The sequence below is a fragment of the Arvicola amphibius genome, chromosome 1 (genome assembly GCF_903992535.2).
Source record: "Arvicola amphibius chromosome 1, mArvAmp1.2, whole genome shotgun sequence".
NCBI lineage: Eukaryota > Metazoa > Chordata > Mammalia > Rodentia > Cricetidae > Arvicola > Arvicola amphibius.
The window spans coordinates 9,994,226-10,066,314 of NC_052047.1; the positions used below are offsets into that span (position 1 = coordinate 9,994,226).

At 40.2% G+C, this 72,089-nt stretch overlaps 1 protein-coding gene across 1 annotated transcript; it reads right to left on the bottom strand.

The window, feature by feature from the left end:
- Positions 1-7,323: 7,323 nt before the first annotated feature.
- On the bottom strand, positions 7,324-27,780 carry Fgf5 (fibroblast growth factor 5). The gene is made up of 3 exons (XM_038317704.1): positions 27,432-27,780; positions 20,059-20,162; positions 7,324-7,671 (listed from the first exon to the last, which is right to left on the bottom strand). The coding sequence occupies exons 1-3, from the start codon at positions 27,778-27,780 to the stop codon at positions 7,324-7,326; spliced, it is 801 nt and encodes a 266-aa protein (XP_038173632.1).
- Between the last annotated feature and the right edge of the window lie 44,309 nt (positions 27,781-72,089).

Consider the following 72,089-nt stretch of genomic DNA (forward strand, 5'->3'; position numbering starts at 1 on the left):
AGTCTGATACATAATCCCTTGTCTAAGACCAGCAGTGGGAGGGGATTGTTTTATTTAAAATGTGCTAAATTGTTAACATTTTTTTTTCCTGCAGGAAGCAGGTAGGAAGGCAGCTGGAAAGTGAAGGTAGATTCTCGACCAGATTCTCTTCCAGTCTCAATTTTCTGCTTGCTTCTGTGCTGTAGACATCCTCATCTCACAAACAACCAGACTCTGGGGAGCACAGGTCACTGTTTCCCATTTCTGAGAAACTCTGGGATCAGATTTTTTTTTTTTCTAATTTTTGCTGTCAAGTGACTGCCTGTAACAGACAGACTCCGCAGTCAGCCTTTTAAAAGTCACCTACTATTTTGCTATGTTCTCGAGATCTCATCTTTAAGTGAACATAGAACAGTCTTGTACCCTTGAAAACACCCCAGAACTCAATAACTGTGGAAAACATGCTAGACAGTGTTAGATAGGAATATATCAAGGTCACTTGAGTATAACGTCCAAAATAGAAAGTATAGCCAATTTAATACAACTTAGATACAACTTAAGCTTTTGGGTGTGTCATGGTAAACAGTATTCTAACACTGAATTTCTTGGGCAAGAATAAGTACCATTTTTAATAGACCAAGAGCTGAATATAACATTCTAAGGCTAGGATTCACTGTTATGATAATATAAACAAGTATGCAAGCTTCCCTCAAGCAGGTATTACATCTAATTTTACCTCAAGCACCTCACTATAATGCCAGGTATGAGTTGAACTGGGCAGTGAGTGTAGCTGAAATTTATTAGTGGGGCCTAGCATACATTATTAGAAACCATGAAGTCATTATTCATTTAGTTTGCATTGGCTCCTTTGGACCTTGGAGTTTTGTTGGACTGAGTTGATTTTTACAGCATTAAACATCAAATTCCCAGGACTAATAAAGAGAGTTCTTGTGGTTTGTGCTCTGCACCACAAGCTGGCGTATGTTCATGTGTTCATTTCAGTTTTTCTTTTTCTCTCTGCAGAGTGAAGGATAAGGATTTAGACAACATTATTCCCAAGGTAAAAATGAGTTTGCAGAGGTGACCCAATTTTAATCAGTAATGATACAGCTAGTATGATAACTTTAATGTGGACACAGCTTCCCTTCCTAAGCATCGCTTCCTGAAACCCCAGACCTCGAAGGGTATTTGTAGAAATCGTGTCGCTGACTTCCATTACCCTTTCACTAAGCAATACCACGCCTTCACCCTGCGGTAGCGCATCCTTCATGCTGCAAGACCGAATTGACATTGGCAGAGAATGTCCAGCTTGTATGCTGTTTTCCTCTCCAAAATTTAAACTCATTGTCTCGGGTCCTCTGTGGAAATGGTGAGTGTTATGGAAGTAGTGTGTTTTTATACCTTTATTAATCTACTATGCAGGTACACTCGCTCTCAGGGGCCCTTTGTCAAGGTAGATGTAGAACAACAAGCAAACTTTTTTTTAAAAATGTAAATATATAGCATGTGTCAGACTGTGGAATGCACACATTCTCCAGAAAGCCTGCCATAAAATCCCGAACTGCTGGTGGATGCACAGCCGTAATTGCTCTCTGGAGAGTGAAAGAAGTCGTGTTGCCTCCTCAGCAGAAATTCACCTCCCCGGATGAAAATCTGATAAATTTCCGAGTTTCCCACAGAGGGAACGACAGAGAATTTAATGAGAAACACATTGGAACGGGACCTGTCACCGTGTGATTATGCCTCCACTAATCTCCCTGCGGGGTACAGAAAAACTCAGTCTTCTCTGAGGGAGTTTATCTGAGAAAGGGGGAAAAACACATCTAGAAATAAATTACCGAAAGAGAAACGTCTTCACTCCCACACGGATATCTACTGACATCTCACTAGGCAGTTTGTTTGCCTTACAAATAGCAAAAAATCAGGACTTGCATAGTAACCTGTTTTTACGATGATCAATGAAATTGGAGTGCCACATGCTGACGAATGTACTGGTACCTAAAGCAGCTCATAAAATCCTGGCAGTTTTCATTTGGTCTTACAATTTGTGTGCAAAGAATCTAAGCACAGGGACATGGAGAGTGGGTGCTCTCACTCATAATAAAGGAGCCAGTCTTATACCTAGCATGTAATTCTCTTACCTGAGCTATATTTCCTCAAGTGCATCTTACTTATTTCATCCTGAATATTTTAAACAACTAGCATACACCAGGGACCTAGATCTATATGTGTATACTAAGCTCTGTGAATAAGTCACATATCCAGTGACCTCTACAAAGAATGTCACAGAAACATACTCAAAATTACTACCAGCTAAGAGGATTTCATAAGAGCCATTCACCTAATATCAGACAGTGCAATAAGCGCAGATATGCTCTTTCCAGAATTTAAAAATAAGAGACACAAAGAATATATTGAATGAGTATTGGGCAAATCAAACGTATCTCAGTAGCTCGGTACTTGCGCAAGTTAGAACTTTAGGGAAAGCATCCTGAGTGCCTGATTGGGTGTTGTGTGGTGAGCTATCCTTATTCAGAACAACGATGTCAAGAAAGAACTGCTCACAGTTCTTCATAGATTCTGGAAGACTTTCAGAATATGGAATTTTTATTACAAAAGAAACATTAAAAGATGGTGTGACCAATGATGCTGCCTGGATCATTGCCCTCTGGATTAATTCATGCTTACTTTCCTCATCCATAAAATCTTGAACTCAAGTATGACCTCAATGTTGTAAGAGTGAATCTCACTCTTGGCCAGTTGTTTAGTTCTAAGGATCAAACACAGGGCGTTCTGCATTCTAATACACAATCTTCTACTGGTTCTGTCCCAACATTTTTTTTTTTTGAGCTAAGGTTGGTTCTTTTAAAATTACATGTATTTCTTACTTCCTTGACTTTTTTTATTTTCATGAGATTTCCATCCATGTGGTGTGATGCTTTGCTCTTTTGGCTTTTTTGAGGGGCTCACCACCTAGCTCCCAAACAAATCACACAGGGGCTTATTATTGTTTATGAATGCCTGGCCATAGGGTGGCTTGTTTTTTGCCAGCTTTTCTTATGTTACCCTGACTACCTTTTGTCTCTGGATTTTAATCTTTCTCTATTTCTGTATACCTTACTTTATTTCTTCCTCCGTGGCTTGCTGTATAGCTGGGTTGCTGTCCTCCTCCTCTTGTCTGTTGTTGCTCTTCTCTCCTCTCAGATTTCTCCTCCTATTTATCCCCTCTGCCTGCCAGCCCCACCTATCCTTGCTCCTGCCTTGCTATTGGCCAGTCAGCTCTTTATTAGACCATCAGGTGTTTTAGACAGGCGAAGAATTACAGCTTCATAGAGTTAAACCAAAGCCACACACTTGAAAATAATATATTCCCCCAACACATCCAAATGTAGATTATTAGTTGAATCTAAAAAGTAACTATGCCCTTTTTGAAACCTAACTAGAACTGTTCTTGTCTCTTGTCACACAGGTCTTTCACTTGCTTGGTCTGAGTTACACCAAGATATTTTATATTATTTGTGGCTACTGTGTAGGGTGCTGTTTCCCTGACTTCTTCCTCAGCCCATTTATCATTTGTACATAGGAGAGCTATTGATTTTTTTTCCCATTAATCTTGTATCCAGTCACTTCACTAAAGATGTTCATCAGCTGTAGGAGTTCCCTGGTAGAGCTAACGAGAGTTGTTAATATTTGAAAACTCATGCAATTTATTCTAATAAAACTGGAGATGATGTTAAAGATCAAATGGTAGAGGTCATGTTAGGACCAAGTAACTCGTGGCATGAAAATAGTAAGCTGGAGAGTGTTGAAGAGCTCTTGATGGATTAACTACCATATTTCATAACTTATAATCATTTAAATGCTCTTTGGATGACTTGAGGCATGCCTGAATGGCTTAGTACTGCTTAGATCAGTGCTTCTCAATTTAGAGGTCATGACCCTTTAACAGGGGTCACCTAAGACCATAAAAAACACAGATATTTACATTATGATTCATAACAGTACCAAAATTACAGTTATGAAGTAGCAAGGAAACTTCTATGGTTTGGGGTCACTACAACATGAGAAATTGTATTTACAGGTTGCAGATTAGGAAGGTTGAGAACCACTGCCTTAGACTGGTAGGCAGAGATGTCCTCTTCTGACTTTTGTCTCTTATTTCCAAGACTTTCAAAAAGGACAAATTGTTCAGGGTAGGAAGTAATTCTATCTCTGTCTTCATGAGATGAAAATATTACCTCCAACAGTTTTGTACAACTAGGTTAAAAACTAAAAGACAATTGAGAGTTGCCATACTTTATCTAGGAGTCCCTCTCTTTTAAACATTTTACAAGTAATTTATGAAATTAATTTGCCTGTCTGATTTGTTCTTTCTTGCTAATTCCTAGACTGAGTGTCATCTGGCCATGACTCTTGTCAGTATCTTCTGTCATTATTATAGTGTGGGGCGACTCTAACCCAGGAGAAAGGACGAAGGTGGCTTATCACACAGCTATCCATAATTAGTTTCTTTAGGAGGGAGCAAAGGTTGATTTGTGGACCTGTGATGCTGATAATCCTATTTTGGACTCCTCTCTTTATTTCTGTGTATTTCTAGACAACAAATACCGTGAACTAAAATTCAAACATAAACAACTGGCAAAACAGAAGTATCAGCCTGATGTTTGTATCTGTTGGGCACAAACTGGCTTCCTAAATGATGACACTTTTGGATGAACAGAATTCTAATCCAGAAGCTCTGTTTGGCAATAAATGATCTGGTTGTTTAAAAAAAATGCTCGTGGTGACGCATGCCTTTAATCCCATCACTCAGGAGGCAGAAGCAGGCTGATCTCTGTGAGTTCGAGTCCAGCCTGATCTATAGAGGGAGTTCCAGGACAGTCAGGAATACACAGAAAGAGTCCCTTAATTATTTATTATCAATATGTAAATAAAAACCAGAAGGAATTGTATGTATGCATAACATCTATACATGATTCACTTAATTGAAGCTTTTGGCTTAACTGTGCTTTAATTAAATATAACCATATATTGCCAGTAAACTTCAGATAAGTGTAATCTATTTTTTAATTTCAGCGTGGCATTAAAGTCTGAAATTAATTAGTCCTGACATGTATATAATATATATTTGGTTGCTCTCCTAATTTAACCTTCATACACTAATTAAATCAAACTCAAAGTACAAGCTAAGCTATGCGTCTTAGTAAAAAGTGTGAGTGGTATTTAGTTGATTTGGTGTATACATTAATTTGTTAGCTGTCATCTGTTCCTTCCCCATTTATTAACACGATTCCTAGTCTGTTTCTCTGTGTAGTCTAATAACTCAATAAAGAGTTCACAGTTTTTCACAAGACACTGAAATAAACTAGAGGAGGATTCGCAACATTGTCCTGCATAGAGAGGGACGTGTGGCAGTGCCATAAGAGTTCGATGGAATTTGGTGTGTGCAAAACACCATCGCCTCTTTAAATTGGGAGTATTCTAAAGTATATGCTAATCAAAATTGGGAGCAATTCATTACATTAAAAAATTATGTGTTGAGTGTGACATTTAGTCAAATTATTGACTTTATAATGAACTTCTAGACTGTATACATGATATTTTAATTCTGGGCATATTACACATAAGATATACATGTATAATTTGTTCCCATTAAAACAATGTAACCTGTATTGTGGCACTAAGTTCAATTTTGATGTGTCTTTGAAGTGTCTTGGTTTGTGTACCAAAGTAAGTCACACTTGGTCTTAAGTAAAGTATTTATCAGTATTCCTCAAATATGCCAGAATATCAAGTGCAAGCTTGTATGAATGCTTCTGCTTTATGGAAGACAGACATCTAATAATCATCTACATATTTTATTACACATTTTATTGCAGCATTCATGAATATAAGATGAACACTTGTATTTCATAGATCTCCATAAAAATGATTATCCAAGAAAATAAATTTTGTAACTCTTCGTAAGTCAAACTTTCTGTGATTTCTGTTCAGTATTTGAGAATGAAATGTCATTTTCAATTTATCAAATTCCCAAATTAAGCTTCTATGTCTGATTACATCACATTTTCTTACAGTAGAGCAGATCTACTCACTGTAATCATTACCATTAAGGTATAAAGCTCAAAGGTATTTGATTGAATAATAGGAGTCTTTTTGACCATGAGTCTCAATATGAATACCTGGCCGTGATTCATCTCCTTCAGTTACACACATACACACACACACACACACACACACACACACACACATACACACACACACGTACACACACACTCACACACACACGTGCACACACCCTACTTAGTTGCTCTCTGTGGGTCTGTACAGTAAGGATAACAGAGAGTTATAGAAGTATTTTTAAGCACTCCAGTTTCACGGTGTATGCTTGATGTACAAAATAAAATGTATTCCTTCAGCTGTTCTTGAATGAGAGCAAGGGGTAGGTAAAAGCAGAAGCAAAAGAGACAGAATTAGATCGGCACAGATGCTGCACACTTGCTGTACTTTTGCCTCTGTCCTTTTCTTTACATCCAACCTTTAAACCCATCAGAATATCCTCATATTTTCCTGGTTCTAACTGAGAGAGCCAAGCCACTAACATGGTAGGATTCTACATAATGCCATGACTTTATACACAATACACACCTCCAAGCTGAGCCTCTGCGGCTGCGGAAGCACATTTAAACATTTTAAAACATAGAACTAATTTTACACGACTTGAGGTATGGCTACAACAAAGTAAACAATGCAGTGAAGAAAAAAATGCAAAGGAGAACCACATGCTACCAAACAACCTATCAAAATATTTATAGTTCACGAACAGCAATAGATGAACTGTGTGTGGCACATTTGTTAAAATAATAAAAGTAAGAAAATATGCTCAATGTAGAGGTACCTTAAAAAAAACAAACGTTTATAAAATATTTTATCTGCATTAAAATATTCTTTGGAAAACAAAAATAAAAATGTATCATGTATGTTCTTTCAGGTTAATCTGTAAAAGTCAGAAAAAAATACATATAGTCCAGGCTGTTGAACATTCTAGAAATGTAGAATGCTAAACGTCCTCTAATCATGAAGCCTTTATACCTTACTAAGCTGAAGGGATGTGTTCCCTGGATCGCTACAGAGAATTTCACTTCTGTGTCTATTTAAAAATAAAATTTAAAAAAAAAAACAGTTTTGTTCCAGTCAAAGTGAAACAATGACCTGACTTCCATACGTGTAAGCACAGCAGAGGGACGGAGGGACACTGAGCCTGAGCACTTCCTTGAGGGCTCCATGACGCCTGTAGAAGGTCCTGAGGCCGAAAAATGGTTTCCCACAAGGCCGGGAAGAGCATCATCCAAAGCGAAACTTCAATCTGTACTTCACTGGGCTGGGACTTCTGCGAGGTGGCGACAGGGGGACCTTTGGTTTCACAGGACGAGGTGGCTTTTTCTTTTCTGGTACAGTGACCGTGAAGGAAAGTTCAGGTTGCTCTGACTGCTTGAATCTGGGTAGGAAGTGGGTGGAGACGTGCTGGGGTTTGACCCGCGGGCTGCAGCCCCTTTTGGCTTTCCCTCTCTTGTTCAGGGCCACGTACCACTCCCGCCCAGTCTTTTCAGTTCTGTGGATTGCTGACGCGTAGGTATTATAGCTGTTTTCTTGAAACCTCTCCCTGAACTTACAGTCATCTGTAAATTTAGCCTAGAAAGGAAAAAAAAAGGGAAACTTTTAAGTTGCGACAATATTTCAGCATACGATAAATACGAAGTCTTGAAAACCCAAAAATTCTATGACTCCTACTCTGTTCCCCTTTATAAAGATATGTTCCTTTAAAGTTGTGTCCGTGTGTGTGTTTCTATATTCCCATCTTGTCTTTGTTACACTATTTTTTATTCATTATGTTTAGGTGCTATAGTGCCGTTGTTTACACAAATACCCAGAACTATTGAATTTAAGCATTGTAAACTCTCACTTTAATACATAGGAATAATGTTACTGTTTCTAAACTACTTTGAAACTTGTATCTACGATTTCTTAACGTAGGATTTTTCCCCTCTATGTCATAAAAAATAGAACTAGATTATTAAGAAACAATTGCCGATAAAACGTATATTTATGTTGCTGAGGGCCCAGCTTCTACCAGGAATGCAGTTAGCAGAGCCATATGATTCTTTTTGAGACAGGCATACATTTTCAGCGTTATCAGTGTGATTCTTGATAGCGAGAAAGAGGTGGCATATGGCTCTATTAATATTGCATGTGTTAGAGTTCTTTAGGAAAAAAAAATGTATCTTCACATATGTGGTTCAAGAAAGTACATCTGAAGCCAGGAAGAAAAAAGTCATCCACATCATTAGCAACCATTCACCTGTATCTTATACATATGCACAGGCAAGCTAGTTTCGAAATGCACAGAGAGGTGGATGAGCTGACACCCATCCATCCATTAAGGTGCAGCTTGCGATAAGGATTTGTGACCTCCGTGTTCAGGGCGCCCAAAACAACAATGGAGGTGACAGGCAAAAGAAAGCCCCATAAAAATCAACATTTGGGCTGCGTCACGTGTGGCAAGACAGTAAGGAGGCAGGGAGCTGAGTGAACCTCCAGGAAATGAGAATGTGTGTTCGGACACTGTGGACCTTTGTAAGTAATTCTGTGTGACTTCCATTCGGGACATATGGGGGAAAGGACAAGAGATGGGGTTGATAAAGTAAGGCAGTGACAGCTCCCAAAGAGCTTGTTTGTCAAATGGAGGACTCTGGAGGAACGTGATGGAGGAACCGCAGAGTTGTGCATCAGGCTTCCTACCGTGGCCTGGTACTGACGGCTGAGCTCCCATCACTGGTTCCTATGCAGAAGCTCTGCCTACATGGCTCCTGTGATAAGCAACACATGTCCCTAGGGTAAGGAGCTATAATTCCCAACAAGCATAAAAAAGAACCCCAAAACCTCGAATGGCTTAGGAGTCCCTGTACTAGTCCAGACCGTCTGTCTTCACAATTTCAGTGCCCCTTCTGTGCAGAGTTCCTAAGTTTGAGAATAAGTGAAGACTTCCCCCCTTTGTGGTATATTTCTGTGCAGATGAGTGTTCTGTTCCTTGCTTTTTCTAGTAATACAAACTTTTCTCCACAATGCAGATCACACACTGAAATCTGAAAGCCTGACTCCTGCAAGGAAATGTACATAAATCCACTATTGAGCCCGATAAACAATTCTTCTCTTTACTTCTGCAAATCAGAAGATGCTGTCAGAGGAAAACCAACAGCAGAGCAGTTCCAACAACGTACTGACCTGCGTGCAACAGAGCCGCCAAGTTTTTTACACTTGGTTTGGGCAAGTCCCTCCTTGATGGCTATGAAGGAATATACGGCTAGTCGACAATACCGGTAGAACTCTGCACTGGCTCTGCTAGGACGTAAGCAGGTGCGTTACAGAGCTACCCCATGTGTGACATCATCTCCTCATGTCCTTTAACTCCCAAACTGCCAGCCTGTGTCTACTCCAAGGATGCTTAAAGAGAATTTCTTACATATATAATCTAATCTTTTTCTATAGCTGTTTAACCTTTGAAAGGTTTTTCCTCTTATGTCAATAAATATAGCTATGATTTTAATACATTTTTGTGAGACAGTCTCACTATGTACCCAAGGCTGCCATAGAACTTTCTGTGCACACCAGGCTGACCTCAAATTCACAGAAATCAGAGAGCCTCTGACTTCTGATCCAGATTATGTTATTTTATTTTGTGGTTTTTTTTTGAGGCAGGGTCTCTCTACATGGCCCTGACTGTCCTAGAACCCACTCTGTAAACCACGTTGGCATCAATATCACAGAGATTTGCCTGTTTCTTCCTCCCAAATGCTAGGATTAAAAGCATGTGCCAACACACCTGGCTTCCAGGTGAATCTTAAAAGAAAAAATTGAACCATCTCAACTGTTTGTGGCCTGTAAAATGGCAAAAATCTTAGAAAGACACAGAGCACTTCATTAAAAAGAATAACAGGCCAGGGCTGCAGATGGATCATTTTTTGGCTGTGTAGCATGTGCAAGGCTTTGGGTTTAATCCTTAACATCCCAGACAGTAACAACACTCATTTTATTTTACATCTTTGCCAAATAGCGCAGGCACAGACAGACATGTCCGGTTTTTGAAGTGGGCTGTATTGTTTAGTCTTGTTTACCCTCATGGTCTCTAAGGGAGTGAAGATAGGTCACCTTTCAAAGGATGTGTCTGAGGCATGAACACATGCACATACACGTGAGCGTACATGTGTGACCCTGCGTGCGTGCACACACAGAGAGAGCATACTTTGAAACATGTTTCAGTTCCATCCTAGAGCGAAACCCCACTTGATCTAGTCCCTAAACTTATTCAGCATAGGGACTTTCTCCACTTTCTAAGAATTCATGTTCTAAGGTTCATTCAAGAAGGGGTTGGCTTTTGAGACCACCCACCTTTCAAAGGTCACATAGAGTAGAAACAACAGAGAGCTAAAGTCCCGATCACTGTATGCAGCCACCATTGAAGGCCAGAGTAAAAAGAGTCAAACCGTTTGGGTTTTCTTAATTGACTTCTAATGTGTGTGTTTGTGTGTGTTTCTGAAAAATCCCCCATCTATGATGTACCAGAATTATTCGAACCAATCTTTCCATGGCCTTTTTCATTAGGAAATCTAGTTTCTTCTTGAAGGACTAATGAGTCCTGTCAGTATTCTCCCCTCATGGGGAAGATGGTATCTAAACAGAATGTCTCCAATACAATGGTCAGCATGGGACATCTTAAGAGCTGGCAACCAGGCAACATGGCTCTATCAAAATACATATACATTTACCAAAATGAATACGATTATTCTTTTAAAACCTTGGAGAATAACTTTCTAGAGTAATTTTCTTCACTTTTTTTCATTGAAAATAAATTATTTTCAAACAATCTGTTTTGATCACAGTTTCCCCTCGCTCATTTCCTTCCAGATCCTCGCCATCTCCCCACACCCTACTCCATGTCTTCTTTCTCTTTAGAAAACAAACAAGCGAATAAAACAAACAAACTAGAATTTAAAAGAAAAGAAAAGAAGAAGCACAAGAAAAGACACACAAACAAAACCCATCAAAACAAAAAATCAAAAAACCATAATATACAAGCAAATATATAATATACATAATATACAAGGCCAGTGTAAATGCCCAAGTAAAGCAATATGAGACAAAAAAAAATACCTACAAAAGTACCCTTGAGTTCATTTTGTGTTGGTGTCTACTACTGTGCATCAGGCCTGCCCTTTCTCCAGCAAGACTACACCGGAGAAAACTAACTCTTCTTTGCAAGCAAACTATCGAATGGAGGTAGCTTCGTGCTTAGGGACAGGCACTTGTATGCCCCTCTCAGTACTGGGATCCTGCCTGGTTTGGACGTGTGCTCACTACCACAGTATCTGAGCGAGTTTACACTGGCGAAAGTCTTGTTCTGTTTTGGAGACACTGCCTCTTTGGTGTCCTCCATTCCCACTGGGTCCTAAAATCTGCCTCCTCTTCTGCAAGGCTTCCTGAGCACTGAGCGGGGAGGGGTTTGACGAAAACATCCCAATTAGGACAATATTTTTGTGGGGTAATTTTCATGTTACATTCTCCTTTAGATCATAGGACATTTTATAATAAAGTACATAAATTTTAAATGACAGAAATCATGAGTTCCCCGGGTGGTTGGGGGTAAATTTGGCACACACACTTTCATTTGCCGAAGGCCTGATATAGGCAGGCAAATCAAATGCTAAATTATCTAACGAACTCAAGACTCATAGCTTCAGTGTCCAACCACTGTCTGCCACTAGGGCAGGAAAGCCTCACTCAGATCTCTGTCTTTGCTGGGCAAGGTGGCACACACCTGTAATCTCAGCATTCAGGTGGGTAAGACAGGAGAATGGCCAGGAGTTCAATGAAACTTGGTCTCAAAAAAAAAGAGAAAGAGAAAGAAAGAAAGAAAGAAAGAAAGAAAGAAAGAAAGAAAGAAAGAAAGAAAGAAAGAGAGAAAGAAAGAAACAAAGAAAGAAACAAAGAAGAATAAAAAACAAATTTATCCCTATCTTTGTTTCAAATATATGTTTTAATTGATTTGATAGTTGTTTGCTGACTGTGTAGCCAAATATTATGCTATTGCAGCTTCTACAGAGAGAAACTATATTGGCACATAAGCCTTCCAATCTTCCTTAATGAAATAAATTATTTGTGTTTTTTCTCTTTAATTTCTGCTCATCTTAAAAGCGTGAAAACAGGCCGGGCGGTGGTGGCGCACGCCTTTAATCCCAGCACTCGGGAGGCAGAGGCAGGCGGATCTCTGTGAGTTCGAGGCCAGCCTGGTCTACAAGAGCTAGTTCCAGGCCAGGCTCTAAAAAAGCTGCAGAGAAACCCTGTCTCGAAAAACCAAAAAAAAAAAAGCGTGAAAACAAATTGCCATCAAGAGATCAAGAGACCCCAAGTTGAACATTAATGTAAAATGCTTAAATCAACTAATTTATTGTAGCTCACTATTTCTGCCACAGCAAGTAAAACTTAAACAAATTAAATTATGTTTGCTTGAATATCCAAATTATTACATAGAGGGAGGGGATATAATGCTAATAAAAAGCAAGAACTTTTTATTCTCAAATATTGTGCTTTCAACAATGGCTATCTAATTTTTGACAAATGGCTCAAGAAAGTTCATTCAACAAACAGTTCTGGCAAAACTGATCACTATCCCAAAAAGAAGTAAATTAGAAGTCATCTCTCGTGCTGCACAAAACACATGTGAAGGGGATCAAAGATCTCAACTGGAAACCCAATGAGCCAAAACTGTCAGAGGAAAATGATAGGGAATATATTCCATGTTGTAGCTCCTGGCGAGAACTTTCTGAACAGGGCTCCACCAGCGCAGGACAGAGCCCCAAGAATCAACATGTGGAATCCTATGAAATTGGAAAGTTTCTGCACACAAAGAAAATTGTCAGAAATCCTACAGAATGAAAGTCTTCACCAACTGTGCTGCAGATGGTGAGGTAGTATTTGGAATACATAAAGAACTGCCAAAATTAAGTACCAAAAAACCCAAAACTGTCAGGTAGTAATTGGGCTTGTAAAATGAACAGCTTAATTCTCCAAAAGAAACATAAATATTCCATATGTATTTTGTTTAAGCATTCAACATCACCAGCTATTGGGAAACTACAAATAAAACTACTTTAAATTTTATCTCAGCCATCTCCGAATGGCAAGAGAAAAATTAGATGTCAACAGATGATGGTGGGGATGGAGGAAGGAGAAAACTTTATGCACTACTGATGGGACTATAAACTAATACAGACAGTATGTAAATCTATATGATTACTACAGGTACCAGATAAACCACCCTGGGCATAAAAAAAAGTTTGTATCCTACCATAGAAATAGTTGAACATGCATGTTTATTGCTGCATTATTAACGATAGAAAGAAAATGCAGCCAGCCTCAATGACTACCCACAGAAGACCAGATAATGAAAATGCAGTATGTATAGTATGTATATGGAGTGGAATTTTATTCTGCTGAAAAGAACACTGAAATCATGAAAGTTTCAACAATTGGGTAGAGAGTATCATGACAAGTGAGATAACTACATCACAAAAAACTAAATTCACATGCTCGTCTGAACCTTTCCAGTGTTTTTATTAACACTGTGAACGGTAAGGGTAGGCACAGGCTACAGAGTTAGAAAGAAGCCAGGAGGAAAGATGAGTGTTAAAGAATTTAGGTGTAGTAGCAAACATGAGACCCAGAAGTGGTTCTGGGGGTTAATAGATGACTAACTACTAAGGAAGGAATCCAGGGTATTGAGAGAAGGAGAGAGGAAAGTGAATGATGTTTTATTTGAAAACACAATGAACTCTTACGGTGTACATTGATTTTAAAAGAAAAATAAATGAATGATAGGGTTTTGACTTCACTGTCTGTTCTCACAGTATGGAATCCATTATAGACTATGGATGTTTTCAAAGGTCCATGCCACACACCTGTAATTCTTGCACTGGAAAGGCAGGAGCCAAGGATCCAGACCGGGGCTAAGCAAAAACCAATTCTCAAAATGTATAACTACGGATAAAAATGCAGTCCATGAAAGAGACGGCGATTGGAGTGAATTTGGATAAATATGTGGAGTTTATGCGGCATTTAACTTATTTTACTGTTTTTCAACCAATTGGTATCTTTTTCCTAAAAATTATAAATTTAAGAAATAATTGCCTTAATCCAAATAAGTAAAATGTCATTACACATTGCAATGAAAACACACATTGACGAAATCATGCTTTAAGCAGTTTCCTGGCAGCATGGATCCCAGCTTCTTGTTCCGCTACCCCCTCTTTCAGTGCTGCTTGGCCCCTACCTCTACTTCTACGAATGTTGCTGTTGGAGAGTGTGCCAGAAGCTCAGACTGTGTGTACAGCTGTGCCCTGACATAGGGCAATGGGCACCCAAAGAATCGCCCTTTACCCTTTTCCATATAAGTCATATAGAGATCCATGGCAACGCTGCTGTACTATCCTGACAGAGCCATAGTTCCTGCTTGACACTGAAAATCTTGCCATTCTTTGTCTCATTTCTTCCTATTGAGCAACCAAGGAAATGTGTAAAATGCGTTTAATAATAGCCAATTTAGTCATACGGTGACAAATGCCAGCCATGAGACTTCTCTCGTCTTAAATAGTCTTAAAAATCACCCAGATAGCAGATTTATATTTTAGTTCTACATAACCTCAGAGAGCTTACAAATTTTATACAAATATTTAAATTGTTTTTAAAAAACAAGCAACTTAAAGAACACCAATATACTTCAAAAAAATTAATCAGATACCGGATTTAAAATGCTCGTTCCCCTAGCTGTATCTCCAGAGATTTTACTTTTGTAGGGAGAGATGAAGATTTGGATTTGAAACATCGCTTGCTTACTTGATGGTAGTGACAGAGGTGAATCATATATGGAGAACGGAGCTAGAAGGCAGGTGCCTCGTTTCCAGCATCTCTAAGAGCCCTGTAAAACTACACTACTCCACACACAGTGATTAGCATGCATCATTTACCTTGTGCAATAATTAAGATACTATTATTTGGGGTTAGATCAGAAGGGCAAAGATGTAGTCCACCTGAAGGCCCACAATAGTGCATGACTCTCATCTCTTCTTCTGACTGAGATTACAATCTTTCCTTAACACCACAAGCTGATGCTCTCTCTTCACTCTTGCAGTGCATGGGCTCTGAAGTCCTTCCGGTTTTAAATACTGATAAATGCTAAGGGCCTTCCCCTAAACCATAGAGAGTTGCTTTAGACAACATGGATTTTGAAGCAATAAGTCCATTTATTTTGTCTGAATTTTTTTAAAAAAACAAAAGTCCTATCTGACTTTACAGAAGACAAAATTAATATTATATAAGGAAATCAATTGCAAAGGCAGAACCCCAAACTGCTTTTAGATCCCAAATTACTGAAGCTCTCATTTTCCCATGTAGATGAGAAGCTCTTACAGTGGGTGCTTCTATACAGATGCTTTGAGGTAGCCCACCGTCTTGACGGGAATAGTGGATCTTACTAGGTTTCATTTTCTAAGTGATAATGGTAAGTATAGCTCAAGTCTTTCTATTTCCCCCTTTAACAAACATTCTGAGCTATGGGGGCTGCTGGCTGCTCCTCACTGACCCCAGCACCTGAAGTCCAGTCCAGACTCTCCCCCTAGGCCAGCCAGCTGGCATCCTCTGAACCCAGGAAAGGAAAACGTTCATCCTCACCAGGGCTGACCAGCACACATTCCAAGCCTGTTTCGTAAACTCTGCAATTAGCTTTTCTTCCAAACATGATCCCCTAAAACCCTGAGACATAGGAAAATAACCATTTGACCACATGCTTTTCTCTGTATAGCTAAACCAGCAATGCATGTTTCCTGAAGACATTGAAGCACACGTGATACCGAACTTTTCCAAGATTTAATATTTTCAAGTTTAAAACACTAAAATGGACTGTAGGTCTCCAGAAGAATAACGTAATTATGGTAATAGAGATCCCTGCTATGTTGACAGTGTGAGCTTGCCATCAAAGTCGATTCCTCGGCAAAAGGAAAAAACCTAGCACGTAAGAAACTGCTGTATGCATAAAAAGTGCGGTCCCAAGAGTAAAGTAAAGGCTAGGGGTGAGTAGGATTTGGGCTAATCTAAATAACTGAAGAGTTGCAGACACTTGACCTTGAAATCAGAAGGAAAGATTGAAGATCATCTACCAGCTGCCGGAGAACACATTCTGGAAGATCTGCTTAAGTTGCACGTAATCATAGTTTCCCGGCTCCGCACCAAGTATTCTGCACACGCTATCTCGTGTAAAACACAGCCACCACTGCGGGCAGTCGCCGCAGGAAAACAATTCTATTTGTATCACCCATAAAAGCAAACACTAGAAACATTAAATAAAACAACACAAGGGTGAAGTGGAATTTGGCTTGAGGGGTCTGCATACCCAGAGGGATTCATGCTCACATCAGATCCCTGTAAGGAAAATCCAAACAAGGAATTCTGTGGGGCTTTCTGTGAGGACCCCAAAGCTGAAGAAAGAGCCTGAACAGATGAAAGACAGCGAAGGGCACATGTTCTTAGAAAGTCCCTCCATCTGGAGTATGTTGAGACAGAGAATGGGAGCCACAGTGCAGACTGGTTAATCCTGCTGGTTCTCTGGGAATTAATTATTGTCTCCTATTCTCTATAACTCCTGGACCATTTTGAAAAGAAGACCATACACTTTTGGCCCATAACACCCTTTCTCTGTCATTACAAAGAGTGTGGATTTGGATAGGCAGGAAAGTGGGGAGAATCTGGGAGGAGTTGAGGGAGGTAAAACTATAGCAAGAATATACTGTATGAAAAAATTGTTTTCAATTAAAAAGATTCTTTAAAGACAGCATGCCGAGACTGTCATATGTTTGGAATCTGTGAATGGTTTGGAGGTGGGTGTATGCAGATGAGGGATGGACTGCGAGCTTGACACACCACCTGTCCACCTGCTTGAGTTTCAAGTAAAACTTCCATTGTGAAATTAACCATCAGGACAATTAGGTCAGCACCAGCATTGCCTCCTCCATTCTGCCCAGGGCTGCCACTTTAGTGTGCCACCGTTGGGTACACAAAAGAAGTATCATTCAGTGCAGGAATGTTTTTAGGAACCAGGTAGTTCCTATTTGAAAGTGTTACCTTGAGAGGGGTTCCCTAAGCAACTCAGCATCACACTGGATAACAACATATAAGTCTGATAAGTTCTGTGGCAGGCACCTCCCTATCTCTATAGACGAAGGAGTTTGAGGGGAAGGCTAGGACCAAAATAAATGTGTTCTGAACCTAAGGGAAGGTGAAAACTAATTTACAGCTGTCCACATCTAATCGAGAATTTCCCTCTTGGCTAGTTAACAGCGTGCTATAAATGCTCTTAATGATGTCCCACAATGTTCATTTCTGACATATGGTAGGAAAATATTACTAAATTGGCACTTGCTAATTCCTATAAGCATATGAAAACAAAAATGTGTTCCCAAACACTATGCTTTCTTTTAAACTAACTCAAACCTATATAACACTTGGATATTTCAAGAGGGAATTCAGAAGTGATACAGTTCTCTTCAGTCACATAACTATGTGACCTTAGGAAAATAACTAAACATCTCAGACTCTTTCCACGACTCAGTGTCTGAATAACAAGAATGGAAAGTCTCTTACAGAACTCTGGAAGTGCATCACCCTGTGTGGTGATTAATCTCTGTTGGCAGAACTGAATGGAAACGGACAATTCAGTGTAGGGCGATTACTTTCCCCAGAGTTACCTGGATAACTTCCACTTCTAGTTCTACTTTGGAAGAAGAAGCTGAAAAGTAGGCACTCATTAATGCCGTTGTAACATTATTAGTGTAAGCAACTCACAAACTAAGCATTACTAAGTGTGAGTTAGGTTTTTGGATTATAATGTGATTTTGTAAATATCAAAACCAAGTCAAATAAACACACTGAAAGTTGTAAGAATGTTTTTTTAATGTATTCCACTACAGTGAAAACAGGAAAGAAACCAGCTGGGCATAAAGCCGATAATTGCTATGATTAATGCTATTTCTAAACTCGACTTCTTTAAAAATAAATCACTTCATAATTTAATTAGGTTTCTTTCCATCTAGAGAAAAAGCACTAATAAAAGCTCAGATAAGAGAATGAAGGTTTGGGCATAATCGTAAGGCTTAATTTTTTATCTATGGTTCAGCTCAAAGTCATCAGAATGACTTTTATATCAAAGAGCCGCAGTGAGTGGCAGGAGCAAGGCTTGCTTTGTGCTGTTTAAAAGTCATTATTCCATGAAATAACTTAGCCTGCCAAGATGAGAAAGAATAACAGATGCTGTGTTTTGTGTTATCTGCATTATTTCCACCAGTCATCCTTAGACATTTGGGTCAAATTTCTAGAAATTAGTTACTTGGATTTGACAGAGGAATCATGTATCGTAACCTCTCAGTTTGACCCTTCTAATTGGCATCCATTTATAATACTTTGCTTTCTGTGGCAATTATCCCCACACTGGCCTGAGTTCCATCTATTTTTGTGTGCACTAGTGCACAACTCAGAACGTTTTCCGTGTTAAGATTTTTCATCCTACAGCAGACAAACCCATTAGAGGTGATTTTTTTTTTCATTTTGTGCCTTATGACACTGAGATTTTTGAGGGCTTTTAAAACCTTAAATTAGAGCAAGGAAAAGTCATTGATTTCTGACCAGGATTTGAATTTTTAATGATCAAATATTATTCTTAACAAAATGAGATCTGACTTTTCTCCACAGCGATAGAGAATATTTTTCCCCTCAAATAAGTGAAATGTCACTTTTAGTTGTTCAGGCATAGTAACCATCTTTAAAAACTGTGTTAGTCCTTGCTAGAGTACAAGCAATCCATAAATGGAATAAATTGCTTTTACAATTCTTGAAATTAACAACTAAGCAATTTAATGGTTTTCATTTATTTTAAATGGTGGTTTTCTACATTTACATTAGATTTAGTTTATTGCATATAATAATGCACACCATTTATTGAATAGTTACGAGGTACCAAATGCCGCCCTAAGTACTTTACATACACTTGCTCATGAAACCCCCAAATAGCCATAGTGTCCTTTAAAAGTTATTAATTACTTTAGATGCAAAGAAAAGGAAATTGTAAGAGTTTTACATGTAGAAATGAGGGGAATTCTGATTGGATTCTTAAGGGTCTATAAGTAAAAAGTCAAGGAGTGTCAATTGATATCACTCTTAAATTAGACTTTTTCTCCACTTTGAAAATTGCAAAAAGAAATAGCTATTCACTTGCTGGTAATTAAAGAGTTAACTTTAAAGAATAATTGTGACACATATCCACTAATACAAATAAACAGAATCTGGACTATTAAAAGCTAGAAACAAATGATTTGTAAACTGATTACTAAATGTGTAAGTAGTCTGAAGAAATACGTTGAATTCAAGATCAGTAAGTAATTATATTTGATGTGACAAAATACAAGAAAGAAATTTCCCTATCCAGCACAATTTCTTTCTGGGAGGTAAGGGGATTTGCGGTCTTGGTTTTGTCTCTTACTTGCTTACATGGAAATGTATATTAATCAAACCAAATTTGACATCATGAATAACTGATAGGATCAAATAAGAACTCTATTTATTAAACACTCAAACCGCCAAATAAACACGTAAAGCTAAAACGCAAGAGGATAGCTCGTTGCCATGACAAGTCTCATGGAGACCCTTTGGGACACTAACAGTGGCAGCCAGTGTGCAAAGGCTATTTCCAAGTACATTTATCTTTTATGATTTTAGAGGCTGTATGTATTTTCAAGTCAGTTCAAATGATTACCTACAGACACATAAAAAATTGGTTATACATACATATAATTTTACCAAAAGAAAAAAATTAAGTTCCTTAAGCAAATTGTCTATCTCATCTACTGATTTTGAAAAAAAAAATATCACTTCACTTTTAAAACCTCAGAGCACCTTTAACAAATATAAAGTGGTTCTACTTACACTTGCATGGAGTTTTCCTTTTTTTGACATCGCTAAAAATTTGTTGCTGAAAACTCCTCGTATTCCTACAATCCCCTGAGACACAGCAAATATTTCCAAAATACCTAGGATGACAAAAATCCCAAAATAAAACACAGACTCTCCTACACAGAACTGGGAAGAATGCAACGGCTACATGAACTGCTCTCAGTCTTCGCCACTGGGACTAAAGACAGGGACATGCAATGACCTTTTGTGACAGTCGCTATGTCAAAGAGTGGCCAGTGTCCTAGTGGACACGCGGAAGGACTTATTTCAAGATCTAGAAATTTGATTCTGCTTCCTCGATAATTCTGCATTTGCAAATAGTAGTGGCTTTTGATGAATACTGTTTGTTTGACATTAGAATCTTTTCAAATCCCCAATGTATTGAAAGATGCTTTTTAAAATATATTTTAGATTTAATCCTAATTTGTTATTATTGCAGCAAAGATGATCTACTTTTGGTATTAAAACACAAGTCTGTCCTCAAAGTTAATATAAGAAATTCAAAAGCCTGAAAATTTGTACTTTCTTACATAAAACAAATCTTTCTATTTCAATCCTCACAGTTTGAGAACTTAAATAAGTATATGTCATATCCAATCCTTTAAAACCATAAAACTACACCTAAGATATTAAAAACACTGTAAGTGATTATTACTTCCATAAACTGTTTGATGAACTGTTTCGAAAAATATTAGACTTTAAATCATTTCCCAGAAAAACGAGTTCTATAAAGTTGATACTGTATAATGAATGCAGTCTGTATGTCACTGCAATGTCCCTTCAACCCCCACAGTCATGTCAAGAACCATGTGCTTTGAGGCAAGAAACTGTTTACTGTAATTCACGGAGTGGATAAGGTTAAGTGTGTATTCTGCATGTAGTTAGACAGCCTGCCTAATATTAATAATAAAGTCAAAAGAGATTTTATACAAGTATGAGTAAGGATAACATTCTTGTTAGTTAGACAGTTGAAATTGTAAAAAATACAGAAACCAGGTAATATAGTTAGGAGAGCGGAGAGGAAACGAAGAACATGGAGGGGAGAAAGCACATCTTGACACTGGGTACAAGGGTTCTGGCGTGCACATTAACTAGGGTATCTCAGTAGCTCTCTGCAGAGGAGACACCTCCTTCACGTTTCCTGGAAATGGCAATCTCCCCCTGCCGTGCTTGGTATGTGTGCAAAATTATTCAACTTACTAACAAGGGCTCTACGTACATATAGATGAATTCGTTTATTGAGGACTATGTCGCACAACACAAGCTGAGAATCTGTCATTGTCACGGATATTACTGCTTGCTTTCTCTCAGCTTGGTTTGTTAAAAATACTTAGAAATATCACAGGGGTAAAAAGGGATACCTGAGAAGCTATTTTTCTTCTCGTTGTTTTTAAATCTTAGCCCAGAGTAAGAAAACCTTCTCACAGAAACTGCAGGCACCAATTTAGTGGTGTTTCTTTCCATGAGAATTTTAAACACACTCAACAGGGAGCTATTCTGGCTGATGTACGAGAGTGTTAGTAGACTCTAGTGTCCTGTGCATCGTTTTCTTTAATCGTGTTGCTAAAATGCAATTTGTGTATAATTTAATATGAACATTGGCTGTGATACACACCCAAAGATTTAGAAGCATCATCATTCTAGCAGATACTGACAAAACACAGGGAACGCTCTGTAAAGTTACACGCAACAGTGATTAGAGAGTATACCGTGTATACATATGCGGCATATTTAGCTTTTTAAAGTTTAAATGTACTTCGCATGGAGGATATTGAACTTTTAAAACTAAACTATGAAGATGATATTATTGCTGAAATAGGACTGGCATGTCTGATCAAAAGCTCTATTTGAATCAGAACCGAAGAGTAATACTGAGAGCATCAATAACAAGTTCAGATATTTGATTGATTGGGGATGAAATTGTAAACACTGCATAAACGTATGTGAGCAGAAGCATGAAGAGGCCTCCATTGGAGATCTGCTTTGTGGAATGATTGACGCAACAGGGACAATGGGGTTGAGAGATGAGGTCTGGACAGTTTTTCTCCAGTGTTCTCATTGCTCTAGATTGGTAAGGGTGGCTTTCTCTCACCCCTAAGAAACATTATTCTAATGCTTTTTTAAAAATTCAATATTTTCTATAGCCTAATTATTAGGAATCTGTGACAATGAATTCGAAGGAGATTTCTGTTCACCTTGTGGATGTGCTCAGCTTTATAAATGCAAATTGGTCATGTATTAATGAAAAATATATGATAGTATCAACGATCAAATTCTCACATTTTCAGTTGAACTTTTGAGATAGTGAGATTAGATGATTTTATACATATTTACTTAGTTAAAAAACAAATGAACAAAAGCTTCCTATGACTTTGTTTAATTAAACTAGTGCCCTTCAATCTTATAACCTTCTTTTGAGGACTCATTTTGTCTCATTTAGTATCTCAATATACTGCATATGTGCCGAAAGCATACATTTTCTTTGCAGTTAATTTTAAATGTGGAGATGATGAAGTAATGCCTGTGAAAGCATTACTTTATTTACCTTGTATGCTTTGTCTGATAAATTCTATTATAAAAACAAATATTGCCAGAAAATGGAAAGCTAATATAATTTTAATAAGATTCCCTGGACCTGGAAACTTTATATGTGTGTGTGTGTATACATGTATATTTATGTATATATGTGTGTGTGTGTGTGTGTGTGTGTGTGTGTGTGTGAGAGAGAGAGAGAGAGAGAGAGAGAGAGAGAGAGAGAGAGAGAGAGAGAGAGAGAGAGTGTATGTGTTCTTATGTCTTCTTTTTTCCACACAAACAACTTTGGAATTGATATTTTAAATCTGAATGCAATTTTGATCTAATATTGGAATCATCATAAAGAACATAATTCCTAACCTAATTTCAATAATGACTTCATTCTGTCTTGGTTTCTAGAATCCTCTCACAACTCTACACGACTCACAATGGGTTTCCTGCTCCTCTCCCCAAGAGACCACAGGCTCTCTATGTCATCTACATTTTACTGCAAATCTCAGCAGCTCATTAAAGAATTCTAGGAAATACTTTAATATTATATCATGAATTAATGTGTTCCAAGAAACTTTTCTCTAAAGCTGACTTTGAGTAAGTCAGTAGTATCTATATCCTCATCTTTAGGAGTCAATAATAATAAACTCGAAGGAAATTGCCTCTTCACCCTGTGGATGTCAAAACAGTATCCTTAAGCAAAACTGTGGAAGACAATTGTCTCAGAGACCAGCCAGTGACTATCTGCAATGTTACACTTTCATAGGGACACCACCGCCCCGCCCCCACGTAGACACATGCATTTTGAGTTGCTCTTATTATTGTGTCTGTTTCTTGTTTGGAGATTGGTGTAGAGAACTCAGGAAAATTAATTAATATTCAGATACTGAAGATGTTGTTCTCTCCTTCCCAAAATGTTCAAAGTTAAGATAATTGTGTGTGTGTGTGTGTGTGTGTGTGAGAGAGAGAGAGAGAGAGAGAGAGAGAGAGAGAGAGAGAGAACCGTTTCTCAGTAAAATGTCAGGATTGATTTCAAGATTGAAGGAGACAAAACTTTTTGGTGTTTCTACCATTGGTCCTTAATCTACTCTCTTCATGGGATAATTATGCCTTAAGAATAAGTTTACTTCAGTGAGAAAATATACCCATAGCTTCCTTTCTTGTTCTTCTTAGATTTCTCACTACAAGCAGGCTCTGTTGATGGTGGAGGGCTTGGAGAATAAAAGCTAGAACAACACAGATATCACATGTGTTCAGAGGCTTTCAACAACATATTTGAAAATTCTCAAAGAAAAATATGGTGACACTGAAGTTTCTCTACTTTCATCCATGGCAACAGACATGCTCTGCCAAGTTATCAAGTCTTAGTCTTCAACGATCCAATTTAGCACAGTCTTTGCTGATTAAATTAGTAACAGAATTTCCCCTTGAATTTCTCTGCACAGTAAATTCTGATTTCTCCAGCCCAGGGAAATGGCTGCTGACTGTGTGACACCAAAGCAGATAGTTAGGTGAGATTCTCAAAAAAAAAACCTAAAATTCAGGACTCTCTTAACCAAAATGTAAACGAAATTTTTATAATTTGTGTGACTGCTTTCTGTAACCATCGCCTAAAATTTTCTCCTTTGAGCTGATGCTAATTTCCTAGTTTTAACGGCCCAAGTTAAGCCAACCAACAGCACTGTATCAAAGCTAAACTTGACAGGTTCTAAGTTAAATCAGCTGCTCATCTGTCTTCAAGGTTAGAACTCATAACCTCATCTTCTCCATTCTTCTTCACCTTTCCCCAGTATTTCCTTCCAATGGGCAATAAGCTAGACACCATATTCTAGTATGAGGTAAACAGGGGCCTTACTAATTGGTGTATCTAAAGGAACGTTTCAATATCTGTACCAAGAACACGGTTTTAACAGTAAAATTAAACATCCTTTGCAACTGACAAATATATTTATTATTGATTAACAATTGATATTTTATCTGACAAAAAGTTTTATTGTAGCATCTTAAAGTACTTTTATACTGAGGTTTTATTGCAAAGCTCTCCTGGCTTCTCCTGTGAAACAAAAAAAGCAAATGTTTCTACATATATTCTAAGTAATCATCCAAGGTCAGTGCCTTAATTTACATAAATTTCAGCAATTTATCAAGCACTACTTTCAAAGTATGCTAAATAGCTAAATAATCAACTGCAAGGAGCTGCTGTTTTCCTTCCATGGTGACATACGTGTAAAGAGTCATGTCAACTTTCCAAATTCCACGTCTTCCCATTGCACATACTAACATTTCATAGATCATTGCTGGGAACTCCAAATATCCAAAGCAAATAGTATGACCATAGTGTTTAAATTATGCTTTCCTTTAAGAAAAACCTGTGGAAGGAAGGGCCAGAAAAAAAGCAAACCAGCAAAGAAAAAAATGGCATGAAAGTAACCAAAACATCATCCTTCCTGAGGTGGGTGCCCTACATTGGATTCATGAATGAGTGAATGGGTGAATGAATGAAGGCCAGTCTTTTGAAAGAGACAAATTGAACTCTGAATGTCTGTTTAAAAATTGGGGGGATTGGAAGTCAGGAAAAAGCTTCTTACAAAGATTTATTAGTTCCTGCTTAGGATACATCTCCGTCGTTTGGTGGTGGTCCTTCAATGAGGATTATAAAATAAATTGGCCTTTGGCAATAATGGAGAGCTGGCCAGTTTCTTCTTCAGTCAAAACTAAGTCTGTTGATCTGTTCTCACTTTTCCTTCATTTGTGTTTCTGTAAATCCCCTTATAGCAGGGCCTAAACTGCAGCCACATTTAACTTCAGCGTGCTTTTGTAATGAAGAAAGGACAATCCTGTTTTCAGAGCTCCCTGGCATTCCAAAGCTACCTCAGGCACCAGGGATTCCAACTTACAACTTGCTACCTGTTACTCTGGGTCTCTCCTGAGCCTGAGAAAGTAAGGGTTATGTTGAGTGGGTACCAGTTCCCTGGATAAATTCACAGCAACAAACTAGAGAATGGTTTGTTTCAAGAGCCAGGGAGACTGCTGGAAGTGGAGAGCGAGTTCGAGTGTCTCATGGCAGAACTGAATCCTGCAGAATGAGGACGGTGAGGAGAAATTTTGAAACAAAAGTAGCTCTCGTCTCCCTGCAGCATCAGAGGACTCACCCTTACCAGAACAGACTGCTCCCTTCGTCAACAAAGGCCGGAATTCTTTTAAACAGGAAGAGAGGGGGTCCAAGGTGGAGCATATGGGAGCCCTGAGACTCAACTTGACGGGAACCTAGAGCCCTCTCTGCTTTGCACTGCCTCCCCACCTGCACCTCAGCCCGCTGAGGGGTGCACTCAAAAAGGGCAAAACTAGCAGCCTGCTGGCTTGGAGCTGCACCTGTCGGGTTGCTCCTGCCAGATCTCACGTGTCTGATCCTCTTAACACATTGAAAGAGGCTGGCTAGCCAGCCACCCCACCTGTGCTTGAATCTCCAAAGCTCTCCGCAGGCCCCGGCAGACAACAAATAAAGCCCGCGGTTCTTGGAGCTAAATAAACAGGAGCGTGCTGGTCTCTGGGGGAACAGTGGTCCGGTGAGGTATACCTGGGCGCCATCAGGCAGACAAGAGGGGCCAGATGACAGCACAGCATTATATCCTGGCCCCATTTCCGTTCTCCTTGGGAGTCTGAGAGGTCCCTACTTTTTTTTTTTTTTTTTTTATCTGGAGGACTAAGCCCTGCTGGAAAAACGATCTGACTCTAGTGAGAAAATACCTAGCTGGACCACAGAGACAACCTCAGTCCCTCGCACACAGCCCCAGATCACAGCTAGCCTCAGCCGCCTAGGAGCAGCGAGATAGTTCGAGTGGCTACTGCGACAGTCTAGAAAGCGTGTGGAACGGAGGGAACGCGGGTGGAGTGGCGGCAAAAGGGAGAGAAGAAAAAGAACTCAGAAAACAATTTTAAGTTGGTTGTTTTTTTTAAGTTTTGCCCAATTTCCAACCATTTTCAACGTCCTCTGTGGTTCTTTTAAAATTAGGAACTTTCCTCTAACTGTCTCTCTGAGCCAAAGGCTAAGACGGTCTTGTCAGCGTCTCTGCTTACTAATACACTGATAAACCCAGCACCGGACTCAGTCATCATACGGTCTGTCCAGTTTTCTAGCTCATGTTGCCTTCTTGCAAACAGGATTCTACACTTCGTGTGTATATATAAATTCTACATAGATGTGTGTAGCCGGTGTGTGTGTATACATATGTATGTATACGTGTGAAATATGTCTACGTGTAAAAAGTTACATATGTGTGTATACATATGTATGTATACGTGTGTGAAATATATCTGTGCGTGAAAAGTTATGTATACATATTAACATAGACCTATAATATGGGATATATGTATATGATGTATGCGGCTGGAGAATAGAAACTAACCTGAATTGTGTACAGGGGGGAAAAAGTGTACTTTGACATTGGAAGAAACATGCGATTCTAGTTTATAAGAAGAAAGAAATTGTACCAGGAGAAAGACTTTTACTTCTTGCGTTATTTTTCCCCAGCTATGGAGGAAGGCTTGTCCCCCCCCCCCCCCCCCTCCGGCCAGGCATTCTGGAAACGAGCTTCCTGTCTCATCAGGATAACCTCCACCTGGGGAATCTCCATGCCCGCTGCCCGAGAGACGGGTGCGGGTGCACGGACCCTGTAGACGCATGTCCACGAAACCTACCGAACTGCTTCCAGAATCAGCCAGGTCCCAGAATGCTGGGCTTCCTAGAGGTGCCCCTGTAGCCCAAAGGAAACCTGGCCGTCCCTCCCAGAACAGGTTTTGTTGGAGAGTGGACAACTTACTTAACATACTGGCTTCGTGGGAGCCATTGACTTTGCCATCCGGGTAGATCTGCAGATGGAAGCCGATGCCCACTCTGCAGTACAGGCTGCCGGTCCGGCGCCCCGAAGGGCTCCACTGGAAGCTGCTGTGCTCCGAGCCGCTTACTTGGCTGCCCGGGGAAGCCGCGACTGGTGAGGAGGCAGAAGATGAGGAAGACGTCGTGCTACTTCTGCCCCGGCCGCCGCTGGAGTCTCCGGGGTTCCTTGGAGCCTCGGGTTGCCCTTCGGGAATGAGACGCTTCTCCCCGTGAGCCCAAGCGCTGAGGATCAGGTGGCTGCAGAAGAGGAGGAAGAGCCAGGACAAGCTCATTCTTCCGGCCGCGGGGGTCCTAAGTGCATCTTGCAGGGCTGGCTCCGGGCTCCGTAGCCCCAGCGCTGCTGCGAGCCTCTGGCGCTGCCTCCCTCGCCGCACAGGGTGGACATAGCCTCGGGGAAGGGAGAGGGAGAGGGGGAGAGAGTGAGTGTGTGTGTGTGTGTGTGTGTGTGTGTGTGTGTGTGTGTGTGTGAGAGAGAGAGAGAGAGAGAGAGAGAGAGAGAGAGAGAGAGGCCACCCGAGCGGATCTCGGCGCTGGTACCGGGATATTTATAACGCCAGTGATCTCACTGCTCCGTGCACGCCTGCGAAGCTTCCCCTCACCCGCCGCTTTGTGTACTCACTGGCCGGTGCGGGGAGGGAGCGCCGCGGTCCCGGGGGCGGGGGTGTGAAGGAGGAGGGAGAAGCGATCCCGGGAGTGGGAGGAGGTACCTTGCCCTCAGAAGCTGCCCCCGGGATGTTGGCTGCACCCAAGCACCGGCCACGCACCCCAGCGGATCTCAGGAGCCACAGGGTCACCCCACCCCCTGCTTGAACAAGCGGCGCGGGATTCGGCTTAGAGCGTGTAGCTCAGCGCGCAAGAGGCACAGACTGAAACGTGGGCATAGGTTCCCGTCCTCAGTGGCCACGTGTGTCCCAGGCAACCCAGCACCCGAAGTCCGAGTTGCTGGCCTACCACCTGGAGCCTGGGAACCACTTTCCGAAGGGAACCGAGAACTGATTGGCAGCACGATTCGGAAAGGCTTTGTGGTGGCCCAGGTGGGAGAGAAGGCTGATTTCCTAATGTTATTGATTTATTAAAGAGCTAAGGTGTGCGCTTATTTTACCTTAGAAAGCCACCCTGAATCAATGTGCCAGAACGCTGCTGCCCCGCTGATGGACGATGCCCCCCCTTTCCAAAAGAAAGCCCTGTGTCTGTGTTGGAACAGGTGAGAACACCCGTGAAGAAACACACGCACGCACGCACGCGCGCTCGAACTGGAGGCAAGGATGAAGCAGGTCTGGACACAAGGACATGTGACTGGCTGCCCAGTTGTCCTCTCTAGTCCCATGATCCCTTTGCCCAGAGGAATTAGCCAACAGGGCTCTCTTCAACTTCCATTGGCTGCAGGGCCGACCCCAATGAAAGATTAATGACAGAACTCCGAATCTCAACCCCTGGAAACCCGAGAAGGGAGACTTTCCCTGTAGGTAATGCCATGACTGTTATTTATCTGAGAAATATACCTGACTTACATTCTTGGAATATTTCTGTCTGAAAACATATTAGAAACTTTAAACTACACTGTGATCTATTAATCATTGGTCACTTAAATGAAAAGTCAATGATAGCACCCAATAAGGTCAATTCACAATAAGTCGTGTTTGATGTTAAGTTATGACTTTATTCATTCCTGAGTATCTGCTTAAGATTTCCTATCTTAATAATGAAAAACCATAATACAGATGTGGATTTGTCTTCAGAATCGTAAATCTTTAGGCAGCTTCAGCTTTACCACAGAGCTTCAGGCACCTGAACAACACAGGGAAGCCACCAGAGGGAAGAAAGGGAACAGCCAACACAAAGGACTGTACCATGAGGCACGGTGGCCCTGGTGCGCTCCACAGCACACCCTCTGTGCTGAGGTTCACTTGTTCCACGTCCACACTGCATTTCTCCAGCTTAACTGAGTTGGGAAGAGAGGTCCTCACAGAACAGTCGGACTGTCTGTCTGTCCCCCTTCCAATATGAACATTGAGAACAATCCCAGGTTCTTTCCAAAGGGTCCACTTGAAAAGAGTCTCCTCTTCCAGGGTGAGTGAATTTAGCATGCTGAGATAATTGTGCCATGCCTTCTGAAGAAGAAATCCTTGATCTACATGGTTAAGCTACTTTTGGTGTCTCTGGGTGACATCAGTGAGCCTCCTTGTGTGTCACACAATCCACTGCCTTGGGACTAAACTCACAATTTTTTTTCAAAGCAATTTCGACTGCTGGTCACCAACCCTCCTCCATCCTGAGGAGTCTATGGAAGGAAGAGCTGAGTGATTTACCCCTCAGATGTCTGACCACCCACCCCCTTTGCTACAGGGTGGGAGAAAGGAGAGGGCTTTGGGAATTTTGTAAATAATCTCTGTATTCTCCTTGTCCCTGGCGAAAGCCAAGTTGAAGATGAACTCTCTCTATATATAAATAAGGGTGACTTAGAAAGGCTAAACACCTGCTCAGGCTTCAGCCTCCCTCAGTTGGCGGCATGGCAAGATGTTTTTTCTGGTGTCCAAGGGTTTGGATGGAGAATCACTAAAAGGAGACAAGACCCAGCTGCTGGGGGAAGTGATTAAATTTGTCAAAGCAACCAACTTAATTTCTTTTCTCAGGATAAAACATGTGTACATGCGCACTTAAAACCATGTCCCCACTGGGGCACATAAGCAAATAGAGTGGTTGCCATTAATATATATTTATAAAGGACTGCTAAACTGGTAGTGAGCTCATTTAAAAGGGGGGGGGGGAGCTACAAAAACTGAGCCTGAGGAAATGAGACAATAACAGCATGCCTGTCACCTACCAGTGAGCTGAGTGAACAAACCCCGCCCCCTTCCTCTGCAGCTCAGCTATTGCTATTGCTCGACACACCAGTGCTGTGCTTACCTGCAATGCTTACATGCTTTCTCACACATGACAAGCTGGTCTCAGCCAAACCTGGCTCACAGCAAACTCACTGATGGGGACGAAATCTCTCCTTTCATTGTCTTGGCTGCTCTGGATTTGTCCCAGTGAATGCTACCCCAAAGTGAGTGCAATCCTGTACCGCATTGTCTTGGATGGCTTTCACCCTATGTCCTCTGCTGGGTATAGTCCCACAGTCCCTGTTTATGAGCCTGGATGCCATTCTTGAAAACCTGAGCCCATAGCTAGCACCATAGTGCTATCTCCACTCTCTCAGAGCTGAGAAGTTCTGCTCCTAGCTGTCTGCTTTATAAATCTAATAGTTCTAGAAGAGTGGTGTGTATGTACCCATTACCGTTTAACAGCAATGAAAAGCCCACCAAATTGATTGATTCCACCAATCAACTAGGCTCTAGGCTTGAGGTGTGCAGTCAGTTTGGCCCCGCCCTATATAGCTGCACTTCTACGGTCCTATTTCTTCAGGCTTCACCTGCTGTCACTTGATTGACCTAAACCTCATATTTGGAAGGCCCACCACCTCAGACTCCCTTTTCCTTGACCACAGCACCTGGACCCTTTCAGGCCTTGCCTATTTCTTTGAAAAGAATATCAGCTGTATCATTGATCCAGTTTCAAGCCCCCATCATCTGGAAGGAAGATACAATAGCCAATCCTCAGCTTAGACCTCAGAAGCCGCAGAAGACAGAGGTTAAGGTGAATGCTTCCTTTGCCCGAGGAACAGGCTCATTGTTTATGACCTCCCAGAGTTGTAAGCCAACGTCTGGCCTTGCTTAAAAGATGTCCCTCCTACAGTGCATCCTGCAGGGACCAGGAAGGGCAGAAATCCAGACAGTGTCTTAGTGTGCACCACCGAAGGCAGTGCAAGCCGACCTTGAGGCCCTCCCACCTGGAAGCAGACTCCTGAACCAGGACCCTGCATAGACCTCTGCTCCAATGCTTCTCTTGAGCCAGATCTCTGCTCTTGGAGGTGCAAGTGCTTGGTGGGGTGTATCTGTTTGAAGTTCTGTTACTCATAAGGCTGGAAGTCAAGGCTTCTCTTTGATGGGAGCAAACAATCAGGATGTTTTTTCTTTTTCTGCAAAAGCTCTGTTAACCCCAGTTTTAAAGGACTCTGTGGCTTCTACCATTCCTGTCCCCTTTCTATGCTCAGAGAGGTTATATCCACATAACAATACACATCATATTTTGCCAACCATGTTCTCAGGAATACCATACACATTTTCATAAGGCTGCTCTGGACTGGAAGTGTAGCCACCTCACAGGTCACATGGAAACCCTAAGCTTCAGTGTGATGCCACCTTTGAGGAGTAAACGAGCCCTGGGAATGGATTCCTCAGGAATTAATGTCCTTATAAGAAGACAGGAAAGATGAGGTTCCACCTCACTTCTGCCACCATGTGAGAAAATGAGAGAACCCTCATCAGAACTTAGCCATACGGAACCGTGACCTCAGGTGTCCCAGACTCTGGAACTGTGAGCATACTTACATGTTTTCCAAGGCATCCAGTCTCCCACATTGTTGTTAAAACAGCTGGAGACAGAAAACAGTAGGGTTGCCTTGTGGAAAGCATTGAGAGCTGACCTGTGGGGCCCTCAGACTCAAGTGGTTGCCAGGACCCTCTATTCCCTCCAGGCCTGGCTTCCCACCAGCCAAGTTGGCAGCCACCACTGCAGCAAAATTGCCTGTAGCTACAGGAGCAGGCTGAACAAGTTGAGGAGGGTGGGAAGGGCCTTCTGTGCAAGAGGGAAACCAAGAGGAGCACAAGGGGGTTAGATCTCTCCCATCTTCATTGTCTATTGGTTCCTCTGCGGAAGCATAACAGTTGGAAGTGGTCACTGCCCTCTCTGACATTGTGGCACTGGATGTAAAAGGACCTCTGTAACCAGAATGCACTCAGGGAAATTAGCTATATCTTTCTCAGTATAGCTCAGTTCTGAGGTTTTTGAACTAACCTAGTAACTGTTCATGTTTTAGCTTCTCTACAGATTCACGCACCAAGTTCCCAAACACTACAGGATGCCAAATATCTTAGCAGGCAAGATTCAACAGCGGGACAGTAACCATTCTAAAAGGACTAATACAGAAGAGATGTCTGATGTTTAGTACACATGGGTACAAAAGTTATGATTTCTGATTTACCTCAAGCCCTCCCCCAAAACAGAGCACTATCCAACCCTGTGTCAGGTCCACAGACAACAGCAATGTGTGATAGATTTTGTTATTGGCGCTATTCCTAATAATCCCAAAGAGTATACTGTGAGTGCACAGGGAGGATGCTGAGTCTCTGAGGGCATTGGGTGGGAAATCATGGGAATTTCTGGAGGAAGAAAGTAAGGTCTGCTCTCCAGATAGGTCTATCCAGCACTCTGAAGAGGAATTTTTTTTTGTCTCTAGAGAGGCAGGCTATAAGTAAATGGGCATGTACTCATGAAAAATGGGGGAAGACAGAAGGAAGAAGAGAAGGGCTGCATTGTCACCTAAGAAATTCTTCCTGTGTCAAGTGGAGAAGGTGGAAAGTAAGTAGGAGTGACAGCTAGCCTCATGCAGGCCATGAACTCACAGGAGACCACACCATGAAACTGACAATACCTGTCTGTGCACCAACACACCCACAGGCTTCCTCTATAAAGTGACCTGAAGACATCTTCTCAGACTAGGTACATTCAGAGTGTGTTTTTTTTTTTCCTGGTAGTCAGGTGATGTGTTTTCTTCCATGTTGATCAGGAAGGAAGAAGACACAGTCACGCAACTACCAGTGCAGACAAAATTCAAAAGATGCTGTCAGCAACAGCATGAGGATATTTGCTTGGGTTTCATTTGATGGTAGCTTTTGTTCTTCCAAGAAAAACATACACATATTTATTTATTTACTGAAACAGGATCTCAATGTGTAGCCCTAGCGGACCTAGGACTCTCTATGTAAATCGGGCTGACCTTTGGACTCACAGAGATCCATCTAACTCTCTCAGTTGCTGGGATTTAAGGTATGCACTCCACACCTGGCTTATATAAAACAGTCTAGAGAAATAGTCATTGATACTTTCAGAAGTTGTTAAAGAGATTTTAACTTAGCCAAAATATGCTAAGAAAAAAATGAATGAATGAATTAAAGAAGGAAAGAGCCTTTAATCCCTGATTTGGGAGGCAGAGACGGGCAGATCTCTGAGTTTGAGGCCAGCCTGGTCTACAGAGTGAGTTCCAGGACAGCCAGGGCTACAGAGAAACCCTGTCTTGAAAAAAACAAAACGAGAGAGAGAGAGAGAGAGAGAGAGAGAGAGAGAGAGAGAGAGAGGCTTTAAATTATCCTATATAATTGTTTCAAAGTCTTCCCAAAAGAGTAAGAACTTTTAACACTTAAAAGTATGCTGCAAGGCTGGTTGTCTACCATTTTCTTAATCAAGGATCCTGAAGATTTGGAAGAGTATGGTAAGTGAGTATGTGTGCATTCTTCTGTGTGTGTGTGGGGGGGGGGAGGGTGTTTGGTCATCATTTGCATTACTATAGATCTTAATTATAATAATCATTTCCAAAAATGGATTTTGTTTCCTATTCCAGATACCCTGGCTTTTGGCAGGCTCTGTTGGGCAAACACCTGATGCCCGGTGTAGAGGAATACCTGTTAATGCAGCTACTGAGTGCTGTCCTGGGGTCTTGGAAACCTTTGCAATTGTCAGAAGAAAGGATAAGCAATGGCCCAGGGCCGTGGAGGAACAAATGACAGCTCATTGACTCCTAACAGAAGATGTCCATGGTTCATTGGCCTTCCTCTCTCTACCCCACAGAAATGCAGCCTGGGGCTGCAACTTCTGTCAAAGAGCAGGTGAACGTGGTCAGATTCCAGGAGAGTTTCTTTTGAAAGGAGAGCATAATTTTACAGGTAGGAACAATTTCACAGGTGATTACCCACCTGATAGGAGTAGAGGGAAAGGGATAAGGAAGCAAAAGGAAGCAAAGACAAGGTAGCACGAAAGCCAAGGCCAACTTGTCCTCTATATAATTTCAGAAAAGGGGCATTTTGAGTGAGTCGGTGGTACTACACTGGTGCTAGTAGGTACAGTTAACCGTGCTCTACAAGACATCACTGGAAAAATCAGAATCAGTTTAAGTGATCAGGTTTCTTTTTCCTTATACCCTTTTACAGAGAAGGAAGGGAGCAAAATGAAACAGAGGTTAAGGAATGAGGAGCAAAAATAAAAAGCTCCCTGTTTTTTTTTTTTTTTTTCCAAAGAGATTTCAGTACTGCTATTCATTTTCATACGCCCTAACCTATTCTTCCCAGGCTTCATATGTATAGACATTCCTACTGGCTCAGGGAAACTTCTGGAGCCTGCCTCATGCTGTGGAAGATGGCCCACAGAGCTGGGTTTCCTAAGGACCCATCTGCATCTATTTCCAGTTGGAAATGTTCTCCAGTATGCTCTCTCAGAGGGGCTGCCAGCCTGTCCTCCCCCAGACGGATGACGCTCCCTGTTTCTACCCCCCCATTGTCTCCCCTCACACCATGATCCTCCAATCTCTCCGAACACTCTTTGCACTTAACTCCAAGTGGCAATTTCAGGTAGATTAAAAATATTGCACACAGGAAGGAGAGGAGACAGAAAAATGATTCCGAGGATTTTACTCTGGGGCTCATGGCTGGTTTTTCCTTTGTTACATGTTCCATATGCAACTCATCAGGAATCCTTTTATCTACAAAATATAACTTGAACCCAAATCACCAGAATAACACAGCCATCGCACGTCTTGGGGATGATTGTGACCTCAAATCTCCTTGTTTTGGGCCTTAGACAGTTGCAATTTGTTCTTGTCACAGCCAAGTAATCTTTTTAAGAACTGACATCAGTTTATAACACCCCTCTTCTTTAAAAACCTCTATCGTTTCTCATTTCACTCAAAATGAAAATTCAAGTGTTCTCAGTGGCCTTCGAGCCCCAACATGACCGCGCTCTCCCTACTGAAGCCACATGGACCTTCCCCTCAGTTCAAACTCAGCTGCCCTCTCCTGGCACCAAGGCCACTTTCTCTGTGGAGGCTGAGCTTTGTGTCTGGTCAGCTCCATTAACTCTTTAAGGCTTTGTTTGCATGCTTTCTTCTCAAATCCTAGAAGCCTGTCCAGAACTGCTCTGTAATATCTGTGCTGCTTATTGGTTCTTTTCCTCAGAGCATTGGTCTCTATTTTCACAGCCACAAAGGCTACACCAGAAGGTAAGCATTCTGGTCCGTTCTGCCTTCATCAAATGCTCACAAAATCTTCCGGAAATAGGCAACATCATCTTGTTTGTTTTAGTTGATCAAAGAAGGGGGTGGGGTTTCACAAAGAAGTTAAACTTATCTCCTGTAGTTTGGATGGGTGGGGCTGAGGCCCAAAATCGTGAGTCTGCTCCCGAATGAACGTCCTTGTATCTTTGTGGCAACTTATCCCTTTCTAACCTGCTATTTCAGTACTGTGAGAGCTGCAGACTGTCTGTTTCAGCCAGCAGCTTAGTGTGTAAACTCAATGGAAACCAAAATCTTTCCTCTGCTCAAAGTTAGAAGATGACACCTGACACACGGTGGGTACCCAATAATCATGCTGAGATCATAAATGACCTTGATTGGGTTGTTCCAGAACATCCAGTTCCCAGGTGCCCCAGCTTATATTCCAGGAGCGCTGAAGAAGGGTCGAACAAAGTCTTCTGTTTCACGGCGTTGCATTTTAATGTGACAAACTGCATCAAAGATGCTGCTTTGGGGAAGTTCCCTACAATTCTACCTGCAGGATAAATGGAGTAGGTACTTGTGGCAGGAACCCAGGAAGGAGAGACACCTTGAGGTTTCACCCTTGCTCTTACGCACACAGACTTAGCACCACTTCGCCTATGAAACCGCTCTTCCTGTGGGAATTTCTCTGGCACATCACAAGACAGGGACAGTGTGACAGAGATGGCGAGCTCTCCGTGGTATCTACTCAAAAGCAAAGCAAAGAAATATGAGCAGAGAAGAACGGAAGCACATGGTGCCTCAAAACTTATTTTGTAAGTGCAGCAGCAACCACCAGTGGAAAAAACGTGATACTGTAAACCAGTCCCAAAGCCCACCTCGACAAGAACACACACAGTGTCTGAGTCGACTCTATCAAGACACAGAACTCTATGCTCATTCTACATTAAAACGGAGAATAATTTTTTATCTTTCTTTCTTTGTGTTTTTAGGAAAAATGAGAGCCTCAGTGTTACTATGAATATTAAGCCATTGCACAAATATAATCTTTTATGTTACATATACCTATAAATAACATATTTTCCTAGTGTACAAAAAGTATAAGTGTAATTATAAAAACATAAAAAGTCTTAATTCACTGGACTTGGAGAAATGCAGACAATAAAACAAAAAGATTTTTAATGTCATGATTGGTGGTAGAAGGGGGATGGTCTAGCACCTCTTTGCAAGGTTAGAGTATGCATCCTTCTGGGCAGTTGAGCGGCTAAAGACAGCAGTGTTGAACGTGAGAGGGTTGTAGTTGCCTTTTCTTCTGAAGGATGACACCAAAGGAAAGGAAGATGACAACTATAAAAGCCCGTGGGTGTTTTCAAATGTCTTCAACAGCTGTGATGATGTAAGAGCTATAGGTGACCTGTACAACACCTTCCCTCGGTGTGTAGGTGCCATAGCTTGCAGTGTGTGGTCCTGTGCATGTAAGTCCTGATTTTGTTTCATGTCTCCATGTAAGAAAATCTTTATGGCAAGCATTCTCATGACATGGTAGTTAAAATGGTGTGTCTTAAAACAGATAACCCCATCAGTGGTTCTCAACCTGTAGGTCTCGACCCCTTTGGGATCACATATCAGATCCCCTGCATCTCAGATATTGACGTTACAATTCATAACAGTAGCAAAATTACAGTTATGAAGTAGCTAAAAAATAATTTTATTGTTGGGGGGGGTGACCACAACATGAGGAAGTGTATTAAAGGGTCCTAGCGTTAGGAAGGCTGAGAACCACTGCTTCATATCATATAAATTGCTAGAGATGAACAAATCTTCATTCATTTCCATATCGGCTTACTCATGCACAGAAACCAAAAGCAAATTTGAAACTTTAAAAATTTTACTCAAATATGATATTAATTCTTGAAGTTCTACAAGGTATTTAGAACTTATCGCCACATTATTTGATGATTTTATGGCTTGCGGTTTGCTTGGGCAGATGCACCACACCACTGCATGTCTGATATAACAAGCATTTTTGGTGAAACGCTAGTACATACTCGAGACAAAATTTAAAAGGTCTACATGTTTTAGAGGAAAGAATCATGTTGGGCCTGGCTGGTAGTGGTGCAGAGTTGTCACAAACAAAAGGGACAGAGAAGGGAATTGAAGGAATTGTCTAATCTAGTGTTAAAGCCTGGTTTAAACACTCGTTTGCCGCTGACATTTGAAATAATTAAGAATTTTTAGCTGGGTGTTGGTGGCGCACAACTTTAATCCTGGCAGAGGCAGAGACAGAGGCAGAGGCAGGCAGAGTTCTTTGAGTTCGAGGTTAGCCTGATCTACAGAGTGAGTTCCAGAACAACCAAAGATACACAGAGAAAGCCTGTCTCAAAAAACAAAAACACACAACAAAAACAAAACAAAAAAAAGTGTTACCTTTTTAGTCTTTGTTATGAAAAAGAAAAACTTCTACATCCTGTCTTTGTAACTCTTTGGCATTTAATATACTGCCAGCCCAAGCAGGATTGCTAACGAAGCAAAGCCTTAGGAAATTCTTTGCTTATAGCTCCTTCAAAGGAACCCTGGTAGCTTTGGTCCATGTACATGATGAGAATGGGCATGCACACTGGTCCTAATAGGAACTGACCCAAGATGCCACCCTGCCGCAGGAAGAAATCAGCACACACGTAAACATCCGTCTTAAGACTGTCTGGATAAGTAGCCCTGTATTGTCTCCTCCACCAGCACACTCAACCTGAGAGCAGGAAGTATTCACTCTGCAGTAGGTCTCCCTCTCCCAAACCCCTTGCTCTCCACATGGAGCAAGTTCTCTGAGCCTTGGAAACAAAAACAGGCATAAATGATGTAGTCTGTGCACATGGGCGAATCAATCAGTACTGCCCATCCTCTGCAGGAGAACTGATAAGAAATCATTTCAGAAGAGTGGCAGACCACATCTTAAAGAGGCCTTTCCTTTTCTAAGTTAGGCCGCTGCATTTCTGTAAAAAAAAAAAAAAAAAAAAAAAATGCAATTCAACTTGAGTTGGTAAAAATCACAAGGGATTTTTTTTTGACATAAATATCAGAGATAATAGCGTCAGACGACACATAGAGAAATGACAGCTCCCCCATTTAACAGCAATCATACCAGAATCGTACAGGCTATGAAATGATGATCCCCCGAGCCTTTCTGTTCCTGGACATTCAGGCACCTCTATTATGTGTTCTCCATGAGCGAAGCTGTATCTCTTGCAGATAATAAAGGCACCTGTCACATGGTGCCAGAATGAAGCTTTAAAATGACACCCCATTTGTCAAATAGACATGTTACAAAACCTATTTTTCTTCTGGAAATTTCCCTAGCCTGCCTAAATATTGAAGACATATTAAAGAAACCTTCTTGGGTTAGAAATATAAAAGAATTGACAAATAAAAACCAAAGCAAATATTCCATCCTCATGCCCGTCTCTCCACCCACCTACGTCCTACGTGAAGAGCAGGTTGAGTGCGTGGTAGACACAGATGTTCTCCACCAAAATCAACATTTGCTCTAACATCCTCTTCAAGCACTAGGTTAAATAAAAATATCATTGTGCCATGAATAATAAAAGCCCAGAGTCCGATATTAAAGTTCAACCCAAAAACCAGAAAGGCAAAGTAGTTAAGTCCTTAGAGAAGTTTTACCTCTACCAAGGCTGAGTGACCACCAACTAGGCAGACTAAGCAGATTAAGCCTCTTTCTCCTCCCATTTTATATTCTCTCTAGTGCTGGGATGGATTAAAGGTGTGTGACTCCCTAGTATTGAGAATTAAGGATGTGAGATACAAGCACCTGGCTTTGTTTCTGCATTGGCTTTGTGTAACCCAGGGTGGCCTTGTACTCACAGAGATCCACCTACCTCTGTCTTCCAAATTAAAGGTGTGTGTCACCACTGCCTGTCCTTTAGTAGCTTAGCTTTGCCCTTCTGGTATTCAGGCAAGCTTTATTTATTAAAACATAAATAAAATATCACTGTACATCTTTTTAGCAACTCTTAACTACATTCTCTCCAGTGAATGGACAAGATATTTGTGAATTGAAAGTCTATGTGGCAGTGGGTGGAAGGCAGAAATTCAGCAGTGCAACCTATAATTGTGAGTGAATGAAACCAATGTGAAACTTTTATTTATTTATTTATTGGATGAGCTTACTGGTTAAGCAATAAGTGATACTTCATCTAGAGTCAGATGACTTTCCATAGTTTATATTAGACATTAAAATATAGGCTAAGCTTCTCTATCAAACGAGAGTTGCCTGAGATACTGAACTTCTGCAGGTAACGATTTTGGTCGGGCATGACAAGGCTGAAGCACTCTGAACTCAACTGCTGTGACTGATTTCTCTACACTAAGTGTCAGCCAACATCCTAGCACAGATTGAGAGATCATAAAGTCGTACCCCTTTTGGTACTGGGGGAGGGAGGGTCAAGGCTGTTGCATGTCAGAGACTACCCATGTTCCAGGAGAGGTTCTATGCTCATGTATGTACAGGAAGCCCCCATGGACTCTGTTGGTTTAGGAAGGGAGTATATGAGTTGTAAGAAGAAAGAGTAGGAGGTATAGGAGAGAAAGCTGAGGGGAGTGGATGGGGGTGACTCATTTTATCAAAACATATTATATGCATCTTTAAAATTTTTTAAAGTATGTCTGGGTTTGAAATACTGCAAGACAGACAACTGAGACATTTGTACAGCTTGTTTTCACATGGCTTTGCTGCAGGGTCAGCCAACAGGGAGAGGAAAGGGGTTACAACACAGGGGCACTCATGAGAGAGGTGTACGTGCCTCCTCACTCCCACATGTGGGTTTGTGCAGAGTGGGTGAATTTACCAAGTTTTCTAGAGATAAGAGGACTCAGGGGCCATGAACCATCACACTTTGCTGATATGGGATTTTCCTCTGTATGCTGTGCATACCATTGGTTAGTAAAGAAACTGTCTTAGGCCTGTGCAAGGCAGAACTTAGGTAGGTGGGGAAAACTAAACTGAATGCTGGGAGAAAGAAGGCAGAGTCAAGGAGAAGCCATGGAGCCATGGCCAAAGACAGACATGCCAAAACTTTGCCATTAAGTCACTGCCACATGGCCATACACAGATTAATGGAGATGGGTTAAATTAATGTGTAAGAGCTAGCCAATAAAAAGTTAGAGCTAATAGTCCAAGCAGTGATTTAATTGATACAGTTTCTGTGTGGTTATTTCGGGAGTCTGAGCAGCCAGGAAACAACACAAGCGGCCCCCTTAAAACACTTTGCCTTGAGGTACAAGCCAAGGCAGTGGCCAGGGGTCCACCCAACTGGGAACTTTTGGTAATCCTCAAGTACATGCTTGCAAATTCTCACTCTTAAGCCTTAACAGGCCTGGTCTGGACTCCAAATTCCAGCAGGCCAGATCCTGACCCCTCTCTGGGGATGGGGTCAGGACCACTCCCCAGGGCACTTAAGTGATCTACGGAAAGAGGAACAGGTGGTCTGTGGTCTCCCTTTCTTCTTCTTGGGGGGGGGGGGGGGGTCGCGTTCCTATGGCTTCCCAGTTTCCCCTCAGGACCACCTGAAAGCACGGATCTCCCATTAAACCTGGATATTTCTTAATTTGGCTTGTTTTGATTTGGCTTGATTGGGAATTTTTGCGTCGGCAGGGAGCTTGTGTTAAGAAATATTCCTAACATCTGGATAAGGGAGGGGCTCCCAAAGATCATCCATGAGGTTTGACAGCTCTAGTACCTCCTTCATGCTCAGCTTCTCCACACTTGAAAACAGTAAGGTCTGAGCTAATAAAGAAGAAGGTGATCACCATGAACTCTGAAACACAAAGCAGAAGAAATAAATATGGTAACAATAAGCAAAAGTCATTCATATCCATTTATGATCTCAGGCTTCAACAGTAGTATAGCCTGATTCAATCAAACTACCTTGACAGATAGAAAGCATGCTTTTGTCTCAGTGAGGATGGTTATTGGAATTTAGCTTTCTATATGTCACTAGAACTAAGTCAGTTTCCATTTCATTCCAAATTAACGTAAGAGAGTAATTGGGATTTTCTCAGTCTTTCAGCATCAAACACCAAAGGATTTTAGTCTCTTTCATGCTTTAAAGTACTACTGATTTGTTAAAAAAAATCTTTGAATTAATACCCTTTAAATGATGGTCAGTGTCCAATGATCCTCTTTAAACTGAAGTCAAAGTAACAAGTCCTCTGAATTTAAAAAGGGGGGAAGTTCTGTTTCTGAAAAAGGCAAGAGAGATGAGCCATCAAGCTGAGAGGGGGAAGCACAGAGCAAGGATGCCCAGGAGTCGAGCATCTTGTGCTTACAGGAAGACAACTATCAGAAAATATGATCATAGACTTTGGCACGTGAAGACGAACGCTGCAACTTAAGGCTGGACTACTTGTCATCACATCTTCTTGCAAACTTGTCTCTTTTTTTGTTTGTTTTTGTTTTTGTCTTCTTTGAGAAAAGCATTTTGATCCAATTTTTTTTTTAAAAAATGCATTTCTCTCAGGTCACAAACAACTTTCATTTCGTTTAGCCTTTGGAAAAGTGCCAAAGATCCTGGATTTCTCCAGATTTCAGCCCCATTTCTTATATCATGCATCAAATAAGATATGACACATGGACGGGATGGGGTCCTGCAGCTCTTAAACTGCACGGAAAACCAACCTATTTGTTGCAGGAGCAAACTCTCAGAAGGAGGGAAATCAAATGGGGTAAGAAACATATTTTCATTATGTTTATTCACTTTCTATTGAGAATCACTGCTCTGCATTTTAATAGATTAAAAATACCAGAAAGGTGGTGAGGACTCTACTGTTCACATCAGCTGAAAACCTTGAGAGGAAGATTCTCCAGAAAGAATTCAAAGCTATGTTTGGTCAAACTAATCCATTGGAAAAAGAAAAGGATGAGGCAGTGTGTATGTGTGTGTGTGTGTGTGTGTGTCTGTGTGTGTGTCTGTGTGTGTCTGTGTGGGTTTGTGTGTGTCAGGGGGTTCAGACTACAGAACCAGCTCTAGGGGGAGGGGCACGCTACAGAACCAGCTCTCAGATCCCCTGGTAATATGCCAGGGCACCATAAAGAACTACCTCAAAACTGACTCAGAGGAGAATGGGGGGTAAGAGCAATGACCTACCAGCTCCTCTTCCTCCTTTGTGCAGAACGAATCTATGGCTGGTTGAGGATGAGGATACTGGAACTGAATGAGAAAGACTTAAGGTTAAAAAGTGACCATACAACTGTACACTTTGAGCTAGGTCCCTTGCCAGTTGTGTGGAGGCTATGTATCTCTGAAATGCTGTAAACATTTGGGAAAATAAAACAAAATAGATTGTGAAAAGTACCATAGTTATCTATAATAGTCTCCATGTCAAATTCCTCCTCATACCCTCTCACTCTTCCACTAATGCAGTTACCACCCATCAGCCTGCCCAAGACGGGGCGCTCTGAATTAACATATATTTCCCCAACTTTCTACCTTCCGGATCTAATCTGAACAAATGTTGCTTTTTGCACACTTTTTTTTTATTATGGAGAAAAATAAAAGACCATGACAAAAAGGAAGGAGAGGGGATTTTTATTTTTATTTATGTGTCTCCATCATAGTCCTTTACTAAGGGGAAGCAAGGCAGGAACCTGGAGGCAGGAACTGGAGCACAGACCACAGCAGACGTGCTCCTTGGGATTCACATTTAGCTGGAGGGCCACCTGCCTAGGGGTGGTGCTGGGCCCTCCTACATCAATCACTAATCAAGAAAATGCTACACAGACTTTATCTATAGGTCAATCTGGTGGAGGTAGTTTTTCAGTAGAGGCTCCTGCTTCATGAAAGAGTCTGCAAGACATTCTGCAGGACACAGAAAAAAAGTGATTGACCAACTGCCAATATAGGTGGACCTGTCTTTGAAATTTCCTGCTTCATAAAAAGGTCTGTTGGATGCTGTGGGCCTATAGGCTGAAGATAAATGCCCCAACGGTACAGAAGAGCATTGGGTGACCGTTCAGGCAGCAAGAGTCTCTGTCAATTCTAGAGTTTTGAAGGTTGCTTACGATGCACTTCCTGTTTACTTAGGTAATGGTATATCCTTCTGGAGTCTTTGATGGAGTTGAAGAATAGATTGCAATAATATAGTTTATCATAATTTAGTTATGATAAAAGATAAAACAGATATAACTGTGATTCTTGCTTGATAATTGTTTTATGTAATTTTACTATGTTAAAGTTAAAACCTTTCTTTTTTATTTAAACAGAAAATGGGAGGTGATGTAGGATTTCCCTCTATATGCTGTGATTACCATTGATAAATAAAGAAACTACTTTGGTCTATAGCAGAGCTATAGGGGAGCAGAGCTAGGTGGGGAAAACTAAGCTGAAATCTGGGAGAAAGGAGGTGGAGTCAGAGAGAAGCCATGTAGCCGCCAGAGACAGATGCTGGAACTTTAGCCTGTAAGCCACAGCCATGTGGCGATACACAGATTAATGAAAATGGGTTAAATTAATATGTAAGAGCTAGCCAATAAGAAGCTAGAGCTAATGGGCCAAGAAGTGTTTTAAATAATACAGTTTCTGTGTGGTTATTTTGGGGCTAAGCAGCCAGGACCTAACTAGCAGCCTCCTTACAACAGCACCACAATGAGTTGGGATGCAGTACATTTGTTTGTTTGTTTTTCAAGACAGGGTTTCTCTGTATAGATCTGGCTGTCCTGGACCTAGCTCCTGTAAACCAACCTGGCCTCAAACTCACAGAGATTCACCTCCAGAGTGCTGGGATTAAAGGTATGCACCAACACTGCCCGGTTGGGATGCAGTACATTTTTAAGACTCTTCTTCGCAATGATTTTGACTTCAGAATTGGAATTGTTGAGTTATAAAATGGTATAATTATTATGGACAAAAGAAGAGAGAGTCCTCAAAAGTCTAAAACCATCCCTTAAATCTTCCCACTCTTCGTGTCTTCATGTCTCCACTCTTTCCTATCTTGGACACCATTTCTCCACTTGGCCTAACTGCTGCTCACTGTCCTCACACTTCCACATGGATCCTCCTCAGTAATTCATCTTAATGACACCAGGGCTATCAAACTTTTGTCATTTCTTACTTAAGATCCTTCAGTGATCTACTGCTGTGTACAGCACATGACACACAATTTCTTTTTTATATTTTTTATGGTTTATTTAATGTGCATTGGTGTGAAGGTGTCAGATCCCCTGCAACTGGATCTTCAGACAGTTGTGAGCTGCCATGTGGGTGCTGGGAATTGAACCCGGGTCCTTTGGAAGAGCAGTCAGTGCTCTTAACCACTGAGCCATCTCTCCAGCCCATGACACACAATTTCTTATCAGAGATACAGCATAGGCAGAGTTTTCCTGTCCAGGCAGTGCTCCCAAATAACCCCTCAGAGACTTTAATATTAATTATAAATGTCTGGCTGATGAAAAAGCTCAGGCTTGTAACTTAAATTAACCTATATTTCTTACCTATGTTCTACCATGTGCCTCATGACTTGTTACCTCATTTCATACCTGTCCTGCTTCTAGCATCTCTTCTGACTCTATCCTTCTTCATCTCAGCATCCTTAGTTTGGTCGTTTATACTTCCTGTCTGGCTACCAACCAATCAGTATTTTATTAAACTAATTAGAATGATTTTTTTATTTATTATGTATACAATATTCTGTCTGTGTGTATGCCTGCTAGCCGGAAGAGGGCACCAGACCTCATTACAGATGGTTGTGAGCCACCATGTGGTTGCTGGGAATTGAACTCAGGACCTTTGGAAGAGCAGGCAATGCTCTTAACCTCTGAGCCATCTCTCCAGCCCCCAGAATGAAAAATTTTTGCAGTGTGCAAAAGGATTATTTCATAGCAATCCAGATTAAAAACTTTTTATGAGCTGGCCTTTGACTCTTTCTCTAATTTGTTGTTCATTCATAATGAACTAAGATGGATTCACAATCTCATCTTCTTGACTTTACAGTGACTGTGTCTTTGTCAACGGTGCTCTTCTCAGTCTCCCCATCCTTCCATCTTTTGGGATTTCTCTCAGCTGTGTCCTCCCAGAAGCACCATCTGCCTTCTTCCTCACGGGGATCATGCCAAAGAGTCACACTGTCTGTAACTGCATGTTCATTGTATGTGCCTCTCTTGAGCTAATATACTCCTTGAGAAGTCACTCAGACAAGTACAGAAATCCTAATGCCAGTGATCCTGGGATGGCATTTCCAAGGACTCTTGAGCAAAGCCTATAATGAGTACCATGAGATATTTATAAAAGCTTTATTAATACATCTAAATTCACAATGTGAAAATATGTCTCCATACTTGGTTTTACACCATGTATCAGTTCAGCAATTGCTTCATTAACTATATAATGTTGTACTTATTGTATTTCTTCCTGATCAAAACCTTGAAGAAATAGCTTATTCACTGAAGCCTACTCATTGAGACTTAAAAGTCAGTAAGTTGAAAATAATTTGTTCAAATGAGAGAAGGGTTAGAGTTTTATTCAAATAGTATGACTTTTTGTTTAAATATTATTATAGAAAATTGCCAAAAGGAGGGAGGGTCAAAATTCCCACATTCCAATGCCTAGCTCTAATAAAAATAAATACTTTTAGTCAATTTGATTTCTTTTTTACTTATTATGTATAATACAGTCTCATCATCTTATCATCAACATGGTGAATATAAACAAACTGACCGAGATTAAAGGTGAAGTTCTGCTTATAAGGTAAAAAACTTTTCTAGAACATGATAGGTGAGAAAGATGACACATAGTTGTATTAAAACACTCATAAAGGCTGAGTTGCAAATGGCTTCATTGATAAAAAGCTGTTGAGCATGGACCTGAACTTGAATTCCCCACTACCATGTGAAAACGCGGGAATAATAGTAAATATCCATAACCCTGAACTGAGGTAGAACTTACAAGGAAGGATCCCCAAGACTTGATATCCAGCTAGGAAAGAGCAGTCAAGGGTTGCCAGAGGAAAAACCATTGTATTAAAGGAAGTCATCTTGCCAGAGTTAGCTTTCTTCTTCTAACAGGAGATCCTGTTAACAGATCCTTAAGCTTGGCAAAAGGCGTCTATACGTATTGAGTCATCTCACTCATGATTGGTCTGGGTCTATACATGTTGGACATGATTGTTGTTGGACAATACAGCATTGCCACCTCAAGCTTCTTTTCTTTCAGGCTGCTTACTGATGTGTGTTTAGCTCGGTGATATTCTTTTAGGGTACTTATGTAAGAAACTTGATTCATTTATTTATTCATTTTTTTTACACAAAGACCAAATACATATGCACTTATTGTTACCATGATGCTCTCAGTTAAATACTAGACTTAAATATCAGGGTGTTTTGTCCAAAATCTTTGGAATTATAGAATCAGAATTTCCTGGATATTTATGTGAAAAACAATGTGCGTAAGAGTTTGGGATTTTACATGTAATATTTCAATTTGTTTAATTTTTCTCTTCAATTAGAGCTACTATAAATTTCTATAAATAAAACCATGGACTGAGTTGTACTTAATTTGAACTATTACCAGCATAATTGTAGTTCATAGTTGAAAAATCAAAAGCAAAATGTTCACTGTTTTTTACTTGTTATTTTTTATTGTAAAATTTGTTTTCCCCATAATAAATAATTATTATACACATTTTGATGAAATATCAATAATTGCAATTTTATAAAAATTTTAATATGGAACCTTATTTATATGTCATGACTTATGCTTACATGAACCTTGATGTTTTGTTTTCCTTTTGATTAATAAAACCACAGTTGTGAAAAATAAAAACATAGAGGACAATTAAAGAAGGCATCTGGTGTCAGCCTCATGTCACACGTGCATTTGTGCACACACCGACATGAGTACATACCTATTACACACACATGTACATACACATGTTTATTAATGCATCATGATAGAAGTTCGTCACAGTCTTAATGCAAGTCTACAAACCTTGTAAGAGGCCATTGCAGTTCTGAAACACTTCAAAATCACCAGATACAGATTTCCAAAGCAGTATAATGTATCTTAACACAGAGCTAAGCTATAACCAGCGTGCTACCAAGAAGCTGAGCCCTGCCTGACATGGGGTGGAAAGATTCAGGGACATTGAGTATAGAGCACAGAAGAGTTAGGAGTTGATGCCTGGCTTTGGAGCTGAAATATTGACAACATTTATATTCCCAATTTCAACTTCAACTTAAAAGGGCACACACACTTCAAAAGTGACGGAGGAAAGCAAGGCAAGGTGGCACATACCTGAAATTCCAGCACTCCTGAAACTGAAGCAGGTAAATGCTCAGTTCCATGCCAGCCTTGCTACACTGTGAAACCATCGCAAAGAGCCAAAAACCATGGCTGAAGATAGTTTGGTGTTTGAGGGCACATGTTGTTCTTGAAGAGGACCCTGGTTCAGTTCCTAGCACCCACATAGTGGCTCACAACCATTGTAAACTCCAGTTTCAGGGAACTCAATGCCATCTTCTGACCCCAAAAGGCACTCGACACAGCCACGGTGCACATACATCCAGGAAGGCCAGATGCTCAGACACATAAAACAAGTAAATTTTAAGGAAAAGAAACCAAAACAAGCAAAAGGTGGCAAAGGTCTTATCTCCATAGCTTATTAGGTAGTCAATTACAAGATATTCATAATTCAAGTATCCTAGCCCTTAGGAGGCAGAGGCAGGTGGATCTCTGTGAGTTGGAGGCCAGCCTGGTCTACAGAGAGCGTTCCACAATAGCCAGGGCTACACAGAGAAACCCTATCTCAGGGAGAAAAAAAAAACCTAGTATTGCATGTCAGCATGTTTGTTTGTTTGTTTTTCCACCTAAAAAAGCTTCATATGCATGGAGCTAATTCCTTCTATGAAATGCTTGCTCTAGACATTAGGATAAAGAATAAATAAGTTCAGGGCAGTGGTGGCGCATGCCTTTAATCCCAGCACTTGGGGGCAGAGGCAGGCGGATCTCTGAGTTTGAGGCCAGCCTGGTCTACAAGAGCTAGATCCAGAACAGGCTCTAGAAACTACAGGGAAACCCTGTCTCGAAAAACAAAACAAAACAAAACAAAAAAAAAAAAAAAGAATAAATAAATATTCCCTTAAAGTTAATCATTTCCAATTTCATTTTATTATTCATTTCAAATGTGCTCATCAACCTTGAAATATACCAATGAATATTTGTTATTGTGGTGTTATAAGGTGTTTTTCTAAATTTTACTATGTACGGCCAAATTAGTCTTCAAGAAATTGAGGGCTCTGTGCATCTCCTTAAACAATGCCACTTTTTCAAAATAGGTTCTCAGACACGGACCAGAATGCCTTAAGTTTGAAGCCAACAATAGGGTCTCAAACATGGGTCAGAATGCCTTGAGTTTGAAACCATCCTGTTTTAGCCCCCTTAGTGTTTGAAACCCTTAAGTGTTTGCTTGTATAAAATATGGATACTGTGAACTTTTACATTTTTATAAGAGGTGTCTTCAATTATTTTAAGGGCTTTAAAGTTGTGACTAGGCTATTTTGCCTAAAATTGTGGAAGTGTTGATAGTATAAACAAATACTATGCCTTGCCGCGGTAATCTTTGTAGCTTTAATGCCTCCACACACAGAATAAACGTTCTTTTTATGAGACTAATTTATTGCTCTGGAAACTGTGCTTTGGAAATACCATTCTAAATACCATTTCTAAAAACAAGCCTCATATTTGCATGATTTTATCATTTATAGCACATCTATAAGTTTTAATTCCCATTAATCTTTGGATCTAGATTAACCTATTAATTTCTGAATATACAATTTAAGACCAATCTTCCTGCAATTTGTATTAATGTAATTAAAAGATTATATTAATCCCAAATATTACTCCCCACTCTTTCTCTTCCTTTCTTCCTTCCTTGGGCCTGTCTTCCCTTTGGCGCTTTGAAAAGCTACAGTGTAGGTCAGTCATTCAAAAATATGTGGCTTACTTACAAATCTTCTAATTAATTATACGTACACATCACTTACCAACAACCACTTTAAAATAAAAATGTTTCCTTCAAGACTTATTTATCCACATAATAGAGATTTGCTTTAGCTGTCTCTGATTGTGGCTAATGTCAGTGACTAAGACAAGCCTTTATCAATGACATAGTTCATTCTTTCTCACACATACAGTTTAATATAGAAGTCAAAGACAAGCCGGGTGGTGGTGGTACACACCTTTAATCCCAGCACTCAGGGACACAGAGGCAGGCAGATCTTTGTGAGTTCAAGTTTACAGAATGAGTTCCAAGACAGCCAGAGATACATAAAGAAACCCTATCTCAAAACAAAACAAAACAAAGCAATAAATAAATAAATAAATAATAACGAAGAAAAGAAAGAAGTTCAAAGGATTTTTGGTAGAGGATGCAATTCCTGGCATATTCCAAGGACAGTGGACATTGCAAACCACTGAACTGAGTGCTTAGATGTCTTGGCTGCAATGTGACCTGCTCCCAGTCTCAAGGACAGGGAACTTGATATTCCCCAGATGTCACTGCATAGTTGTGTTGCTGTTGAGAAGCAGCCACTGATTAGCAGAAGTCCTTCCTCCTCCTGACGGATCGTAGCCAGCATTGAAGGCAGTAGGGGAGGTGTTGGCAAGGTACTGGAACAGGTGGCGCCAGCAGGTGTGATGGGCTAGCGATGACAAGGGCACAGAGTGTGCTGTTGGCAAGCTGTCAGTAGCCAGAGTTCAGGAACTCCTGATAGAAGAGAAATTACAGAGCCGATAACATGCGGAGGGCAGAACAGAATGCCGTAGCGGGATGACAGGTACCCTCTGAACACACAAGCAGGGGCTGTGATGAGAGTGGAAGTGGTGGTCCACAGCCCCGAGCCACTTGTGAGGATCACACCACAATGACAGGGAAGCTTGCGGAACTCCAGCAGACCTGAGAGTTGCCCAGAGCATGCATGCCAGAGGCAGCTGGTACTCTACAGACACCACAGAGAAGACAACAAAGGAAATGAACCTTGGTGGCGTGTGATTTTCATTTATCATTTATGTTATGCTATTTTCCTATGCAAGGAACAACAGTCTCAGAGAAGCATTTGAACACGTTCTTCTTTAAGGACCCAGAGTCCTCAGAATAGGAATCGGAGATTTCATATTTTATTTGAACTTAATGTTAGCAACTCTGTAGCTATACTCAACACCAATATCAAGCTGGTAATTACAGGCGATTGTAAACCTCCTCTTTCGTATGACTCAATGGAGTAAACATTTACTGATGCCAGATTGCTGCGTCAAAGTCCTAAACAGCAGTGAGTCAGTGAGGACCGCTGCTGTGTGAGCCTTCAGTCGGTCCTTGACATCTCCATGTGAAGATATTCTAATTCAGTATGATAGAATCGCATCACCATTTGATCATGTGGTAGTCAGGCCTGCTCAGGGGAGACTTAAGTTGCAGGCACAGTTAATTGCAATATATTCCTGCGTGCAATGCTCAGTATTTAATAGTCTCTGATTCTCAGTGAGTGTTCATTGTGATAGTTTAAAACTGTGCATTGTGTGGATATGGTAAGGATGACTCAGAAGTTAATGGCACTGACTGCTTTTCTTGAGTACCCACATAGAGGCCCTGCTCCTACCTGCAGGTCCAGCAACCCGACATCCTCTTCCGGCTCTACCTATACCAGAAGATATACGTAGTAGTGCACACACATCCTTTCAGATAAAACCACCCATACAATTTTTTTTTCTTGTTCCCATATCCACCCTTCCTATAACCCAACCATCCTATTCCCCCAAGCTCTCCCCATCCTCCACTTCACACTTTTCTCTCCCCATCCCCCATCCCATCCCACCCCCAAGTTCCCATTTTTTTGTCCGGCAATCTTGTCTACTTCCAATATCCAGGAGGATAACTATATGTTTTTCTTTGGATTCACCTTCTTATTTAGCTTCTCTAGGATCATGAATTATAGGCTCGATGTCCTTTATTTATGCTAGAAACCAATTATGAGTGAGTACATCCCTTTTTAAAAAAAATGTAAACATGCAGTATTCGTAAAATCATAATACTCCTTAATTTTGTTTGAGTTTTTACGTTGCATCAGGTATCATTCCGTGTTCTACCTGTATGATCATAAACAGCAGCAACAGCAATAAAGTTAGATTCATGAAACTTTCATGGTTCGATGGTTAATGGTGTTTGCTGCCCTCATAGAAGATCCAGGTTTGGTTCCCAGCACCCACATTCAGGTGACTCACAAGCACCTATAACTCCACCTTTGGGGGATCCAACACCTTCTAGCTTCTGTGAGCATCTGAACATAAACCCATGTAGGCACCCACACACATATGCATAAAAAGAAGTCAATAAATATTTTTTTTAAAAAATAAGTAAAATAAAATCATTATGCATAGCAGAACAGAGCTGTTTGGCTATGACAAGAAGGAATGTTTCTGGTTTACATGGGTGTTCAACAAAAGACTTTTAAAGTCTTTTTATTTCATTAATTCTTTGAGAATATCATATGATATATTTTGATAGTATCCACCTCCTTTCCTCAGCTCCTCCCAGATCTACACCCACCTCTCTACCCCCCCATGTCTTCATTTTTAATAACTCACCCAGTCCAATTTATGCTGCCCAAGTGCTCTTGGCTGTGGGGGCATCCCCTGGAGCATGGTCAAAATTCCAGAGGTCCCTCCCACCCTTAAAGAAAACCAATTCTTCCTTTCTCAGCAGCTATCAACTGTCCTTATCTCTTCAGATGGGATGGAACTTCATGCCCACCTCTCCCTCCATACTGGGATTCTGGTTTGGTCTTCAGCAGATCTTGTGAAATGGGTCACAATCATTATGAGTTTATATGTGCAGCTGCCCTGTTCTGTCTGGAAAGCATTGTTTCACCTAGTCGTCCATGTCCTTTGACTCTTACAGACTTTCTGCCCTCTCTTCTGTAATGATAACCGAGCCTTGTGTTTAGGAGGTGTGATATGAGCATCTTTAGATGTTACCACCCGGTGGCTCGTGGTGTGGTCTGATGACATGAGCTGCAAACCTGGACATTTTAAGAAGTGAGAAGCCATGGTCTGGGAGAATATTTACCCAAGTTCTGACCCAAAGGACTTAAAAACATGAAAGAAGGTAACAGCGGTAAGTAGAGGTGCCATGCGAAGCGGGCATTGAGGGGAACAAAGATTAAAGCTAAAGCCAGAAGAAAGGAACATTTCAAAATACCACTGAAAACAGAACCGTGGTCCATGAGTTCCACACGGCACCACGGAGAATGTTTAACAAAGACAGGACAAGAGGGAGCAGTGGTGGGAGAGAGTAAAGGCCTCTTCTGACTCTTGTGATGAAAGCAAGAGGAGCTGGGTGTGGCATGAAATGGTTAAGTCCAAAAATCTCTTGGAAATACATCTTTTAAAAACTTCATCATAAGTACATTTTCTGTGGCTCGCATCTTTTCCAATTAATACCTAAACTAAGCATGCGTGGCATTTCTGTTTTTGCATCTTCTTTTAAACTATGTGACTTAGTAATGTCTCTTCATAACCCATTAACAGACCAGGCTTGGTAGGTTGAAAAGGCTCACACAGATTGTGTGGAATGAGATTGGAACCGGTTTATGAGATCAGATTTTCTCAAAACCCCATTCAGTATTTGGGGCAAGAACACCTTCTGGTGGGTTTGGAATTATAACTCACATAGGTAAGAAACTCAAACATATCACATGAGTAAGAAGCAATACACACACAGACACACACACACATATTTGTATATGTGTATGCATTTATATATATATGCGTATATGTATTTTTATATATGGTTATGTGTATGTGTATATACATTATCAATGACTGAATTCCGTTCTCATGGACCTCATTATGTCAGATTCAAAAGTATTTAGAAAGTCACTCTAGGCTTCCCATCTCCCTATACATATTGAGAACAAGGTTGGAGTAACTTGGGAGAACTTGGTTCTTAGCCTTGTGTTCTCACAGCATTCCCATGGATGGAGCCTCCACTTTTGAAATTCTGGGTCTGCAGTGTGAACCTATCAATCACCCTTTTCTAAAGCCTCCCCCGGACGATGCTACAAAAGCCTCACAACCCCTAGATACCTTCCCAAGCATTTATCTGCACCTCACCAGATCTTTCCTTACAGAGTTGGTCGTTGTCTCTTTGAACTGTAGATGGAAGAAAAGCATTTCTGCCTGAGTCTCTAAAACACCATGTTGGTTACTGAGAATTCTGCATTCCCTTGCATGCATTCAAAAACCCTCTGACTCAACCCTACCAAGTACTGCGTGCTATTTCTATCTACTACAGTCACTCTAACTCAGAGTGAGCTGCCTGCTTAGATATCAGGAGAAGAGGCCTCACAGGCATAGAAAGAATTTAATAGCTCAAACCATTATTCAGACATATTGTGAAGCTATTTGGGACAACTTCTAATAGTGACATGCTTCTAACATGAATCATGTTTATAAAATCATTAATGTTTGGTATATGACCTTTATAATGCTTACACTAAATGTCCAGCAACCTAAAAGGGGAAGAATGATCAAGATTTGACAGGAGACTTGATAAGAAAGAATGAAGTAATGTTTGACTTCTTACATGCAAAATAGGATTAGGCAGCAGGACTAATTGGGATTAGCTCTGTAAAGCAGGCTGTTGTCTTGGTAGACCCAGGTTTTTCACCCCCAGCATCACTGTGGGCATTTGAAAGGAGGAATGCTTTGTTCTAGTGGGCTGGGCTGGGCTTTGTGGGACACCCAGCAGCCTCTGTGGCTCTTGGCCATGTAGCCTGCCAGTTCACGTTGTGACGACTAAACCTGTCTCCAGATTGTGCCAAATGTCTTCTAGGGAACAACATCACCCTAGCTGAGAACAGTGAGGTGGAAGCTGTGACGCGCTCCTTCCCATCCTATTAGGATGAATTTGGAGAGCAGACGCGGTAGAATCTCCCTGTGAGAGAAAACAATTTTGCCATGCATTGTGTCTAAGCCACAAGTAAAGCTTATAATCTAAATAGAGGAAAAGGTTTACAGTTAGGCAGTACATCACGTGTACTACATTAGTAACAGTAAAACTGCTTTTGTCCAATTACCGTCCTCTGGCAATAAATTTAATCATTTATTTGTCATTTCATTTAATAGCCTACTCACTATTTGAGGACAAGGGTATGGGCTTTTTCTGTAAATTTTCCTTGTGAATAATTTTCACAAGACATTATTTTCGGGGCACTGTCAATATCCTCAGATATAAAATAGAGGAAATAATCTATTTCATTTACAATTTCATAAGCATCTTCCACAGAGAGTATTTGCTTTTCAGCAAAACCAGGGAACACCTTTCTAATGCAGGGCAGTGGTGAGCCAGAGTCCTCGGTCATGGTGTACAGCATTGAAGAGGTGAGTCCTGGCATTGCTAGTATGGGAAAGGGAGGTTTCCAATCAGGAGCACTAATGGTGAGGATTCCCATAGCCGATAAAAGGAATTATTATGGGGGAATGATAAGAAGAGGAAATACACTGAGAAAAAGATGGGCAGCCATAGAGGGGAATATGGGTGCTGGGCAGTCCAAGAAGAACTAGTAACAGCAAGAGGATGTTGTGAAGTACGGAATAGAAATATGCCTTCTCCCCCATGGAGGACTCGAAGACTCTCAGGCAGACATACCAGCCTGGGAAAAGGAAGGGGAGGGAAGAAAGGGCCCGGGAGCAGAGAAACTGAACACCTGCGAAAGGAGACAGAGGGAAAGTGAAACCGCAGGGACAGGAAGTTTGGGTGTAAAGAGGTATTCCAAGCATCGGTGTGTCCAGCCAGAGTCATGGAGAGTTAGCAGGAGAAGGAATCTGAATTAAAATAGAAATTAGTCATCAGAACATGGTGAGGAGAAAGCAGCATACAGTGAGAATTGTGATAAAACACTATCAAAAAGACTTCGGTAGGCTGTAAGATCATATATTTTAGACCATGTTGGCATAAATATTGTGTTACATGAAGATAATCCGTAAAAAATATGAGCCACAAATACAGTAAAAATGACATGAAGACTCTTTAGGTTTTAAGTAATTCTGCTATTATTTATGTTGGAAACATTGATTTATTAAAACTGGATGGTTCTCAAACTCTTTGGGGGTATTATAATAGCAAGAATATTTTTCAGCAATTCTAACATAAGAAATAACTCATATAGTTCAAATTTTTGGAGAAAAGTAATATATGAAATACTTTTCACCAAAATTTGTTGAGCATAGTAGGCCGTGATTGTCAAACCAGTGTTTTGGAACTGGAAGATCGGGAGTTCAAGCCACCTTAATTACCTAAGCTAGTTTAGGGCCAGCATGGGCTAAATGAAAACCTGATAACAACAACAACAACAAGTAAAGAAGAGGAAGAGAAGGCCGGGTGGTGGTGGCACACGCCTTTAATCCCAGCACTCAGGAGGCAGAGGCAGGCAGATCTCTGAGTTCGAGGCCAGCCTGGTCTACAAGAGCTAGTTCCAGGACAGGCTCTAGAAACTACAGGGAAACCCTGTCTTGAAAAACAAAAACAAAAGCAAAAACAAAAACAAAAACAAAAAAAAAAAGAGGAAGAGGAGGAGGAGGAGGAGGAAGAAGAAGAAAAAAATGATTGAAAATAAAAACTGACTGTAGTGGTCCATGCCTACAATCCCAGTACTTGGGAAGTAAAGACAGGACAATTGCCTTAAATCCGGGCTAGCCTGGGCTACAGAGTGGGACCCAAAACTAAAGAGAGGAAGGAAAGAAGAGCTGGCAATGATGGGTGGAGGTAGATAAAGAATTTTAGAGAGCATTGTAGAGGTGGGCTCAATACATGTGGGAAGAGATGGGAAGATTAGAGAGTGGGGATTACAATAATCAGAATGCACTTTATAATATTTAAAACTATTAAAGATCAAATTCAATAAATAAAAGAGAGAACCAACTTTCCACAAGTTGTCCTCTGACTTCCATGTGTTCACACACATACACAAATAAACAAAAAGATAGACAGATGATAGATAGATAGATAGATAGATAGATAGATAGATAGATAGATAGATAGATAAGATAGATGATATACAAACATATCATAGATAGGAAGGAAGAAAACGAATGATATGGGTCAGTTAATTGTTTTTACGCATTTTACAACAGTTAAAAGCCAAATCTTGCTAACACTAAAAATTTTGCTCTCAAAAAAAGGATAGGGACTAAGTTACTGGACCTACTCTTTCACTGTGGTCTGTGGGACCTAGGAAGTAACTTAGGACCTATTAAAAATATATTAGAATGAAGAATCACCCCTTCTAAGGCTCTGCAGTTGTGATTACAATCTGAGCATCACTAACCTAGTCTGCTATCATGATCCCAAAACAGCAATTTTATTTATTTCTCATGAAGACCTATTTGAAGATTTGGAGCAATTCAATTATTATTCAAAAAAACAACAACACAATTGTTTGTCTATTGAGATGTTTGTCCTGAAGGTGTCCTGAGGTGTGTGTGTATATATGTGTATATATATATATATATATATATATATATATATATACATATGTATGTATATATATATAAAATCACTAGATAAAAATTTTCCTTATAATTAAATATATACATACTAAAAAGCTTTGACAAGAGCTTAAACTTTATGATGGGAAAAGGATGAGAAAATAAGTATTTTGATTTGCTATCAAGTGTACTACTTATTAATTTTAAAACTAAAAAGTATTTGTAAGTCTATAGTTATGTTTTCTATGAAGACCAAGTGAGAGGATATATGTAAAGTGCACTGTTTTCTATAAAATACTAAAAAAATACTATTATTCATATTTCTTCTGAAATAGAACTCACTGTGAATGTACTTCATAAGTGATTCAATGAAACCATAGCATTGTGTGAGAAAACATATCTAAAGAAAAATATTCAGTTCTCCTCATTTTGAAAAAGGAAAATGACACCTTGAAAGAGCTACATTTAAAGAGAGCCCCACCAGGCAGTGGTGGCATATGCCTTTAATCCTAGCGCTTGGGAGGCAGAAGCAGGTAGATCTCTGTGAATTAAAGGCTAGCCTGGTCTACAGAGTGACTTCCAGGACAGACAAGACTATACAGCAAAACCCTGTCTCAAAAATCATACAATCAATCAATCAATAAATAAATAAATAAGATAGATGATAGATAGATAGATAGATAGATAGATAGATAGATAGATAGATAGATAGATAGATAGATAGAGACAGACAGACAGATAGATCTCCAAGGAAAGTTGACCAAGTGACAAGAAGCAAGAATTTTCTGAAATGCAAGAGATGTAAGAGACCCAGTCTCGAAAAATAAATTTTCTATATTAAAAAAGGACTTAATAAGGAGAGCCGTGTACTAGATTTTTAAGACAGGAATTGAGTCCTTGTTATCATGCACTAGTGGGGAAATTATTCATATTTTCTAAGTCAGTTATCTCAAATGCAAAAGGACTTGGCTATCAATAACCAAATCAGTTTAGTTTTAAGGAAAATTTTATACAGTGATTGCATTTCTAAGACACATTTGGGAAAAACATCTTGATAAACAATAGTGTTGTTGCATTTTTAAATAATATTTGTTAATAATTTGCATAATAAATAGCTTTGAAAAGATGAGGAAGTCGATTTTAAAAATGACGCTTTGGGGTAAGTTGCTTGACTGGTGAACATGGGCCAGTTAATTGTTTTTGCCTGTCTTACCACAGTTCAAAACCAAATCTTGCTAACACTAGAAATTGAAAGGTAAACAAAATGAAAACAATCTAGAGTAGTAAGTGCTGCGGACTAGAAGTCGACTGTCAGGCATGAAGGGAAAGATTTTTCAGCGAAGCTGCTTGGAAAAATGGGTTGGGGAAGGGAGAAGGTGGAACTCATAGTGCAGATGTGTCCAGCTGCAAAGGAAGCTGGGTACCTGTTTGATTGATGCGGGAAACACCTGAAGTAGAGTCAGCTTCATGACCTTGCACCTGCGCGGACCCGTTTACTCTCGTGCTTTGATAGTGCTGTCTCGAAATTCTTATTAACTTGGCATGGAGTTTCGCTTTGGAAATGAAATCTAATGGCACAATGGCTCCTGTGGGGGAGCAGAGGACCTGGGTAAAATCTAAGTACCTGCCACTGTTCCTTACGACCCCATCTGTGAACAGAGCCCCTGTGAGCCATACAGTGCATGGAGCGTCAGTGAAACTTACAGCTGCAGGCGGACATTTGGCTGCACTTAAGAGTTTGTAAGGATAGAAGGGTCTCACTGAAAGCCCCAGAGACCGTGTTCTCAAAACTTACCTCGAATGCAGAAGGAAGGGGATGGAGTTGAGCTATTTTTGGGTTAGACAACCACTTCTGCTGAAGGCTGCCCCTTCTTTGTTATGAACCTAAAAGTAGTATTTTTTAAAAAAAAGAAGTCTCTCTATAATTATGATTCAGTCTAGTATATATTTCCACTGCCCTGGAAAGGAAAAAAACTCATACAAGGTAAAGCGAGATAGGAAGGGAGGAAGAGAGAGAGAGAGACAGAGAGAGAGGTGCAGCTAAAATCTTATAATTAAAAGTCTCATTGTTTGAGAAATTTGAAGACAAATAGTAAAACTATGAGTTTAAACTTACATTTTTAGTTTCTCTTAGTGCAATTTAAGTGACTTAAAAATCATGAGACCTGAGATACTCACACCTGTTTATTTAAGTGCCTTTCATAGTATTGTTTTGATTTTCACAAGGTCCCGCAGATCATGTAGCAGAGAGGTCTGGAGTGTCGTGATTACTTACTGGAGCCTCAGTCTGATGGTATGACGAAACCCTGCCATTCACCAATGACAAAGAGCTTGCAATGGTAGAAGTGGTATACACTGTAGAGAACAAGCATGGACTTGAGTTTCAAGACAGGGATTGAGTCTTTGTTACTATGCCTTGGGGGAAAACTATTTACATTTCCTAGCGAAGTCTTTTCAACTATAAATGACCAAGCTCTCTCTCTGTAACTTTCAAGGCTGAAAGGAATCTAATAAAATCCATATTAAGTGTGTATAAATGAGTAAGTATGAAACTGTGTGTAGCCTTTTTTATATGACTGAAGAAAATGAAGGTAGATATCCAAAACAGCAAAGACCACAAACTTCCAAAGACAAGTTGCTTCATTTCCTACAGACTTAGTTCCATAAATGAATGCTCACATAGAAGTCTCCATGGAAGAAGTAAATTGATTCCCGTTTTCATGGGTCTAGAAACCCTCCCCCACTTCTAAAGCTTTCTTAGGTTTTATATGGATATATGTTGACAAACATTGGGTGCCATTTTGTAATTGGAGACTGCTTTTTGTTTCCCAGCCACCCAAACCTGAATAATCACACAGAAACTATATTTATTACAACATTATTTGGCCAATGGCTCAGGCACATTCCTAACTAACTCATATTTTAAATTAACCCATTTATATTAATTTATGTATCACCACGATGCTGTGACCTACCTACCGGTAAGGTTCCAGTGTCTTTCTCCTTCGGCAGCTACATGGCATTTCTTTGACTCCACCTTCTTTTCTCCTCTATCTCTGCTTGCATTTCCCACCTTGCTATGTTCTGCCCTGTCACAGGACAAAGCAGCTTCTTTATCAACCAATGGTAATAAAACATGTTCACAGCATACAGAGGGGAATCCTACATCATCAGGCTAGATGCCAATGTCTTCCCCATGAGATATACCTACTGAGTACCAGGCACTTCGGCCCTTGTTCTTCCACTCAATTACAGCCAGCCCATGAAGCCCATCTTATAATTGTCAGGTTTAAAATGAAGAAAATGAGGCTAGAGGCAAAGGAAACTTCTTGAAGCCATACTGCTAGAAAAGTGACATTTTAAGCCTAGACATGGGTGCCAGCAAAGACATATACTTCTAACTGTAACAAATAAAATCCTTTATGTGTAAACTGAAGATTATTAGGATGAAAATGCTAACTGTGCACAAGTGACATGAAAAAGAAAACCCTGTACCACACTTTTTCTTTTAGGCAACCAACCAGCTCCCAAATCATGACACAGAGACTCATTATTAGTTTTAAATGATCAGCCTTGCTTAGGCTCATTTCTGGCTAGCTCTTTTAACTTAAATTAATTGTTTTTTCTTGTCTACCATTTGCCTTGGGCTTTTTTTACTTTTTATTACTTCTGTATATTTTACTTTCACTGTGTCTGTTGACTGGTGGCTCCCTGACTTCCGGTCCCTGGTGTCTCCCTTGTTTTCCCCTCTTCCCTTTTCTAGTTCTTCTCTTTTTCCTTCTTTTTCCTTCATTTATCCTCCTATTTATTCTCTCTGCCTGCCAGCCATGCCTGTCCCTTTCTCTGCCTAGCTATTGGACATTTAGCTTTTTATTAGACCAATCAGGAGCCTTAGGCAAGCAAGGTAAAACAAATGTAGCACATCTTCACATAATTAAACAGATACAGCACAAAAAAAGAGTAACACACCTTTACACAGTTAAAGTAATATTCTTCAGCATAAACAGATGTCACACATCTTTGCCTAATTAAAATAATAGTCCACAACAAAACCCATTACAATATTAAAGTAGCATGAATCTTTCTTTCCTTAAACATGATTTTGTCACTCCAAAGATCAAATTCAGGGCCTTTCTTACTCTAGGTAAGTATTTAACCACTGAGCTGCATCCCTGGCTGTTTGTCTCTCTGATTGACTGACAGACAGGGTCTCAATACGTACCTCTGGCTACCTTAAACTTCCTGGATAACCCATGCTGTCTTCAAGCTCAGGATCCTCCTGTCTCCACCTCCAGAGTGCTATGATTACAAACATATACCACCATCCCCTGATCTTATCTCTAATCCTCCAGGTTTTTCATTTATGTTTCTCAGCCTGACCTTCCTTAACAATGCTAATTTATTATGCTAAGTTCCCAGTCTAATTTCCTTAGAATGCTAGAAATCAAATTTCTTTTCACCTTTTAAAGCCTATAATCAACTCAAAATATAATTGAAAAAAGTTAAATTTGGGGACTGGAGATGGCTCAGCAGTTAAGAGCATTGCCTGCTCTTCCAAAGGTCCTGAGTTCAATTCCCAGCAACCACATGGTGGCTCACAACCATCTGTAATGAGGTCTGGTGCCCTCTTCTGGCCTGCAGGCATACACACAGACAGAATATTGTATACATAATAAATAAATATTTTTTTAAAAAAAAAGTTAAATTTGAGCCTGGAGAAGTGGCTCAGTGGTTAAGAGCACTGGCTGCTCTTCCAGAGAACCTGAATTCAATTCCTAGTACCCATATGGCAACTCACAACTGTCTATAACTCCTGTTCCAGGGGATCTGGCACCCTCACACAGACATATATGCAGGCAAAACACCAATGTACGCAAAATACAAGAAAATAAATTATTGAAAAGAAAAAAGTTAAGCTTTTGTTTTATAAACAACCATATTTTCTTTATAGCAGGGCAGAAAAACTCAGGCAGAGGTAAGTGCTTGACTAAACTCCCCCTTAAAACCAGTAACAGACTTCTAAGTGTCAAGTTTCTTGTGTAACATTGCTGAGAGTTATTTTTGCTTGCTCATTCCAAGCCCAGCTGTATATCCTATGACCCAATCCTGACAGCCTGACGTTCAGAATATCCAGGTGTGCTCCTCTGATGGTAATTAAGGAATGCTGCACATGCATGCCCTTTGACTCACCAATTCCTTGTGTCCACAGCAACAAACTGTGAACACTAGCAACAGAATAGTTACGAGAAACCAACCAGCCTAACGCAGTTCAGCGCTACTTTGTAGCAGCCCATGTTTGCAAACTACGCAAGAGAAACATGTTTGCCTCTTCACTGATAAGATAAATGGTGCTTCTCAGACAGACTGGGTCACTATGCTGCTCTAGAACTGGAATGAGCTGCCCTGTGAGGAAAAGAAACGTATCAACTAGAGAAGAATCGTTTTACTGCAAGTCAATCACGCAGAACCCAGGAAATTGCAAAGCTGACAGTCACACTTGAAAGTATGTGGTTTCTAGACAGTTTCTGCTTTTTTGTTGTTTGGCAGGAGTTAAATTAGGTATTTTCTTAACTGTTTTTAGAAAAAGTAGGTTTGAGAAAAACTACATGGGGTCACATACCTGTAATCCTGCTACTCAGGATGTAGAGGCAGGAGGACTAGGAATTGAAGGCCAGCCTCAGCTACAAAGCAAGTTTGAAGCTAGCCTGAACTACATGAGACCCTGATTTTGAAATTAGTTAATTTGGATAAACATCTTATTATTCTATTCTCTTGGGATCATCAAACAGTCTTTATTGCTCTGATATTTGCTCTCTCTGAATGTTAAGCTGAGATCTCACATTCCAGATGAAAAAGAATTGCTTGTGAGCTAGTCATCTCTGAAACTGGAAGGTGAGGGTGTAGGGGAGGGCAGGATGAAGAGGGTAATGGGAGAAGGAGAGTGGCAGTAGAAATTTATCCTATCAGCCAGATGATCACCATGGGTGAGCCAATTAGACTGGTAAGAACAGAAATAAGGAGGCATGAATCTTATTTATTGATGGAGAGCACTGGAAAAAATGAGTGAACTGTCTGTGAAATTGAAAAAAAAATACAAGAATCCAGGTAACTCTGAGCTTATTTTGGAACAAGAAGCTGTGAGATTAGAATCGACACTGGACTGCTTTGATGAAGCTGTGTTAACAGACCAAGCTTGGGGGAGCGGTTGGGAATCAAGAACCGTGGCACTTAGGGAGGTTAGTGATGAAAATGACGTAAAGAGACCAGACATGGTTTTAGAAGCCAAAAATCAATTCCTGCATGTGATTTTTTAAAGTTAATGCTTCCTTGACATAGAAAAAAAATGCAAAGTTTAAAGATCCTTATTTTGACTGAATTTTCACATAACTGAGAAATGTTTGAAGATGGGTAAATATATGAATACCGGAAGGAAGGAGGGATATAGTGGGAATTTGAAAAGTCAGAGGTCTTTAGTAAATGTGTAAGACTGTTTATAATGATACCTTTATGCACAAGTAGTGAAATTAACACAATAGCAGCTTGTGAATGTTTGATGCTTAAGTTTAAGGAAAAGTGGTTTTAAAATGTCTTTTTGTTAAGTAAAATATGCTAGGAATTTGCAGCTGAGAACTATACCTTTGTGTGTATGTGTGTGTGTGGTACCACGAATAATTCCCCGGGCCTACATCTAGGCAAATGCTCTACCACTGAGCTGAAATAAACAGCCAGTCCTGAGCCTTTACTTTTTACAAAGTGGTTTAAAGTCTAGCTTAAGGAATACTAGCGTGGGTGGGAAGGGTAACTGTGGGTGATCTGTAAAATTAATTAAAAAATTAAAAGAAACAAAGACTAGGGAAAATCAAGAATGATGGATGGAATTCTTGTCAGAGAGTCAAGTCAACCAATGGGGCTGCTGGAGTGCTTTGTGTGAGTGTGGGGCTGGTAGCAAGAGACAAAGGCTGAAGGAGTGCTTCACGGTCCTCATTCATGCAGAGACAGCATTGCCAAGTTCACTAAAACTTCAGGAAATGAGTACACCATGCTTGAGTTCAAACAGCGACATTCAATAATCAGAAATGATATGGAATTAATGAGGTACCCAAAACAATCATCAGAAAAGTCACAACAGAAATGATGCTTGAAACATGACAACATGCAACCCCAAGGGACAATTCCGGGTTCTTAGCAGCCACTCCCCAGTTGTGCCTGGACAAGAAGGGAGCTGGGACAGTAGCAAGAATCAAGTGTTGATTTTTCAGTTATTCAGAAAAATAAGTTGAAAAGTGACCTCTAGTGGGCTTTGTCTTCACTGGCAAAGTTGACTGTGTTTTGAAAAAGCAAGATTTTTTTTTTTTTTTTGCCTCCACCACTGTCCGTTTTTCACTCTGTAGGTGCAAGTCACTCAGGACAACACTAACAACAAACTTAGAAACTTAGTTAATTAATTTCAGTTGCACTTAAATTCTAAGTCGGTATTTCAAAGGGAGTTCATGAATTTTCCTGGTTTGGTCTAATATGTTTGAAATAAGATGAACTTTAAAAGATAGGTGTGTTTTTTTTTTTTTAATTGTTGTTGTTGTTTTTGTGGCGAAGGATAATTTGCTCATTTGTTTTGTTTTGCTTGTGCAGCATAGTGTTTATCTGACAAAAGTGCCTGTCTGGTCAGCCCATGACAGATACAGCTCGGAATCATGAGTGACAAGCCACAATGGTCCATCAGCACATGTATTTCCAAGTCTGAAGTTTATTGTGTTCACCTTTCCCATATGGAGCTGGTCTGTAGCAAGCTTTTCCACAACTGACCTGATGGCTTATGCTGGTCCCTTGAATTCTAAAATAAAGTTAACTTTCTGCTGTAATCCAGGTTCTCTACTGAGCATGTTGAACAAGGGCCATAAATCAGTATCAATTGCTTCCTGGTTCGGGATCTTGCATTAAATTCATTTCAAAGCACATGTTGAAACAAGACTTAGGGTTGTGTGATGAAACCATGAGCAGGAGAGCCTCACCAAATTAAAGATATATATCTCAGGATACACCTCTAAATGTATTTTATTTTATTTTAAAAATATAGACTTTTTCCAGACGGGGAAAAAGATACAAAAGGGGAACTTTGTTTATTTGGCTTTGTTTGATTGTTTGTTTGGGGTCTTGAGACAGGAACTCTCTTTGTTTGTTGCCTTCTGGTCTGGAGCCCACTAAGTAGACCAGGCTGGCCCTAAACTCACACATCTGCCTGCCTGGAATTGAAGCTGTGCACCATCATGCCCAGGCCAATAAAGGGAAATATAGACTCTGTGGATATTCCTCAATGATAGAGCACCTGCCTTGCACCAATAAAGGAAAGGAAAGAAAAGGGAGATAAAAGAAAGGAAAGGAAGAGAAGAAAAGAGGGATTGAAAGGGGAAGAGAAGATATATTAGAATGGGTTTTTTTTGTTAATCCAGAAACACACAAGAGTCAAAGAACATGTAGGAATGTCCTAAAAACTCTCCTCCTTCCCTCCCTCCCTCTCTCTCTCTCCCCCCCACCCTTCCTCCTTCTTGCCCCAATTCCCCTCTCTTCCTTCCTTGCTTTTTGCTAAGACAGAGGTGCCCCGCTATGAAGCCCATCCTGGCCTCAGTTCAGCCTCCCACGTGTTAAGAGCACAAGCATGCGCCACTTTGATTCCTCCCACCTGAGACTGTTGTCCACCCAGTGATTAGCCGAAGCTCAGGGAACTTCGGAGGCTGGACTCTGTAGGTCTTTAGTAGCTGAACTCACACAAGGTCATCTTACAAAACCAGAGAGACTTCACTAACTTGTAACCTCCCCTAGTCCAGCTTGACTGTACTCAGTCAGAGAGTGTGAGCAGGCTGTGGAAGCTCGGTGTGACTGGCCTTCCCTTTTCATATACAGGAGAGTTACTCAAACAGTAAATGAATTAAACAAAGGCAGACATATACCCTTTCTTCCATTTCAAAGAAACTTACTTATTTCATACCAAAGTTGAATTTAGAGTCTTCTAACACCCAGACAATTCAACAAAGGCTAAAGGACTATTTTAAAGAATCGACTGGTTACTTTCCAAAGTTCCATAAATACTAGAAAATATTTTTAGAGAATCTTTGCAATGACTCTGAGGAGAATATGCCAATACAATGCACACTTGTATTTTTTTTTTAAACTGGAAACTTCTGGGTGACAGTTTGACAGCTTGTCTCACCAGTGTATACAAATTTTCAGAAAGCATCTTGCACCCCTAAGTAGCCGGCTTATCAGGACCTCCCATGCTGCTCACTCCAAGAGGAGTGAGCAAACAGGTCTGGCCACGCTCCCTAAAGGCCAGCATTCCTGGGCTTCACTGGACCACCAGGGAAGGGAGCTGGGGAGTACTAAACCTCCAAGCCTGTTTTGGGGAGTGAATATTTTACCCAAGATGTTTGGGGAAGATAAGAAATCCACTCTGAGGAGTGCCGGAGAAGATTCTAACTGGACTTGATCTTGTTTAACTTTCCGGCTACCGTTCTCAAAGAAAAGGAACATTCCTTAGACATCTCCTCTCTGGGTTTCCCAACAATATCCTGTTTCACTTACAGGAAGAAGAAAGGAAATGCCTCTTTTATTCATAAGTGAGAAAAAAAAGTATTTATGCCATTAAAGTTGAGAAGGCATAAGTAATAGAAAATTCACAAAAACTTACAAGGAAATTTATGGAATAATAATATTTACGTACAACGTGAACTTGGCTTTTAATGGTTTATCTCCTTTCTTTATATAACTCTGAAGAGTTTTCAGCTATTCCAGGCAACAGAGGAGTAAACAGAAGGCAACTTGCCAACCATGCAGAGAGTCATAGAACAGAACCTGAATTGAAGTGCCATGGCCTTTCTGACCCCAAAACCTTCTCCTGCTCCACCTCCTAACACAAATCAGAAGCTTAAGGAGGGGCTGATGGCCATTGCTTTGCACAATAAAGATCAGATATCTTAACAGTCAGTGTCTATCTGCCTATCTGGTACTTCTGAACCCTAACCTAAGCTGTATGCCCCTGATGCGTGAAAGGAAGACAACAGCAAAAACAAAATGAAATCAAACACACACTTTGACTAGTGGCATTTATTTGCTGTCTGGAAGCCAAATATATCCGTTCAAGTACACTTATACAAGTATATACTTGAACGGATATATATATATATACATATATATATATATATATATATATATATATATCTGAGTGTGTGTGCATGTGTTTGTGTGTGTGTGTATGTTTGTGTGTGCACGTGCATGTGTGTTGAAGGTACCAGGTGGAATTCCCGAATGAATTCTCTACTATTAGCAGTCATAGAACTCATCTGGACCCCTTGTGTCACTTGTCAATTAATATACTTTTTAGGATGTAGCAACAAGAAGATAAAGAATTGTTATGCTTTGCAATATTGAAAAAGCAACAAAGACTTTGAATCTCCAAGGCATTTACTTGACTCTTAGAGTACTGGAATATTCCAGGCTGCTTGCCAAATAAATGTTTTGTTGAATATAAATAAGCTCATTGTCATGCATATGTATGACTGCATTCAATAGAATCAAGAGCTAATAAAGCATTTCATACCTAAACAGAGCAATATTTTAACAGAAAAGACCATTGTCAGTCTGCACATGCTTCTCAGACATTTCCTTATCTTAGTACTGTCTAAATTCTGAGAACAGCACTGCCAAAGTCTTTCATTTTACTATGACTTTTTTCCATTAAGAGCCACAGAAAATGCCTGGAATTTAACACGTAGGACTTTAGAAATCTCTTCTCATTTATTATGATAAGACCGTTAACTTTCTAACCTCAGCTTTCCTGGAATGTGGATTTAAAACAACATGCATTCCAATAATAAAACTCTTTATTATCAAATAATACTAGCAGGAAATAGTACGGTCAAAACAAATTATCTTTTAAAGTATTCATTCTAGGGGTCTGTACTTAAGACACCTTCTCAAAATGAGCTTGTTTGTTTGTTTGTTTTTGTTATCTGTTAGTACCTTATTTCAGTGGTGGGGAAATGATATCTTACAGAGACTAATGATAATGAGTTGGCAGATGTTTCTATATCAGGAACAGACGTACTAAATTACGTAGGAATTTGAGTCATAAATCAATCTAAAAGTTGTTTTAAAAAAAAAACTAAAGAAAGTTTTCTTAATTACATGTGTCATGACCTGTAATCTGTCTTTGTCACATTCAACTGTTGCTTCAGGCTTGCAGTACTCCCTTTCCAAGCTACCTGCCTGATTCAGAAACTGGAGATATACATGTATGTATGTATGTATGTATGTATGTATGTATGTATGTATGTATATGGCAACACTGGTAATGCGGGTGGCGTGAGGCTACTTTCAAAGCTGATAGGAGAAAGGTACTTTACAGCTGAAAGTTTTACCTCTGAAATGAGGGGAACCTTTTACTAAATTACTTATAATGAAAATTCAACAGGAGCTGGAAAGTTGGTTTAGCAGTTAAGAGCACCAGTTGCTTTGGTGGAGAATCCAGGCTCAATTGCCGGCACCCATATGGTGGCTCAAAACCATCTATACCTCCAGTTCCAAGGGATCCAAAGGCCTCTTTTGCCCTTCTAGGGCCAGGCACACATATGGCACACATACATATATGCAGGCAAAACACTCATACAGATAAAATAATAAAACATGTCAATCTAAAAATTTTTATATGAAAGGGAAAGACAGTGGGCGAGAAGAGGGAGGCAGGTGGTTGTCGTTCCCCATTTAGAATTTAACTTTTTCTGTTGTTTGTTGGTTGGATAAAAGAAAAGCAATAAATGCTACAAAAAATACATCTACATATTAACTATTAATGAAGAAGATACATTTTTAAGAGTTTCTATAAAAAATGATATCCTATTTCTTTTGTTCTTTGTCGCTGATTTGTGAGACTTGTAAATACAGTCTCAGAAAATCAACACTTTTCTCACTTGTTTTCTTACTATTTTTTATTGTAATAGAGATAGAATAGAAGAAAGAAGCAAAGGAAGTTACCAGAAATATTATGATATTAATCTGTCCCATGGTGTTTATTTTTTAACGTTCATACCCCCACGGACATGATTCATGGACAGTTTCTCATGACTCGTTATTTTAAAGCTAAGTAATTAGCCGGGCGGTGGTGGCGCACGCCTTTAATCCCAGCACTCGGGAGGCAGAGGCAGGCGGATCTCTGAGTTCGAGGCCAGCCTGGTCTACAAGAGCTAGTTCCAGGACAGGCTCTAGAAACTACAGGGAAACCCTGTCTCGAAAAACAAAAAAAAAAAAAAACAAAAAAAAAAAAACAAAAAACAAACAAAAAAACAAACAAAAAAACAAATATACCAAAAACCCATCTGGGGCATTTTACAACTTCCTTGTTTCCTAGACTAACATTTTCATATGAAACCCAGTCATAGGAAAGGACTCCATTAGTGACTGCTCTTAGTGCAGAAGAAAATCCATCCAACTAGTTGATAACTTAAGCTCCCTGTATTACTTGCATCACCTGAAATAGAGCCTGTCGAAGGCCATCCACGTTCTATGGTTAACTAAAGATCGTGACATTCTCAGGACATGCCAGCAGCTACTGAAAAGGAAGTATGTCTAAACCCTTCTTTCCTTCCCTGGTCTGGTAGGAAAGACTCTTACAGAATTACCAAGTAATTAACATCCTCCTCCACACTTGCTAAAGGTCAGCAACAGTAAATCAGCTAAGAACAACTTCCTTAAAGTTGGGGACAGGAAACAATAAAGGATGCACTATCCAGATAGAAGCCATGAGGATATCTCAGCTGTGTAAAACGTAATTGCTGAAGATAAAATTAGCTAGGTCACCTTACTCTTACTGGGGGGAAAATATCCTTCTGGGAACCTGGCAACCAAATAAATAGATAGGAAGTTCCTTCCCGTTAATAATCTCCTTCAGTTCTGTTCTGAAATGTTCCAAGTCAGATTCCTATTAGTTCACGAACACTACTTCTAAAAACAACTTGGGCAGTTACTTAAGTACAAAAAAAAAGAAAAGAAAAGAAAAAGAAAAAGAAAAGTTTGATACTAAGGAGAAGAAAACTTTGTGCAGTGTAAGCATATAGTAAGATCTTAAAATTGAAAACATTTTACAAATCACGTAACCGGCTCCTCCTTTTTTGAAAGAAGAAATGCATCTAGAGATTTGAATTATCCAAATTAAGTCCACCATATTTACCCTAGCTGGTTCTCCTCTTACTTGCTGGCTTTCTGTAGTGACAATTGTCTTATAGCTTCTTCGAAAGTGTCTTATTATTTTAGCTAAATGCCTTTAAGAAAAAACTGTGTTCAGATGTGTTGGTCAGCAGAGCTTGGAGCAGCAGATGCATGGAGGAGCTGGTGAGCATGGTGACACATTGTACAAAAGTCCAAAATGACACGGCAGATAGGCACAGAGCTTGCACGTGGATTCACAAGGCGCCCATATCCATGATAAAACGTCACTCAGAAACATTTACTCGCTAACTGTTCTGTGGTTAAACCCTGAACCACACAGATATTCAGCCCATTTTCCACTAGGTGGCAATCTATCTTTTTCTTTACAGTTTTGGTAAAATGAAAAGCCCTATTTGGATTTTCCTCTTTAGTGAAACCCACTGAAAAATTAAGATTAAAAAATAACATTAGAGAGATATTCACATATAAATGCAGGAGCCTGTGACTATATGAGGGCATATATACCAAGCATACAAACTAAATTAATAAAGTGAGTTCCACATTTGCTTATAATTAGGATTTATATTAACTCTTAAAGGATAACATTAAATATTAATTAGTGATTTATTAAGTGAAATTAGGGCTGTTATTATTTTAACCAAAAAGCGCTTAATATTTTCTTTGTTCTGTTTCTTTCTTAGTCCAATTACTTAATATGTTACCCTTGGAAATATGTTTTATTGTTGCTAAGTGCATTTCTTATTTCCATGGCTCTTTTTAATAATTATTTTCGTGTAGAATCCTATTAAACTCATTCGTTTTGAACAGTTAGGCTTGTTTTAGTCCATTTGCTCTCATTTAGTAGTACTTTTTCTGAACAAATAAGACAAACACTATGATCTCTAAAGTCAGGTGGTTTTAGTAAACTTCGCTGTGTGCTTGTGATGCCCACCTTTAAACAAATTGCAGGATGTGATGTAAGCCACAGAAACTTTTTTCTCACTGTATCACCAGCTGAAAGACTCATGAGCTCAAGAACAAAGGCAGTCAGGTCTGCTTTCTCTGAGATCTCTCTTCTTGACCCATACATGGCCCCCTTCTCACTGTCTCTGTATGGTTATCCCTCTTTCTAATAAGGACATCCATCGTGTGACGGAGGAACTATGCCAGGAACCTCATTTACCCTTAGTGACCCGAGTGACAGCTTTCCCCAAATACAATCACATTCAAGGTTTTTGGGCGTTAGGACCCCAGTGTATACATTTGTGGAAAAGCAATTCTGCCTATAATGCTAGTACCTCTGTACATACAAGTCAGCTCATAGTTACAGGCTGAATGATTAAGAGTACAGAACCAGAAACCTAGCAAAGAAATTGGAGCTCAAAGTACCAGAAACCTAGCTAACTTTTCAAGGCTAGTGAAATAATTATTGGAAAAGAGTCTAAAACCACTAACTTACTAAACCAACACAATCCCTAACAATGATCTATAAACATTTGTCCTAATACCCACAGATAAATCTAGTCTTCAACTCTCATCAAGGAAATGTCTCTTTGGAACGGAGACCACTATAGAAAACCACAACCAGTCAATAGGCAGAATTATGGAGCCCAGTCCCAACACATCTACAAAGCACTCCCACACTTAAGGCCCAAGCAACCTTGTAGAGGAGGGGGCAGAAAGATGGCAAGATCCAGAG

What these genes read in the sequence shown, in the direction of transcription:
- Fgf5 (XM_038317704.1), bottom strand. Translation starts at nt 27,780, where the DNA reads ATGAGCTTGTCCTGGCTCTTCCTCCTCTTCTGCAGCCACCTGATCCTC. An exon ending in CCACGAAGCCAGTATGTTAA is followed by an intron (nt 20,163 to 27,431) that starts GTAAGTTGTCCA and finishes TTGTCATCCTAG; the next exon opens with GTATTTTGGAAATATTTGCT. An exon ending in AAGGAAAACTCCATGCAAGT is followed by an intron (nt 7,672 to 20,058) that starts GTAAGTAGAACC and finishes TTTCCTTTCTAG; the next exon opens with GCTAAATTTACAGATGACTG.